Below are 68,264 nucleotides of genomic sequence, written 5' to 3' on the forward strand. Positions count from 1 at the left end.
GATGCTAGCATAAGAAGTAATGCAATAGGCTCTAATGTCCATCCAGTCGCTCTAATGGACCCTACACATTCACCGTTCATAGGAACCCGGGGGGAAGTCCTAAAGTGTCCCCGTTTTGTAAGTCCCGACGGTTAGGGCAGTGTTCAGGGGAAAAATTGGATGCGATGGCCCGGTAGTGTTATGAACACCGTCTAAGTAGATGGAGGTTATCGACTGGAGTAGAGTTATCCTTTGCATTATCGTTCGTCTAGGTACAGCAGTTGGGATAGGAGATAGATCGATAGAGAGTCTTGCTGAGTTTGTTTGTCTACTATTATTGTTAAAACCAGGTACAGCAGTTGGGCAAGGTATGTTTAAGGTATGCTGCAGGGAAACACTATGTGAGGTGGGATTTCTGCCAATAAGGTACGTCTTAGATCCGATCTTGATCTTGAGAGAAGCTGGGTAGGAGTATCTGATACGGTATAGCATCTTTGAACTACTTTCTAGGCTAATGGTTCTATAGATCTGTAGAGCTTTCGTCTAGGATAGGTATGGAATACCCTAAGGATAGGGAACTGATATGCAAAAATATAGAAAGTCTTGATAAATGTTCGAAAGACTGGAAGGTTTATTGTTTTTGAAATATGGGTTTATTCAAAATGACTCCTCCATATGCATGCGTAGGTTCCAACCATAAAATCGATAACAATTCTGTCTATAAAAGAGGATCTTTTCAAGATAGAATTAACCAAAAATTATCTGAATTAAATTCCCAGATAGCACTGTCTGTGTCGGTTGTCCCTAGGGTAGACACAGTAGTCGAGGAATTTAAGATAGATTACGATAAGCTAAGGAGTGACTTCCTAGCACCCCATAATGACCACAAAAGGAGATGGCTCCATGAGTCTTTCTCTGAAGAATATACCAAGTCTCATATTAGGGCAGATTGGACAGCATTCGTGCTAAAAAACTCCAATAATATCCTATTTTGGGAATGGTTTGAAAATCATTTCGCACCTAAAAGAATGGTATGTGTAACTCAGAAAACCATAAAATGGGATCTTGCGAACGCAGACCCGGTTGAGTCAACACACCCACCTTTAGGTACCATCCAAATAATCCATCAAAAAACAGAGGTCAAGGCCTCTCCCTTCAAAGTAAAAGTGGACGATTCACTGGCCCCCAAAGATATTAAAAACATCTTTGAACAAAATAATTTCACAAATCAGTGTCTCCACACCATAGGTTCCCAGTTGGATAGGATAGAACAAGAAGTCACCAAGCCTGTAGCCAACCAGGTAGGGACCTCTAGTCGTCCAAGCCAATCAAGACCTTCACCCATAGAGCCTCTCAGAAAACCTCCCTTTAAACCCCATGAGATCCCAATCTCTAGGAGACAGGAGTTTAATCAGGAGCTAGAGAGAAGAATAAAAAACATAAATCTCCATGAAAATTCCACATTCACAAGTTTGCCCAGAATGGTAATCCAGGACACTCCCCTTTCAGAGATAGAGCCAGGAACCCCATTAAGAGCAACAAAAATCAAGGCACAAGAGTCTCAGGGCTCGAATGTCAACGCCATCGATAAAAATGGAGATTTAAATGCATTAGTGTGGAAGGAACCCCAAAAACCCTACTACACTACCATAAGTGCACCAGACCTAGTCTTGGAAGAAAAACCCAACATTGTCCAGAATAGGTACAGTGCCAATGCCATATATGAATGGAACATAGATGGGCAGTCTGAGTACAACATACTCAGCGTCTTGCAGCAAATGACAATGGTGTCAAATGCTTACAAAACCCAGACGTGACTGTCAGACCCAGCCATAGCACACATGCTTATAGCAGGGTTCACCGGCCAATTGAAGGGATGGTGGGATAACTACCTTTCTCCCTTCCAACAAAATGAAATCCTGACCAGCGTCATGACAGATGAATCTGGTGAGATCATCTGGGATGCTAACAACGAAGACATCCCTGACGCCGTAGCAACTCTAGTCTTTGCCATCTCCCAACACTTCGTAGGAGACCCCTCTCACCTCAAAGACAAAAACCTAGAGCTGCTGTCAAACCTAAAATGCAAAAGACTGTCTGATTTCAGACAGTACAAAGATACCTTCCTCACTAGGGTCATGTCTAGGGAGGATTGTAACCAGCCGTTTTGGAAAGAAAAATTCTTAGCAGGTCTGCCAACCTTGTTAGGAGAACAAGTCCGAAACGAAATCAAATCCATAAATCATGGCCAGATACCTTACAAAGAACTGAGTTATGGAGAGCTCATCAGCTTCATCCATAAAGAAGGTATCCGAATGTGTACTCAGCACAAACTCCAAAAGCAATTGAAAATTGAAAAGGCCCAGACCAGGAAAGAGCTTGGCAGCTTTTGCCAGCAATTCGATCCCTCTTTTCAGGTCGACAAAAAGGTCGAAAAAACCATAACCTGCAGTGGGGACTGCAGCAGAAAACATAAGCCCAAACATTTCCATAAAAAGTCCAGAATTCCCTCAAAACCACAGACCACTGATAAGGATAAGGGAAAATCCAACTCCCCCTTTAAGTGTTTCAAGTGCGGTAAAACTGGCCATACCCAGAGGTATTGTTACCTCAACAAAAAGATTCATCAGCTCGAAATTGATGATGACATAAAAGGCCAAATCTGCAATCTGTTGATAGAGTCTTCTGACTCTGAAACGGACTTCTCAACTGCTAGCGAAGAAAGTCTGCAGTTTGATGAATTAGATTGGTCGTCCGATGAAAAATCCATAAATGTCTTAACTAAGGATCAGGAATTCCTGCTTGGAATAGCGGATGAAATCCAGAACCCTCTGTTGAGAAAACAATATCTTGAGAAGTTGCATCAGGGCAATCTCGAAGGCGAGACCAAAACCCCTAACTACAACCTCTCTGAAATCCTTAAAAGGCATGATCAAAAGCGAGCTCATAAAACCTCGTTTGATGCCCAAAAGGAAATCGATAATCTCAGGAGTGAGATTGTTTGTCTCAAGTTTGAGCAGCAGCAGCACTCCACCATAATTGGACGCTTGGAAGAGCTCTTTGCTGAAGCAGGAAGCTCTGGACAAGTCCTCATGGAACAGGATAAAAACCCAGAGGAGACTCTGGCCCGGGATCAGACAAAAAATGACCAGCAAAAAACCAAAATGATATACAGGACGGGGAAACAGACTGTATGGATCGTATTTATACGTCATATATCCATAATATCTGTGCCCTCATCGATCATCCTGTATCCTCTGTGTTGTATGCATATTTCGACAGGCATTGCAAGAGAGTTCCTCCTTGCGATAAAAAAAACCCTGTTTTATGCATATAAACTCCACTTTAAAAACCCGAGGAGATTATGGGCTAGTCATTGGCCATTATCTCTACCAAGAACCAGTGATGGTCGATTTAAACATAAATTTGCCATAACCATTGTTTCATGTCTACATACAGGAACATGGATTTCCCCTGGTTCGACCAGGTTGACAGTGGCTCCTCCTCCAGGAGCAAAAAACATAATCATCAGAATCTGCCTCCAAAAAAGCGATTCTGCATAAAGTCCAGCCTCACGGCTTGGCGGCCTGATCACAGGCAACAACTCATCTTGGACGATTTATGGGCTTCCATAAAGAATCCTCAAAAGGGTGAGGAATCCATGAATGCATTGGTCCTTCACATGGAGGAACAAGGCAACAGCAAAGCATCCTTGCAGCAGGAACTTTGCCTGAAAATCGATTCGCTGCAACAAGAGCTATCCCTCCAAAAAGCTCAGACTCAAGTTTTCCTCCAAGACAGGTTAGCTGAGTTCGATAATTTCACAGAGCACTTTGCAGAAATGCAGAGAGAAAATCATGCTCTATTGAAAAAATTGAAAAAGAGTGAAAAAAGGAGAGGTATTCTTGAAAAAGAAAATGAAGGCTTTAAAAAAGAAATCAAAAGCCTCTGTGCGGAAAGAATAGAAGTCTTAGAATTTTCTGAGTCCTGCCTCAGAGAAAAGGACGCTCTTGATAATGAAAATAAAAGATTAAAGCAGGATTTGGAGTCCCTATCAACTCCATCGATAAATCAGTCGTCTATACTTCCCCTCATCGGAAGTATGACTGAAAAAATGTTTTCGAAAAAACCCATTGAGGTAACTCTCAGTGGCATTTTCCCTCGAGCAGGAGAGATCCTGTTCCTTTCAAAACTTCCTGATGATATTGTCTTAAAAATTTCTGAGACGAGTCTTCAGGATTTTACTACAACCATAATTTCCTTCTTTCAGAGACTCCTTCAGTTCTGTGCTTGCTCACAAAAAGGAATTGACGGATGGTTTTGGAATTGGGAAAGAAAAAACCATTTTCAAAATGATTTTCCACAACCCTGCAATCAACACAGTGAAGATGATGCTTTTGAAAGAGCTGACATCTTACTCATGGATGGTTGCAGACATGTCCTGGAATTCTCGATCCCCAGGATAAGTTTTTATGTTTTCCCTTTCAAAAATAAGTTTTTTAAACACCATTTCGATTTCTGTGATCTCCTGAAATACAGAGTTCTCAAATCCATAATTATGAGACCAGAGGATGAACATCGGCCAGAGTATCAGTCCCTTTTTGGGAACAAAGCTTGGGACCTCATCAAGCAAGTCCCTGCACCGATCTTCTAGCCTCTTCATCAGCATTGAATCTTCTCCACCAGAGTGGATTTCCCCCATAAAAGTCCAGCCTGCTATACATTACATCTTTATCTCTCCGGTAAGTTCCAGAAGTGTTCTCACCCCAGAGGCGAAGTTTTGGCCAGCAGATGGACAAATTGTTACTCAAATAAGCAAGTAGCGAGCTTGAGTTCAGGTAAACGAATGGCACTGGCGTAAATACCCAGAGCATATTCTCCAGTTCTCAGGTACGTCCCAAAGGGTTTTCCTGCATATCTCCCTCATTGACATGCCGATCCAACCAAGGTTCAGCACTCGTCATGATTCGATTCTTGACAAGTTCAACGAGGAGTTTTTGTCGGATTCCCAAAGATACTATTGCTAGCCCCAGCAACCGAGAGCGTCCGCCCACTGTTTCAGACACGTGGATCATTACCGGACAAAAAACCTTTCGGCAGAAAAGGCTAAGCCCCGACATAATCAGCGCAATCTCCGGAAGCGTCCCACCACTACTCACAGTGGTACCATAACGGACAAAAAACCTTTCGGCGAGCGTGCCCGACATAAAGCAGCCTCCTGTCACTATTTGAGACAAAAAAGGTCACTGTAGCTACAGTATATTCCCACTGGAGTCAACAGTAACCCCGCATGTGAGTGCACAGTGTAAAGCTGCACAGCGACAAGGCATCCACCACTGCCTATAAGAGGCCTCTTCCTCCAGCATCGAGGGGGGACTCACATCCGCAACACATAATTCTCTCTTCTTCTCTTCTTTCTTCTGATATGTAATCATCCGGCTCCCATAACCCGGATCCTCCAACCCCCTTTCTGTGTGTAAGTTTCAGTGTAAGCATGGATTGAGTCCTTTCAGACTCATTCCTTCTTTTCTTTTTCTTTTCATGTTTTCTTTTGTTTTCTTAAACCGCATGTACTCCCTTCAGCCCATCATGGGCTAAGTGTTTGAATAAATCTTCCATGTTGATCTTACTTTTATCTTGACAGTCTATGCATATCAGATCCTTGTTCTTCCTGTATTCCATGGTTATCCCCTACGTTGAGGTCTTGGGTGTAAATGGTACGCAAATGAGGTTTTGGAGGAGGTTTTGAGGAGACTACTATTTTGTTGAAGGGTAGTTTCCAAGTTATGGTATTTTCAGTGAATTTGAGAGCCTTTTCTTCCATGAAAAATTGGTAGAACCAATCCCAGAAAATGATGTTTTTCTCATTTTCATTCATCCAATGGATCCAACTGTTTTGCATTATGGTCTCTACATATTTTTGGGTAAAGACTTCGTGCAGCCAGTTTTTCCTTTTTTCATTTTCTTTGGAGCAGAATTCATTCCTAAGGATGGCTGAGGCTATTGAAAATGATTTCTCAATCACATAGATCTCAGGGTTATGATTGATTCTGGTTGCATCAGTTATGGATGAGAATGTGGGTGAAGGTCAGAAGTAATGCAATAGGCTCTAATGTCCATCCAGTCGCTCTAATGGACCCTACACATTCACCGTTCATAGGAACCCGGGGGGAAGTCCTAAGGTGTCCCCGTTTTGTAAGTCCCGACGGTTAGGGCAGTGTTCAGGGGAAAAATTGGATGCGATGGCCCGGTAGTGTTATGAACACCGTCTAAGTAGATGGAGGTTATCGGCTGGAGTAGAGTTATCCTTTGCATTATCGTTCGTCTAGGTACAGCAGTTGGGATAGGAGATAGATCGATAGAGAGTCTTGCTGAGTTGGTCCATTAGAGCGACTGGATGGACATTAGAGCCTATTGCATTACTTCTTATGCTAGCATCAGTTCATTGTGATATTGGATCTAGACTTCTACAGAGTCCTACGCTATGGCTGCCTAATTACTATGTTTACCAGCTTCAGTTCATTGTATAGGATATGCAAGAATACACTATTGAAAGAACACTACATGAGTTTCTACCAGCCATGAAGGCGGTCCTAGATGATATGACCTACGAGTTCTACTGGATCTGAGGATCTAAACGGAATAGACATCCTATCCCCACCTATTCTTGGCTTTGATACCATTTACACCCAAGACCTCAACGTAGGGGATAACCATGGAATACAGGAAGAACAAGGATCTGATATGCACAGACTGTCAAGATAAAAGTAAGATCAACATGGAAGATTTATTCAAACATTTAGCTCATGATGGGCTGAAGGGAGTACATGCGGTTTAAGAAAACAAAAGAAAACATGAAAAGAAAAAGAAAAGAAGGAATGAGTCTGAAAGGACTCAATCCATGCTTACACTGAAACTTACACACAGAAAGGGGGTTGGAGGATCCGGGTTATGGGAGCCGGATGATTACATATCAGAAGAAAGAAGAGAAGAAGAGAGAATTATGTGTTGCGGATGTGAGTCCCCCCTCGATGCTGGAGGAAGAGGCCTCTTATAGGCAGTGGTGGATGCCTTGTCGCTATGCAGCTTTACACTGTGCACTCACATGCGGGGTTACTGTTGACTCCAGTGGGAATATACTGTAGCTACAGTGACCTTTTTTGTCGCAAATAGTGACAGGAAGCTGCTTTATGTCGGGCACGCTCACCGAAAGGTTTTTGGTCCGTTATGGTACCACTGTGAGTAGTAGTGGGACGCTTCCGGAGATTGCGCTGATTATGTCGGGGCATAGCCTTTTGAGCCGAAAGGTTTTTTGTCCGGTAATGATCCACGTGTCTGAAACAGTGGGCGGATGCTCTCGGTTGCTGGGGCTAGCAATCATTCTGATGAGAAATCACTGTCGCCTTGTTCCCTGTGGGACTCTGATGCAGACGAAGCAGTGTTCAATTCTTTGAGCTCCAGGAGGACCTGACTGAGTCGCCCTATGTAATCCTCATCAGTTTTTGCTGCTGAAAGGAAGGACGAAGCGCGGGCTTTGACCTGGAGAAAGCTTTGGTGGTCCACTTGTGCCTTGTCTGAGACAAGAGCATTACGGAACCAACTGAGAACAAATTGGGAGTCAAGATGATCTACCTTCAGCTTAACCCACCATTTGCATTTGAAGATTCTGGCCAGTGTCTGCAGGCCTGTCTGTTGATCAGGCTTGTATCCGAAAGACCAATTATGAACCCATGATAATCCAAAGATCTGGTAGAATTGGAGAAGCACGAGGAAAATGGTTTGATTCCCTTGAGGTTTGAATCGGGAAGCGAACATGGTGTAGGCTTCATGGATTATGGGAGGCAGTATGTCTGGAATGGGACCCCAGATAGACCACCAGTGGGCGAACCAAAAGGGAAATATGGCCACATCTTTTGAATGGAAAAAGATCAGCCAAGTGTGTCTGAACTCATGGTTTTGGTACAAAAATGCATTGTACCATGCTTGCTGGTAATCCCAGTAGGAATACATAACATTATGGAGGAGATCTGACGAGAACCGGGCTTGGAATTTATGGATTTGGTATGGTTTTCCCTCATTCCATTCTCTCGGGTGGATCACTCTCAGTATTTTGGCTGTAGAGTGGGATATGGTGTTTGAGGAGCCAGGGACAAGGTGGTGTTTAAACTCAACTGAACCTGTATCACTCAAAATTTTCTCATAATATTCCCGGGTTTTTGAAATGTCAAATGGCCGGAAATACCAGTTTTCGGGAAACAATTTTGATGCAGCGAAGAAGGGGTTTTCATGGTAAAAACCTTCTTCCATAATCAAAACAGTTTGAAATAATGATTTTGGAAACCATGGTGCTGTTTTTGAAGAGCTGGTTTCCTTATCGGAAAATGTTGTGAGACTTTTTTCTGCTCCTTTGGCGATTTGCCTAGAGCTCTCTCCCTTGCTAGTCTCCAGCTCTCTCCCTTGCTAGTCTCCAGCAGAGCAGAAGATATTCCAGATAGCACTTGTGCTAATTCTGGTTTATCTTTTAACACTGTAATCCATTGCTGGACTACGGTATCATTATCAAGAGGAGAGGAACTCTGTTTTGCAAGAGTTTGTTTCTCCTTTTTGGGTTTAGGAATTTTACCTGGCAGAGTCTGCAAGCAGTTCTGCTTATCGATCTCCTGTTGGAGAGTCTGTCGATAGGTTTTTATCTGGCTATCAACAGTGATCTGCCCAATGGAGGGTTGGCCAGAGGCCTTATGGTGCGAGGATTGCTCCTCATTTTTTATCGACTGGCTGGGAGCCAGCTGTTTTGAGGCCGCAGCCTCTTTTTTCGAGGAACGAGTCCTCATGCTCATGGTGATACCTGCAGGAATTCTCTTGTCAGGAAATCAGGGAGACTGTTAGTCTCACCCCTTATGAATTCGATGTCAAAATCAAATACACTCAAGATAGCTTGCCACCGGGCAAAAATCTGTTTTGATGCAATGTTTTGAACATCCTTTTGAAGAACCTCTTTTGCAGATTTGCAATCAATCCGAAGTAAAAACCTTTGGTTTAAAAGATCAGATTGAAATTTAGAAATGCAAAGGACCACAGAAAGAATTTCCTTTTTATGGTTGAGTAATTCTTCTGGGTAGGGTTCTAGTGTTTTGATGTGAACTGAACAACCTGTTCATGTCCATTTTTGGATTGTTTCAATATTCCTCCGTATCCTTCATCAGAGGCGTCTGTTTCAACAATCTTTTTTGCAGATGGGTCTGCCAAGTGTAAATAAGGCAGAGTTTTGATTTGAAGCTTGATTTGCTTCACAATGTTGGTTTGTTCATCCGTCCATGGTGGAGGAGAATTCTTTAACCTATTATGGAGGGGTTTGCAGAGCTTACTTAGGCCAGGGAAGAAATCTACAACGTAGTTTAAACTTCCTAAGAACCTTTGTGGGGGCTCTCCCTCCCCCCTCCCCCCTCCCCCCTCATTCTTTCTTCTTTTTTTTTAGGTTAGCTCCAATCGGAGGTCACCCCCTCTTTCCCCCCACTTTTTCGCTGAACACTCCGGCGACCTCTCCTGGGGGTAGGTCGCTGGCAGGGGAACCCATAACGAACCTCCCCTACTATTTTGTTTTTCTTTTAAACAGAAAAAAGGGGCTCTCGACCTTGACAAGCTCGAATCTAGGTTCTTGAACCTAGGTAAGGGGTTTGTAAGCCCCGAGCTCGTCGAGCCAAGGGGTACCAGGGTTCGAAGCTTTCTCTCTATATGATCTAGGGGCTCCAAACCCCTAGTTTGACTAGCCCTAGGCTCACGAGTCCCTTACCTGGGTCGAGAGCCCTAGATGTGGTAGGAGAGGAGCCTTTGGCTCGTCGGAAGGGCTCTTGATCGTAGAGAGAGAAAGCTCAGGGCATCGGGGGTCGGAGCTTTCTCTCTCTACGATCTAGGGGCTCCCGATTCTTGGTTCGACAAGCCGAGGCTCATGAGCCTCCTGCTTAGGTCGCGAGCCCCAAGTGTGGTAGGAGAAGAGCCTTTGGTTCGTTGGAGCTCCAGCGAAACAGAGGAGGAAGACAAATAATAGTTTGTCTTTTAAAAAAAAATTGTTTAATTTTTTTTAAAATTAGATAATGGACCTATTTGATGTAATGTGTAACCAAATTGATGTAACATCGTCTATGTTTTAACAGTGCTAGCAGCAATATTAGATGGAAATAATTTGTGGGACCAAATTGATGATACAGAGGACGATGTATCAAAGGACCAAATCGATTTATCATATGGACTAAAATGATGCAAAATTTCAATTTGAGGGACCTTTACGATGCACAAAGGATCATATTGATGTAACCATGCAAACTGAAGGACCTAATTGATGTGTCAATGACCAAATTGATGCAACTTCCAAAACTAAGGGATCCAATTGATGTGGAAAAAAAAGTTAAGGACCCGATTGACGTAGCACCCCAATCTCATGGATCAAATTGCCTATTTACTCTTTTTATTTTTATGTTCCATTGATGTGTTGTTGATGTTCCGGGCCAAAAACAAACATTAAAAAAAAAAGATGTACATAGTTTTTAACTAAAATGTTTTGTTTAGAGATCCATAGACCCAATAAAATCACTCATTAACTCAATTTGTCATATCAATATTCGACTATGCACTCCTTCCAAACATTTGCATCTATAAGTACCGTAATCCGATTTCCTCCTTCTTTTTTTGGTCAGAAGAATGTCAGGGAATTTAATTGCTCTGACCTAAAGTTAATTGCAACAAAACAGCTTAATTATGATCACCACTATCCCCAAATATAATTAGTTAGCGGGTTTAGTCAGCTAATGAAATTTGCCACGCTTTGTATCGAAAGGGGAAAGAAAACTGGAAAAGATCAGGAGAGCATAATTTTGTTCCTTCATAAGGGATGAAAATCACGTGTAATCATCTCGACATTGAGGGGAAGTTTGGATCATTATCCGTCGAATCGCACATCAATCTACTCGGGAAGTCCTCTTTTTTCTTCAACTCCTTCTCTTTTCTAGGTCAAATTACAACTATTTGATGTGTGTTTGTTATATAAATAATGTTCAACTCAACTCAACTCAACTCCACTTATTTTCAATTCAACATCACAATCATTACTTTTTTATTTTTTAAATATTTTAACCATTCAATTCAATTTTTAATATTAAATTCTCTCAACTATTCATTACTTTTTCACAATTCAACAATACAATCATTACTTAATCATTATTTCTCTCAATTATTTATTACTTTTTCACACTTTTTCTCATAATTCAACAATACAATCATTACAAACCAATTAAAACCAAAACTCAACTCAACTCAACTCTCAATCCAAACGTACTCTAATTATTGCTGTTGAGCAACATTCCCGATATATTTTTCTTCAAACTCGTGGTCATGATTATACCATTGTTTGTTTCAGCTTTATCTGATTATAGTATAGAAATTGCTTGTATAGTACAATTATGAAGTCATATATTCCCGAATTTATAGTTCTTCCAATCATTTTCTTTCTAATCTTCTATTTTTTGGTTTATAAAAAGGAAGACATATAAGTATAATACAATGGTGCACTCCGTGGCAATATAATGGTCGAATAATGAAACGCTTAATTAACGCATAATTATTCAAATATGATACCATGTGGCATATGCAATAATTATTATTGTTATATTTCATAAGATAGGAGAAGAAAATATAAATATGAATAAAGAATTTCATTAATGAGAATTAAGTCCATGTTCTTTTTTTTTCTCCTTGTTTTTAAGTCATAATGGTGGTCCAAGTAAACTCCTTTTCTCATAATTCAGATATACTCCAACTCGAAATCATTGTTGGTATATCAAAACCTCTTTCGTGTTTGCTCGTTTTTGTTAATCAACTAAAGCCCATGTCACAAACTAAAAGGTTTCAATGAAATAGTGGAGGGAGTCTAGGGTTTACTTAACCACCTACAGCTCACGGAATCCATTTTAACACACTTACTTCAGCCGACATTACTTTATGGCACAAAATGCATGATCGGGTACGATTTTTCCCGGTGACCTATTAATTATTAACCATCATCATAGATAGAAAAGATCCCTCAGAAAAGCCATCTCTCTTCACGCCATTACTCATAAATGACCTAGCTACCTTAATTTTGGGATGAAAAGGGCATCTTTTATTTTCGAGGTGGGTCATGTAAGAAATTAAAATAGACATGTGCAAATTTATCCAAATTTGAATTATCTTGAAAACAATGTAGGAGAATATCCTTTATTGGACCACTTACACGGCCTATGGTCAGACTGACTTGTTCCGTGGATTGCAGGGTGTTCACGTGGACCGTTGGATTAGTTGGGCGAAGTCTGAACACTCTTGTTATAAAATAATAATAATAATAATAATAAAGAAAAAAGGAAGGAACTAATGCGGATGGTATAGCTCAAGTGCATATTTTTTTTTTCTAGGTTAGTCCATATATATGAGATCGGAGATCCCATCGACCACAAATGTAGATTGAAGTTACCATATGTGTATATGCAGGTAGAACATGCTCTCTGCATTGCCATGCATGTATTTACGGCACACGATATAATTACGAGCATCATTGAATTGTTGTTTATATTTGTTTTTTTGGTAGATAATTGTTGTTTATATTTTAGATGCGTCGAGATAAGTTAGGGACGTGGAAACATATAAACAACGTGTACATGCAAATTATAATTAGATGATATGGTCAAAGGGGAAGCAGATCGGACGAAAGACGAGGAGTTGGTGGATGTATATGTCTCAGTCACCACTCCTTGTCTTGAGGTATCTTAGTCAACAAAAGAATTAATGAGGCGCATATTGTCGGTAGTTCTTTTCAGGAGACTAACTTCAATTTGAATCGTCTTATTCTTTTATCGTACTCCGTATCCTAATTCCTGGCTATTTATGGAAGACCGTGCAAGAAATTCTCAATCGTCCTCAATAGTTAATGCGCTTTGCTCATCATCACACCTTATGTGCACGATAATATAGACGATCCGTGTTATATTCATGAGAGCGCCCGGTAGAGGAAAAAAATAATCTACAATGATGATTGAGATATATATTTGTTTGACACCACATTGCAAAGACATTAATAGTCCCCCACTTTTTTTTTTGTTCAATTTTAGTTCATGCCATCCATTTATGTGTGTGTAAATATATATATATATGTGTTAACAATTTTAAAATTACATACATATATATATATATATATATAATTATCCGTTGGAGGAAAACAAGGAAGAGTACGACCCCCGCGCTTCAACACTTCCATAATTGTAACAAGAAAAATCTTGCACGTTGAAATATAAATTTAATTTATGTTACTCGCTTTCCAATTGTATGCACGTGATCGCTCTGGCCCCCAAATCCACATAAATTTCAAACTAGAAAACGGTCTTTCATTTCAATTGAAAAGGAAAAAAAAGTTATATAGTACAGTGAGACATACTCTTGCTTCGTAAGAGATATCAAATTGCACAGTACAGCAACGCATACTTTCTTGTCGTAAGAGATTTTAAATTCGATATTCAAGTGGGACTACTTATACTTAACAAAAAAAAATCATTATGATATAAAGTGCAAAAGAACCTAATACTGCTGCTGCGTGTTACAGCGGAACTCTCTTTCAACAGAAATTACTTAAATTAGTACTTACCTTCCATTGTTTAATGGAAAGATATTTATCTTTTCACGTGATCAAAAAGCTCCAGCTATTTATTAATCTAAATCTACATCATTATCTCTCTCTCTCATCGTCTAGCTTGCCATAAGCTGTCCGTTTTTTGTCATAACGCAATCATTCATCCCCCGAACCCGACAACAACCCACCCTCTTCCTCCCATTCTAATATCTCCGTATCATTTTACACTACCTCCCCCATATTTATATATATAGGCAGCCCCTCACTCTGCTCTGCATCCATCCATCGCTCTCATTGAAGTTCGAGCTCCTCCGTTAAACGGAGAACCCAGCGAGGAGTAGTCCAATCATGGCGAAGACGGGGGCCTATCTGGTGCCCGTTCTCTTGGGCTTCCTCCTTGTGGGGCCCCTCAGCGTGTCCTCCGCCGCCGCTACGGAGACGGGGGACAATGGCAAGACCACCCGGCAGACCTACATTGTGCACGTGGCGGAGTCCCAGATGCCCCGGGCCTTCCAGCACCACGAGCACTGGTACGACGCCAACCTCAGATCTGTCTCCCACACGGCCGAGATGATCTACACCTACTCCACCGCCATCCACGGGTTCGCCACCCGGCTCACCGCGGCGGAGGCCGAGTCCCTCGCGACCCGCCCCGGGATCCTGTCTGTCCTCCCCGAGCAGCGGTACGAGCTCCACACGACCAGGACCCCTGAGTTCCTGGGACTGGGTGATAACTCGGCGCTGCTTCCGGAGGCGGACGTCGTCGTGGGGGTTCTGGACACGGGAATTTGGCCCGAGAGGAAGAGCTACAGCCATGCTGACATGGGGGACGTACCGTCCTGGTGGAAGGGTGAATGCGAGGCCGGGGCAAACTTCTCTACTGCAAATTGCAACCCGAAACTGATCGGAGCAAGGTTTCTTGCGAAAGGATACGAGGCCGCGGTGGGCCCGATCGACTGGTCCAACGAGTCCAAGTCCCCGAGGGACGATGACGGCCACGGGACGCACACCTCCTCCACGGCGGCTGGCTCCGAGGTGGAAGGTGCAAACCTATTCGAAACTCTATTGACCCCTGATTTAGCTAACTCCGCAAAGGGAGTTCAACATGAGAGACATAAAGACAATGTTCGTAGTCTACCAAAAAAAAAAGACAATATTCATCGATAATATATATATATATATATATCAAATACACAACAAATTCCATGACATAAGGATTCAATGCGTTGGAAATGAAAAATGGAATAAGCATTCATATATAACTCACACATCCGTCGCGCTCCAAACAGGCTCTAATAGAAAATAAACCCAGTCAGGTGTTTATATTTAGTTCTTGATTGCATGGCCAACTCTGGGACTATGAGCAGGCATATCCTCGTGCTGCGCCACCTTGCCCACACCTTCTTGTTGCATAGCATGGGACCCCGATCGATGAATATTGCTCCCTGTGACAAGTGATTTCATATCGCCGATTGTCTTCTCATCCTTGGACTTCAAATTTCTTGCTCTGACACGGCCCGTAATTAACTCATGGGAAAGGAACAGAATTAGAAGCAAAGAAAGAGCAACCATGAACCTGTCCCTAGCCATATATTGTAATGCTGACAAATGAAGGAGAAACTGTGAAAGCTTAGGAGTAGAAGATTTGGGATTTTTACTATGAAACTCATGGAAGTCATGTCCTCATTTATAAGCATCTGAGGAGTTGCTGGACGGTGCCAAACTCATTTACGCAAAGGAATATTCAAAATATGTTCTTTGGCCGTCATTCGAAAAAGTTTGTTCCAAAGTGATCTTGTCTGTATCAGTAATGTTAAGTTCGTCTGTTATTTTGTCCTGTAATGTTTGGATAGTGTTTGGATATATATTGTCTGATGATTCTTCATATTGTAATCAATTTTGTCCTGTGTTATACAATCTGTGTTTGTTATCAGTTCTGGCCAAAGTGTATTATGCAGATTGTTATAAGCAATATAATTTTCTCTTATCATCTGTGGCCAAAGTTAATGTTGGGCATATCAGTTATATAATGTTGTTATACAGTGCCGGCCAATATGAGCATATCAGTGTACAATCTTCTCTTGTCATCCCAAATTGTAGGAATTGAACAAAGTACATAAGCATAACCACTATTATGCATTGGCAAAGAACAAATTGCAGGAATTCAACAAAATATATAATCATAACCACTGTTCTGCATTGCCAAAGATATTGTTATGGAACATCCCGAATTGCAGGAATTTAACAAAATACATAACCATAACTTATGTGAGTTAATAACCATACTAATATTACAGGTCTTGTTGACATCTTAACACCTGAAAATATAACAAAAACTATATAGACCTTCTTCCATTAGACAGTAATGTTTCAGCACAACCAAAACCATAATCATGACATAGATTCTATGAGACACTTTTTCCAATTGAACTCCCTTGAGATGATTGCAGTCCTATTTTTTGTGCTTGCCTCTTTGCAATTTTTTTGAAAATATAGGTTCCTTTGGTTCTTCACGAAAGTCAAACAAATTGTATCCTTAAACTATTTTTCATCTTCAAATAGTTGACCTACAGTAAAAGTATGCCACTCACAAGTCGGTTTATATTAAAGGAATGTATATAACTTTCTGAAGTAACTTATGGGTTGCTTTTCTCTTAATGTATCTTCATCATCCCCAAACTCTAAGCTTGATTCACCAGAGTTAATGCTACATGCCTCATTAGAAGATGGATAATCGGTTATGTATCATTCATCTGCTGCATCACTTGTACCAATAGCGCCCTCTTTCTCTTTACCCTTATTTTTCTGCTTATCTTGTCGTGCTTCATTTATAATAGTCTCTTGATCCTTCTGTAGCCTTAAACTCTTCAACTTTTTAGCTCTCTTATTCTTCATAATTTGAACTTGGGATTTGATGTCTTGGAGCTCAGGATCATCTTCTTCACTTAGATCTGCAGGCATATCCCCATAAGCAAAATCACTCTCACTCCCACTGCTGTTCTGTTCACTTTCTTCTGCAGCTGGATCTACAACAACAGTCTCCTCAACACCTCCCTCAGTAGCCGTCTTAGGTTGTTGAAACGTTTTAGGGTCGGTTATGTGCTTGACATACAGTTGACAATATTTATGCTCCAACAGTTGCCCTATGAGTTGAATGACAGAATTGTCCTTATACACCTCAAATAATCCTTTTTTTAACCCCTTCTCATGGACCATACACAAGATCACCTTTATATTGCTTTTATACCCCATCTTTTCCAACTCTTTTACCATATGAGTAACAAACACTTTGTCTGGGTCAATATCCCAGCGCAATATCTCATCCCTACTGTACAACAGTTCTCCTCCTTCTTCCTTAAAAGGACCTGCTATGGTGTATTTAAAGAGTGTATCCATGATAGTTCAAGTTGTGAAAGTCATCCATTCTACAAGACTAATGTAACATAACAATCATCACAATATTGACAATCTTTCATTAAAACAAGGTTCGCCCAAAAAATTCAACAGTAAATGAACAATCCCTACTACACCCTTCAACATGAAACCCAGTAAATGATCAGTACTAAGGAAAGAGTTTTCCTTTTCTTCTTTTTCGAGTCTTCTTCTTCTTCGAGTTGGGTATGCTGATCCTGCTACCTAAGCTTCCCTCTTCTTCTTCTTCTTCTTCGGGTTGGGTCTGTTGATCCACACCCACAACCTCCTCCCCTATCCTCCTCTCTCGTACTCACCCGTAACCTCTTCTCTTCTCCTCCTCTCCTCTACTCACCCGCAACCTCCCTTCCTCTCCTCCTATGCTTGTTCTCTCGGTACCTGAGCTTTCTCCTCTGCTTGCTTTCTCTTGCTTTCCCTATCTTCTTCCTCTTCGTGTACAGAGTTCTAGGCTCATAGCCTCTCAGGAAAACTGGGCGGACCATGACGGTTGGATTCTTGATCTCAAGCAACTCGGCCTTTGCATTGTGCTTCTACTCTGGAGTCAATGTCACGACCTTCATGCTAGCCTTGATGCATATCAGCAGCTCCATAATCATTTGGCTTGCTAACTGAGGAAAACTGATTTCGGATTCCGACAAGTTCATTTTTAGCAATAATGGTGATGTCTACTTGCAGACTGAGAGCGGCCTTGCTTGGTCCACAGAGACAGGCGGGAAGAGAGCGAGTGCGATGGTGTTACAAGATTCGGGGAACTTAATTCTGATTGGAGAAGGGAATGAGGAAATCTTGTGGCAGAGTTTTGGCCATCCGAGTCACACCCTTTTACCGAGGCAGCAGTTCATTGAAGGTATGAGGCTCAAGAGCTTCCCCAATCACAATAACCTGTCCCTGTATCTTGAGATAAAATCTGGTGATCTCTTTCTCTATGCTGGATATCAGACACCACTGCCCTATTGGTCGATCATGACAGAACCCGGAGGACAAATGCTAATATTACCAGGAAGGTCCACTCTGTGTCCCTAGTATCTAATTCCTGGAACTTTTACGATAAAAGCAAGGACTTACTTTGGCAGCAGGTCATTTCCAATAGCTCTAGCCCCGATGACTTCTGGATTGCCACGTTGGGCAGCAATGGTGTGATTGGATTCTACGATCTTCGTAATGGTACATCAGAGATGCAGGTTGCAATGATTCCACAAAACTTATGTCAAGTTCCAGAGTAATTTGACCCGTATATTATGTGTGCTTATGACAGTATATGCCGTTGTCTTCCCACTTTGGATTCTCAGCCCAATTGCCATCCTCAAACTTTCACAATCAGAAGAATGTAATATATCAAATCCTCAATTTGACCTTTTATATGTCGGTGACAGGCTCGATATTGCTTTAATCCCTTGCTCCCTCGTTGAATGATGACGATTTAGACGGTTGCCTGGAAGCTTGCCGCAGCAACTGCTCTTGCAATGTCCTATTTTATGGAAATGGTATGAACTGCTTTATGCAGGAAATGTGTGAAACTTTCGGTTGCCTGATCCTGGGTCACTTGGTTATGTTTCATATGTGAAAGTCAAGAATGAATCTACAAGCAAAACGAACATGTCGCGTGAATCTACAAGCAAAGGCAGCACCAAGAAATGGAGAGGCCCCTTATTCATTGTTTTGATCACCTTTGCAGCTATGGGACCTGTCATGGGGCTGGTTTGTCTCAGGGTCAGGTGCAGCCACAAATGGAGGGTACCGAGGAAGGACCATTCCCAAGAGAACAAGGAGGATGAGAATTTCTTGGATGATCTTCCCGGCATGCCAACCTGGTTTAGCTACACCGGTCTCTCCCAGGCAACTGAAAACTACTCGAGGAAGGTTGGGCAGGGAGGATTTGGATCAGTCTACCTAGGAGTGCTACCTGATGGGACCCAGTTGGCTGTTAAGAAGCTGGAAGGAATCGGGCAGGGGAAGAAGGAATTTAGAGCAGAAATCTGCACCATAGGGAGCATCCATCACGTGCATTTGGTGAGACTGAAGGGTTTCTGTGCCGAGGAGCCACACCGCCTGCTCATGGACAAGCACATGCCCATTGGGTCCTTGGATCGGTGGATCTTCAAGAACAGCGACTGAGGGACTTCATTATTGGATTGGAATACGAGATTCGATAGCGCACTTGGAATAACAAAGGGAATGGCATATCTCCACGAAGAGTGTGAAGGGAAGATTGTCCATTACGATATAAAGGCACATAATGTTCTTCTAGACGGTCATTTGGTGCCTAAACTTTCAGACTTTGGTCTTGCAAAACTAATGACCTAGGAAGAGAGTCTCGTGTACACAACCTTAAGAGGGGCAAGAGGATAATTGGCCCCTGAGTGGATCACAGACAAACCTATATCAGAGAAAAGCGACGCGTACAGCTATGGGATGGTGCTGCTCGGGATCATTGGGGGTAGGAAGAATTACGAATATGAGGAGTGTTCTGACTCTGAGAAGGCCTATTTTGCTTCCTATGCCGTCAAGATGCTGGAAGAAGGGAAAGTAAATGAGATAATTGATCGGAAGATGGAATTTGACGAGACTGATGAGAGGATCAGGACCGCAATAAGAGTCGCACGGTGGTGTATACAAGAGGAGATGAATTGAAATGGGTTTATGTGGTTATTTATAGGAAAAAATCATAAAAATTTAAAAAAATTGAAAAAAATTAATTAATTTGGCCGTTGGCAACAACAGCCACATTTCTTGCCGTTGTTGCCAATAGCTTTATTTAAAATGTAGAAAATAAATAGCAAAATACAGGTTCTGTGTGGAGACTAACAGCTGTCACGTGGCAACCACATATTGATTTATGTGGAGAGGCGCGAGCGCATCTGCATAGAAACACATGCGTGCGCAGAGACATGTGCGGCTGCTTCTCTAGCCACGCTCGTCTCTGGCCATGGGAGATCGGGTCTAGAGATCCGGTGGAGTTGGTCTAATCTTCCTCCGTCAGAGACTTTGCCTTCTCCACCGCCCGTGTCAGGGAGCAAATTGGCAAATTAGGAGATTTTATTTGATTTCCTCCTTGTTTATTTATTTTTCTCTATAGTAGGGTCGGAGCCCACACCAACACTCTTCACCCCTTTGACCACACAAAGAGGAGTTGGAGTTCATCTTGCCACTTCTTAATCACTGGATCGCAATCAATTATCTCTCATCTGGGTTAAGAGGGCCTACATTTTCACTTGCCATAAGTTGAAATTGTCGCTCTCGTTGAATTTCTCGATCTCCAATTTCGGCATGGCCCCGATATCACTTGTTGGGCCCAAATGCTTCGATAGCACTTGTTGGGATCCGAAGTTACCACCCACAGGTTTTTAATAAAGCACCTCGATGACGAAAATTAATAATGAGGAAAAACACCAAGATATAACGAGGGAAATGTTCAAAGTGTAGAGGGAAATATCACAGGGTTCAATGGCAATGATCCCACTATGTAAACATCGATATTACATAGATATGGTCTCCCAATAGACCCATGAGTAATTGGAATACCAAACTAATCTCTTTCAGAACTCAACACTCCGTCTTACTACACGACACCTTACATACTCAAAAGCAACTATTACGGTTGTTTTATTCTTAACCGTTAGATTTCTTGACATAAGATCATAATCGTACAAGTGTCATATATATTTTATCTTAAAAATCTATCCCTAGTATTTTGACTATTTATAATTTCGGCAATGTATTTTGTCATCGACGCTCGACTTTCCCTGCTTCATGATCTCGAATATTCATAATCAATACTTTTGTTTGGCCACGCCATGGCCCAGCCTCGCCAGTTAATGCCCTTATTGGTCCTCCACCAGTCTCGTCTCTTTCCGTCGTTTTGCCCGAATTAGATCACATTCCGGATAGAAGCCTCCCCGGACTCCCCAACTTCAGCTTCGACGGATCCATGGAGCTCATGGCCGCCCCGAAAAGGAAGGGTACCATCGAGCGCATTTTACCGTTATGACCGTTTTATGGTTCTGCCGGGGTTTAATTTGGTTAATGCTGATTAGTATTCTCTTCATTAGATGTTTGTCAGAATTTTCGAGTTAAGGTTCTGAATTGAGGAGAAAGCTTCCTCAATTTCGGTTGGATTGACCCTTAGATCAATGACTCATTCTGTCCTTTCATTTGATTATCCATTCATCTACTCTGACTAATTTTCGACATATCTGGGGAGGCTGAATTGAATTTTACGGATCAAATATCTCAATCGGAATGCAAATGATAAAAAAACAACTGTGATAAATTGGGGGGCATCCAATAGTTGGGATATGTTTTAGTCCAAATAGCGATGCCCTCAATATTGAAGCAACCACATTTTGGTGTTCAGACGCAAAGTCTCGAGCCTGAACATTTTCCCGAAACAATCCGAAACGTTGTCGTTGGGAGCACAACCTTCAACTCAATAGACACGTTGTCACAATTTTGACCCTTTTGTTCAATTCTTTTTGTCTTTTAAGTAATTATGATTCGGATTCGGTTTGTTCACGGACGAGACCAGACATCCGCGATAAGATAGTGGTCAAAATCATAGATAATCAAAATATCATGAGTGAATTTTCGAGATAAAAATATAGAATAATCGTATAGTTATGATCTTATGTCAGAAAATTTGAAGGTAAAAAATAAAGCAATCGTAATAATTATTTTTAGATACCAATCGCAGTAAAATCTTCAATATATTAATACATCCCGATTAATATACCAACACCCGAAAAAATTATGCACCCAGTTACTCAACACCCTTCACCCTTGAGCTCTTTATAGCTTAAGCGCACACAAATTTCTCTTTCGCTCCCTCGCACGCACTCTCTCAATCTCACTCCTCTCTGATATTGCTCTTCTTGGTGGGCTCTGGCCGTGAGGTTGGGGCTTCAATTGATAGATAAAAACATTAAAATAAGAGCAACTTGGAAGCCAATCCCCATAATTATCCTTTTTTTTTTTTTTGATGTGGATCGTTGTATTTTAAAATTTAATTGAATTATGATTAATCAAATCGAATTAAATCGAGCGATTAAGAGATAAAGCTAATCCGTAGCTGTCCTTTGTCAGACTTTGCCAGCTCCACCGCAAGCCTAGGAGAGAAATTGGCAACTTGGGAGATTTTATTTGATTTCCTCGTTGTTTATTTGTTTTTCTCTAAAGTGGGGTCGGAGCCCACACCAACAAGAAGAAGGGAAAGTAGAAGTGATAATTGATCCGAAGATGGAATTTGATGAGACTGATGAGAGGGTCAGGACTGCGATAAGAGTCGCACTGTGGTGCATCCAAGAGGAGATGAATTGCAATTGGGGCTTATGCCGCTATTTATAGGAAAAATTCATTAAAAAAAATTACAAAAAACTAAAAGAAAATTTTAATTTTGCCAAATTTGGCTGTTGGCAACAGTAGCCCCATTTCTGGCCGATCTGCCAACGGCTTTATTTAAAAATAATAATTAAAAAGGAAAACGCGGGTATCGTGTGGGAACGAACGGCTGCCACATGACAACCGCATATTGATTTATGTGCAGAGATTCGAGCACATCTGCACAGAAACGAGCGCGTGTGCAGGGACGTCGGCAGCTGCTTCTCCAGCCGCGCGCGTCTCTGGCCAGTCGAGAGATCCGGTGGAGTTGGTCTAATATTCCTTTGTCAGAGACTTTGCCTGCTCCACCTCCGTGTGAGAGAGCAAATTGGCGATTTAGGAGATTTTATTTGATTTCCTCTTTGTTTATTTATGTTTCTCTAAAGTAGGGTCGGAGCCCACACCAACAATCTCCACCCCTTTGAACCCACAAAGAGAGTTGGAGTTCATCTTGCCACTTCTTATTAATCACTGGATCGCAATCAATCATGTCTCAGTTGTGTACTTGATGTCTCTATTCACCAAGCCCTCCCCCAGCTTCAAGCCAATCCTGAAAGACAATTTTCTTCAATCAAAGAACATTGACATTACATAGATATGGTCTCTCGATGGACCCACCAGTAATTGAAAAATCAAACTAATACCTTCGAGAACTCAACACTCGTCTCACTATCCGAGACCTTGTATATTAAGAATGATGCTACAGTGATTGTCACTTAAAAATAATCACCACGGTTATTTTATTTTTAACTGTCAGATTTCCTGACATAAGATTATGACCGTTCAAGTGTCATATATTTTTTATCTTAAAAATTCGTCCCTAATATTTTGATTGTTTATAATTTCGGCCATGTATTTTGTCATCGATGTTTGATCCGATCGATGATCTTCTCCTGCTTCATGTTCTCGAAAATTCATCATCAATACTTGTGTTTGGTCTCCCACGCCATGGCCCAGCCTCCCTAGTTAATGCCCTTATTGCTCCTCTACCAGTCTCGTCTCTCTTTCCGTCGTTTTGCCCGAATTCAATCGCATTCCAGAGAGAAGCCTCCCCGGATTCCCCAACTTCAGCTTCGGCAGATCCATGTAGCTCATGGCCGCCCCGAAAAGGAAGGGTAGCATCTAGCGCATTTTACCGTTATGACCGTTTTATGGTTCTGCTGAGGTTTAATTTGATTAATGCTGATTGGTGTTCTCGTTATTGGACGTTTGTCGAAATTTTCGAGTTAAGGTTCTGAATTGAGGAGAAAGCTTCCCCAATTTCGGTTGGATTGACCCTTAGATCAATGATTCATTCTGTCCTTTCATTTGATTATCCATTAATCTAATCCGACTGATTTCTACATATCTGGAGAGGATGAATTGAATTCGACGGATAATGGCATATCTCAATCGGAATGCAAATGATAAAAAAAACAACTGTCATAAATTAGGAGGCATCCAACTGTTGGGATATGTATTAGTCCGAAATGCGATGTCCTAAATATTGAAGCAACCCCATTTTGGTGTTCAGATGCAAAGTCTCGAACCTGGATATTTGCACGAGACAATCCGAAATGTTGTCGATGGGAGCGCAACCTTCGACTCAGTAGACACATTGCCACAAGTTTGACCCCTTTGTTTGGTTCTTTTTTCTTTTAAGTAATTATGATTCGGATTTGGTTTGTTCACGGATGAGACCGAACATCCACGACAAGATACGTGGTCGAAATCATAGATAATCAAAACATCAGGGATGAATCTTCGAGATAAAAATATGGGACAATTGTATAATTATGATCTTATATCAGAAAATCTGACGGTCAAAAAATAAAGTAATCGTAGTAGTTTTTTTTTTTTTTGTTCCAAATGCCGTAAAATCTTCAGTATATTGATACATCATGATTAATATACCAACACCCGAAGAAATTATGCACCCAGTTTCTCAACGCCCTTTACCCTTGCTCTCTCTATAGCATAAACACACACAAATTTCTCTTTCACTCCCTCACACGCACTCTCTCAATCTCACTCCTGTCTGATATTGCTCCTCTTGGTGTGCTTTGGCCGTGAGGTTGGGGCTTCAACTGATAGATGACGAAAAACATTAAAATAACAGCAACTTGGAAGCTAATCCCCATAATCGTCTTTTTCTTTTTTCTTTTTTCTTTTGGTGTGACTACTCAAAAATTCAATTGAATCCCAATTAATGGGATCGAATTGAATCGGTTCATTAAAATAAAACTAGCACATAGTCATCCTTTGTCAGACTTTGCCAGCTCCACCGCAAGCGTCAGATAGAAATTGGCAACTTGGAAGATTTTATTTGATTTCCTCTTTGTTTATTTGTTTTTCTCTAAAGTGGGGTCGGAGCCCACACCAACAAGAAGAAGGGAAAGTAAAAGAGATAATTGATCCGAAGATGGAATTTGATGAGACTGATGCAATAAGAATTGCACTGTGGTGTATACAGGAGGAGATGAATTTATGACCGTCCATGACTAAAGTGGTTCAGATGCTCGGAGGGCTCTGCAATGAATGTGCCCGAGCCCCCAATCTCCAATCATTCATAAAAAAGTGGAGGAAGTTTCAAACATTTCGACATTTACCTACTTAAATAAAATTTCGAATTCGAGTAATTGTGAATATGTAAAATTTATGTCGGGAGAACTTTAACCATAATAACATCAATTCAAAGACAATTGCACTGCTGATGAGATTTGTTCTCATACTCTTTAGCAAGAAAAAATTGTTATTTAATAAAACTCTTACTATATTTAAAAAAGTTTTTTTTTTCAAAAGTTCCATACTATCTAGCATGTATCTTATTATATTAAAAAGTTCTTATTGAATAATAAATTTTTTGCTATGTATCAAGTTTTTTATTATTTTATTATCAATAATCATCTAATAAACTACAATTGGCTGTGACCCGATCTACCTCCTTTTAAGTAGCCTCCATAGGAAAGTTTATATCTTAATGGATTATTGTATAGATTAAAAAATATTTTTAGCTAAGATATCTTCTTAAATATCCTTACCTTTAATTGTTATCATTATATTATATTATACATTTATTCCTTAAATATATTTTATAGAATAAAATTTATTCCCCTCCCCTGAGATTTTGCGCAATAATACTCCATTCCATTCTTAACCAAAATAAACAATTTACCCCATTGACTTTATTAACTTAATAAGATAAATTTCTTTTGACTATTGACCTTTATTTTCTTTTCACTTTCATCTTATTTTTATCCTTTTGAATTATTTTGATCTTCCACACCACATAGTTTATTCAATTTAGTCATACTGTTTGAATTTTCGATAAACTTAGTAATATGTAATATTTTTTTAAAAATAAATTATTTTTGAAAAAACAAGAAGAAGAAGAAAACAGCTTGTGAATAAACATTAGACCTCTTGACGGTCTAAAGTAAGGATGTCCATTCATCATGAATATAAAGTAGGGGTATCCGACGACAAAACATCCAATCCTTGAGATCGCTATTCAGAATCACTATATTTGACACTGAGAGATCATGCCCATACCGAATACTCGTGTCTTGCAGTAAATGCCACTAATACTCACATGAAGTTACGGACGACTATTTTCATGGTTTATAACATTGTTCCAATACTGAGATTTTAGAGGTCCTAATTTAAGATGTCAATATTACAAGTAGAGCCTCACCAATGGCAAATACTCTACCGTAGATAATCGAAGACCTTAATGATCATCGGTGATCTCGAATAGAGTAGTTACAAGTATTATTTTTGTTTGTTTTTATGTATTTTCTTATTTTCAAACTTTTTTCATCTACAAAAAATTTGCATGTCAACAGATTTACTATTGATTTAAATAATATGACCCGAATTTGGACTAACTGTATCATCTTAAAACAATATTGAAAAATAATATGAATTGGGACAAAATTGAAAAATAAGCTAAAAATTAAGAACCAAAAGATTTTCTTCAATTAGGTCAACATGGACAATGGTGTGGGTAGAATGTCTATTTTGATCAAGACTGGGTTGGAGTATCATTAGGCATAAATTCAAAAAAGTGGAGCGTATTTACCTTATTTTATATAGAGATTATCACCCCGTATATCTTATAGTTTCACCGGATTTTCAAATCCATCATATGCTTTAAAAATTACCCAAAATATCCTATGGTTTATATTGGGTTCCAAATATCTCACGCCATCAATTTATCCGTTAATAAAACATAAGTATGCTCCAAACTTATCCCACAATTTTAATTTTTTTCTTTAATATAACTCGTGATTTTAACTTTTTTCTCAAATCTATCCAATAATTTTATGTTTTTCTCAAATTTATCCCGGATAAAGAGTAATAATGGCAAGAATGAGTCCATTTACGTTCCACGTCAACAACACCGTTAAATGTTAACGGAAGATATAATGGCGGGATATATTTGGAACCAAATGTAAACTATGAGATACTTTTGGTAATTTTTAAACTATATATATTTGAGAATTCAGTGAAATCATATAATATATTGGGTAATAACTCCTTTTATATATAATATTTCTGCGTGTACATGCACATGTACATGGTGCCTATTTACCTATTGATATATGTTGTATTATGTCTATATAATATATGTATTATGCATTTACTTTTTTTATCCTTAAATATATTTCATATATACAACTACGTGTACATGTGCATGGTGTCCGTTCACCTATTATTTTTATTATATATATCCCCGGTCTACATAGTAAACGATATTTGCTTTTAAAAAAATAGAGTACATCGTATATCTTATCGATACATATAAATCATATTTGATTTTTAAAAACAAATCATATTATATATTTTTTCTAGATACTATATAATACATTATAAATAGGAAGCAACACCCATATAATTCAGTGGCATATTCAGCTCTCAAATAATCTAAGCTTACCACTAGATGAGAGTTTTCAAAAAGTACATCTACCACTAAATGCAATATGAGTTATTTAATTATTATTATTATTATTATTATTATTATTATTGGTACACAAAAAATGTCCTATTTAGACGTGAAGGTGAGTTGCATATATATATATATATATATTTATATAGTTATTTTCATTTACTTTTGATTCTCAATCTCAATATGAAAACTGAGACTTACCAATCTCAACTTTTTTTTTTTCCATTTCTTTTGCATTGATTCGTGAGTTTTTGTGGAAATTATTAGTCTTTATCATATCTTTGTTTTCGCTTGCTATTGTTTGTCATTTTGATAACTAATAAATCTTCAAGAAGGGGTTGCCCATATTATTTTTTTGACCGCTGGTTAATAGTTCCTTAGTCTTATGTTACTTTTTCACTTTCGTCTTGCCATGCTCGAAACTTTTAAATTTTTGTTCACAATAATTTCTTTTCATATTGGTGGATCTCTTATGTGCAACGTACGAGCTCCATAACTTGCATATATACATATATGAAAGCACGGACATGGTGGGCTCGGCCAAATGGCCGCAGAACACTTTGATGCTTAATGAAATTTTCTTATTTTTAGTTAAAAATATTAGATATAATTGTGCGACCGTTATTATTTTTCGATATTTTAAGGTTTTGTTTAAAAATAATTTTAAAATTTAAATATAAAAATAAATATATAGATTTGTGCAATCAGTATAATTTTCTAGATTTTTTAAGGTTTTTTAATGAAATAATTTTAAAATTTAAATTTTTAAAAATAATAAATATAATTTGTACAGTTTTAATTAATTTTTTATGAAAACGAATTTAATTTTTTAAGAAATAAATATGAAGTAATATAATTATTTTTAATATTTCATATTTGTATTTCCATAGAAATTATCTATATATATATATCAATAACATGAGATCATATTTACTTTTTTTTAAAAATAAATATTATAGTACCAAAATGGGTTGATTCAAATGGTATGATGCTTCTTCCCCTTAAGTAAGGTCTCGGGTTCAAGTCTTGTGAATGGAGAAAATCCATACTGTGAGAGTTTTACTCTTTGAAGTAATAGAATTCATATTTGTATTTGAATAGATCTATTATCTATATAAATTAATCACATGAGATCATATTTACTTAACAAAAATATTATGGTACCAATTGAGGTTGATTCAAGTGTTTCGGTGCTTTTTCCCCTTAAATAAGGTCTCAGGTTCGAGTCTTGTGAATGGAAAAAATCCGTACTGAAAGAGCTTTACTCTTTAATGGGCCGACTCGACTCAACTGGATTAGTCGAGGTCTTTTGGATTTCCAAAACACAAATTAGAGTATAGATATCAATCATATTTGATTTAGGAAAATAAATATGAACATATTTTTTATTTATATTCCATATGATACGTTATAAAATGGATCTATCACACTTAAATTTGATTGATTCGGCTATAAAAAATACTGTTATCACTAGATGCAAGCTCTTAAAAAGTACCTTACCATTAGACTTAAATGTATGTTGTTTTTGCTTCTTCTTCTTTTTTGGTTTAATTTCTGATTTTTGATCTCAAATATGAAAATATAGCTGCACCTATCTCCATTTTTCATTTTTTTAGCACTGATTCACAAGTTCTCTGTATAATTTATTAGTCATATTCATCTCTTTGTATCATGCTTGCTATTGGATGCATGTAAGTTATTGGTCACCGATGGTTAAGATGAGTTATTAAATTCTTTTCTAACTGTTAAATAATAGTTCCTCAATCTTATATTACTTTTTCACTTTCATCTTATATTGCTTAGAATTTTTCTTCTTCGCGTTTTATTCCATGCGAAGTATGGACTCATAAGCTAGGTATCTATAAGACAAAAGTAAAAGAGAAAACATGCCAAATCCCATTTAACCACCAGTCTCATTACATGACAAATGCTTTGGCAAAGCTAGTCTTCCCTGCATCTAATCTAATCTTAATCTTCCAGAAAGCGACTTTAAGCATCAGTGAGAAGTCATTTATTCAGAGTCATCATTAACAGGCGAACGAAATCAAAACATCTCACAGATAATTACTGAGAGCGACAGCCGGTTTGAAAATTGTGGAAGCCCACAAGAAATAATTTGAAAATATCTCCGGAGAAGGGTGATATCATTCGTCCAGGATGAACCGACCTCCGGGAGTAATTATCATGCAACAATCCATCCATGTCATCCTGATATAATGGTCACTGGCATCGAAATGCTGCACTCCAGTGTAGATCTAGAAAATACTCCGTCCGTATATAATCGAGGGGTCAATTACACGCATGAATAGGTCGCTTTCAGATGCGAGATGGTTAAATAGAATCATTTTTGTTTTGTTTTGGTTGTGCTCATATCACTAGTTTGAACAATATTTGCCAAGTTGAAGCTGTACAGGATGAAAGTATGGCTTCCCTTCCATTATTCCGAGGTAGATAGATATAGATATACATTAGGGCAAAGTTCCTGTCAGAAGCCAAAACTACAAAGACAGGGAAGTTCCTATCCTCTGTTTTTTACCCCTACGGTGTTACTATTAGCTCGGCTAGCATATAAAACTTAGTTCCACGTATTCGGTACGGGCCGTAACGGGTATTATATTTAAGAAGCAGCTGTGATCGGGTGGTGGGGAGATCCTTGGACAAAATTTGGCGGAGCATGAGGGCTCCGGTGGTCATGCCGATAATCCCTTGAATTCTGCTCTTCCTCTTCCTCTTCATCTTCATCGACATCCCAGAGGAATTTGGCATATGATCCAAGCACGTAGCTGCACACCAACAACACTTAATAGTGTTAAACATGGCTTTAAACATATGTTCCCCTTACAGGAACATAACCGATCAATCAGCTCGCTTTCAACTGAGAACTTCACTCGACTCCGAATCTAAATTATGTAGTATTCTCAACCAATGAAGCAGAGCTTACCGGTTGTTCAAGCAAAGAAGATGATAAAAAACAAACTAACGTATATAGTTTAACCCGTTTATGGACGAACATAAATTCAGAGGGAACATTCATTGCTAAAGAAATAATCAATTCCGCACTCTGGTTATGGTAGGAACAGCCAAGACGATAGGCAGGTGGGTTTGAGGCCAATCTTTACCAATCATCAGGAGCAGTTTTAACCGCTCGATCATAGTAACTTTCGGCTCTGTGAGGGTCCTTCTGCGTCTGCCATATAAGATCAGCATAGAGAGAGAGCACATTAGCATCGTTCGGGTTGGCAAGAATCGCCCTGCCACAGTACTCCTCGGCTTTGTCAAGATCTCCCCTAACCTATTCGAACAAAACCAAATTCCAATCCTCGAGTCAGCCTATTATTTTCAGTGGCAAAAACAATAGTTCTTCGTTAGTCGAACGATGATGACATGCACAACGGTTTACCTCTTTCAAGAACTTGGCATAGTTCCCGAGCAAAAGCGCGTTGTTGGGGTCAGCTTCGATCATCTTCCGGTAATACGCGTCGGTGCTATCACTCCCTGGGCCCCTGTCACTCCCCGAAAACCCAAACCCTCCATCGCCACCACCGCCATCACCTCCACTGCCCGACCCTCGCCCGCCGCCGCCACAAATCCCACCAACCCCACCATTCCCATGGGAACCTCCAACCACCAGAGTCTGCGGCCTGCCATCCTCCCTTGCCCGGTCGCAGCCCTCTTCATCATCCACCCCACCAAGTCCGGAACTCGAGAGCAGTCTCTTTATCGGATCATCAAGCTTCAGCTCAGCCGGTTCCTCGGCATCCTTACCCAATGATCCGGCGGGTTTTCCGGGACTCTGAGGAAGTTGGTGGGGGTTCTTCTTTATCGACTTGTTCGAGCTTTTACTGGAAGATGGCGACTCCTCAGAGGGAGTAGGAGAGTGGAAGGGCGATGGCGACAGTGATGGCGACGAGGTCAGGGAGACCGATCGGGTCCGCGTGAGGTTCGGGAGGTGAAGGTCGTGCTCGGGCGAGGAGTCCTTGGCGTATGGGGGAGGCCATGACTTCATTATGGGGGTGGAAGAGCTCCTGAGAAGCATGATTTCTTCTCTCTCTTTTTTTTTTTTTTTTGTTTCGATCAGAGAAAGTGAATGTTTAAGGCGGCTCTTGGTTCACTTCATGTTCCAGTGAGTGAGGAAGTGGCTTCCAACACTGAGACAGAGCGGAACCCTCTGGAGTGAGCTATTTATAGGACGCCTTTGCGTGATCGGGCCGGAAACATCTTTCGCCAGAATCCGGTCCAAATCTAATCAATTGCGTTCTATTAAAGAGTAAGTAGCACGTCACTTGATAATTAAGATATTTTTATTTTATTGTATTAAATTTATACATATCTTTTTTTATAATAATAAGAAGCATAAATTGTGCTATATATTTTATGATTTTACTTTTTATTTAAATATGTCATATACTTTTAAAAAGATCAAAAATATCTCATGATTTATATTTTTTTAAAATTTATCCGACCGTTATATTTTTCATTAATGAAACGTAAGTAAGCTCCAAGTCTATCTCATGATTTTATTTTTTTCTCAAATATATCATATACTTTTTAATATTTTTCTCAAATCTATCCCATAATTTTAATTTTTTCTCAAATCAATCCCGGATAAAAGAACCATAGTGGCAAGACCGTTAAATGTTGATTGAAGATAAAATGGCGGGATAGATTTGGAAAAAAATGTAAATCACATGATATTTTTGACACTTTTAAAAGTATAGGATAGATTTAAACAAAATGTAAAATCATGAGATATATGAAGTAAAAATTCCTAATAATAATAATAATAATAATAATAAAACTAGTGAGTCCAAATTTTCCATGATATAATGAGCAATAGCGTCCAAAACCCGACTCAATCCTAATGTCTAAATTCGGAGTGCAAGTGCTTTTATGGTAAGATCACTATTAACTAAGATGATATCTAATCTTAGTGAACTTGATCTAATAAGTCAGTTGCAGGTTCATCCTCGAGCGGATGCTGCGGATCCATTTAAACTTATGGCTCACCATAGATTTTCTGGCAATTGCAATTGCAGTTAGGCAATAATTTCATCCTGCATGATATTGCAGGTGCTCCCATGATTCTCTCACTATCACGAACTTATTATATTCACTGTCAAGGCTTGCTCGGCCTTAAGTTAATAAAATATACATGTAACTTATTACAACCCTCAATTCAAACAAATATGTATACTCGTTCGTGATTTGAGGAATCTGAAGAGTGTCATTACTTCCAAGGAATTCGGAGAGCATACTCGTTCACGAAAGTTCCAATAAAACTCACATCGAGACCTAAACTGCCAAAAAAAAAAACTTATAACATGTCATAAATCCATAGACGTTTTATTAAAAGGATTATCGTGTTATAGTCGAGCCATTGTACGGACGGACGATCCGACGATTGTGAAGCAAGAAGAGGGATGACCCAAGAAGGCCTCGAAGTGTTTAGTAGCACTACTAGGCCCGAGGATATAAGTCCACCGAAGCCGGGGCCCGTACAAAACGAGTGATAATAACATAGGAGTTTGGGTTTGAGCCTCTAAGCAGAGAAAACGTAGACAGCAGATGTCCCCTGAAATGTGGGGCCCAAATACCCCCTATCAATCGAGAAAATATTCATTTAATAGGAGTAAATAAGTAACAATCAGTATGCTTATAAACGAAAATTTGTCCATTCATTGGGACCAATCCCATTCCCATTTTGGAGAATTGGGACGGACGGTCCTGAGTTGAGCTTCTCCAGTGTTCTTCTGCCTCAACGAACCAGAATTTGACACCCTATTGATTTGATTCACTACTGACAGGGAAGATAACGACTCCTCTTCGACCATTATCGTTCTCCTGACTTGACAAAACTGTCACTACCACAGCCACCATGCCGAATGCAATACAATGTGACAGTAGAAGACGAGGATGCCCTTGTTTTCTCTGCACCAGTTACAATCCTCCCTTGCATTCGATTGAGAAGTCCCGAAAAAGTTCGCCCGAGATTCCGGTACATTTGATATCCTCATGTGGGTTCAACATTCATAGGTAATCTGGTTCCAATTTGGACCAGATAAAGAAAACCAATTCATGTTCATTCCAGGTGTGTTAAGAAAGCTGTACCACCAGGAAAACAGTTGGTCTAAGCTTGGGGTCGATCAGCGGACCGTGCCGAACCCTTCTCTGAATAAACAATACCAAGACTGTGTAAAACCAATAGGCAGCTTATTCACGATTCGTGTTATAACACCAGTAGTTACTCTGCGTTAACCGGCTCACGATAATATATATCCGGAGCATGTGGTGCCGTTTGTTTTTGCAAAGAGCATCTCACTCCATTTTCATCGAAAAGCCAAGACACCCGAGCTGATTCAACATCAGAAAGATGCAAGAACCCAACTAATGTCAATGTTTACATGAGAGAGACACGATGAGCAAAAGAATCGACTTAACCTTCCTATCGCTCTCTATTGTATTGTCATCTTGTCTGAGTTCATGACATTGTGCTTTCAGGGTCTTGGTCGACCCAAAGGGCATGGAGTCGCTTCGTCATGAAGACGGCAAATCCGCATCAAAGTATGTATCCTCTCTCTTTCCTTTTTGTTTTTTTTTTTTCAATTGGCATTAACTATTTTAATCTTACCACCAGCACGGTGTTCTAGTGGTTAAACTCCAAGCGTTTCACTTGAACACTACGAGTTCGAATCTCACTGAGGACGTAGAGCTCGTCACTATGTGGTTGTATTATGCAATGACGGTAGCCAGTTCATAATGCTTGATCCAATAGGCCTTGTGTTGGTGAGGCTGAGGTAACTAAGTTGGGCTAAAGTTTCAGCGAGTTATGGCGAAAAGAACATTCTGTGACGGTTAAATTCCCTTTATTGGAACAGTCACAACGGGTCAATATCCCAACGTAACCTTTTATTAAAAAAAAAAACTATTTTAAACTTTACCAGTCATCCTTGGTCCATTTGACAGACAGCCTAATACTTCCATCTTATCTTGTTAACTTCATTGTCTAGTGCATCGACTCTAACCCGTGAAATAGAAATAGTATTCCGCCCTACCCAATCACTAAGCACTCCGCCGCAACTCTCCCGGCCGCCCCGGGTACTCTGAGAAAGAGACAAATCTCAATGATTGAATAATATATCAGTCGAAACTGGTGTTCAGACAATAATTGCATATTGAAAGGGCTGCTTCACGTGGAGAATTTCCCGTTCGGCTCCCAGGGGAATAATAAAGATGATGCAAAATCATAGCTTTCCATCTATGCTTGTTGTACTTTAGGCATATATCAATACACATTTTATGTACTTTCCTTGATAGTCATGTATGGTGCCTATATAATTGAATATATACATCTCACTTTATTAGTTAGGATTCAACTTTTTTGTGCCGAATTCTTCAAGAAGCTAACGACAGCACATCGAGAGGACCCCTTCCTTGAATTGAGGAAACTCATCTTCACCTATTCGAGTCATCTGCCATGAAATTTTAGCAAAATATGTCGCTCGACTTTTTCCCACAATTCTCAATCAAAAGGAATACATGGAGTGAGATATCAAACAGGCAATGGAAAAGGCAAAATATAACCCAGAGGGCAATTCACCTGAGAATATCATTCAAATAGTGGAACTCATTAAAAAAAAAGAACAATAATCCAAATAGTGGATCCCGAAGAAAATCTCATGTCTGATAGACAAATGCCAAACCGTCATTGATCGAACATCATGGTTTTAAGTTTCCGAACATCAATGAACTACGACGGAATGAAAGTTTTGTCATCTAACTCTACTCCATCTTATCTCCTATTACGTACAGAAGCAACACGAGCAAATATCATCGTCTTCCAAATCCCCCCGAGCCCTTGTTCGGTCTATTCCTCCCATCCCACGCAGAAGCCCAGAAAAACGAAGACATCCAATAAAGAACAGCAAAGAAAATCTGCACTGTTGGCTGTAGTTTAGAGAGACATGGCCCAAGACCCGTATTCCAAGAATTTGAGGAAGAAATCCAGTAAAAATATTAAGACATATCACAAGTTAAACTAGTGCATATCATCATATCACGAGCGCAGCAAATTGTATTTAAAAAAAAAAAAAATTTGACGCCCGCGTGATTATGTGTGAAAACAATGCACAGAACTAACTTGAAACGCATGCCTCGTTGATTTGATGATCTGAGATAGGCCGGGAGAGAAGAACTGTAAATTAAAGTATTTCTCGAAAATTTTAAGATAGGCTGTCAAGATGACCTTCCTCTAATGAAAGACTACTGCCTTAGGAAATAGACATTACTGTTAATCACCAGCTCAGTGGTCTGCTCCACTCTTCTATTTCTAATCTTTTTTTCTAAAAGATGCCCCGAATTATTTTTCTTTGAAAAACACCCCAAATTCTAAAATATGGGGAAATTTTGAAAATAATGAAAAGATAGGGGCATTTTTAAAATTTTGAAAAAGTGAAGAGGGAGTGGACCGGAGGTATGACCGGAGATTTTTTCCGCTGCCAAATCGTCCTTCTCCTTATCTTCTTTGGCTCTGTCCCTTCGGCCTTCCCCAACCCACCCGAGGCCGACGAGACCGACCCCTCAGCCCGTCGCCTCCGCTTCTGTGCTTTATCCCATCGTCTCCCTCTTCTCGCCGCCGCCCTCTCGATCGAGACCAGCACAAGCTGCTCCACCGCGAGCTGCAAATACTAACACTTCCCCGTCGCTTTCTCCCCGATCACTTGCGAGCTTAGCCAGCAGATAAAGCACGACCAGAGGCAGAGACCCAGACAAGAAGTGGGGAAGAAGAGGAGGTGGAAGCCCCATTCCCCCACCCCCAAAGTTGAAGGTCTGTCTCTCTAATGGTGCTCTCTTCTTCAACTCTGCAATTGGGTCCGTGCAGTGCTTGCGGTTCTTCCCGGCTACTCACTGGGCTTGACCACAATGGTCTGAAGGAGAAAGTCTTGGTTTCTTCATCCAAACCCAGAAATGGCTACAAGAAATTTCGGGTCTTCTGTTCTTCTGCGTCGTCCTCTACAGGTATCGCTAATCATTCTCTTGTAATCCTCTTGACTGGGTGGTTTCTGCTCTGCTCCTCGTCGTCGTCTTGGTGCTGGTTGGTCGTTCCAATTTGAGCTGAATTTTTCAGCCTATAACTTAGAAGGTTTTTGCATTTCTTGCTGAAAGGTGTGAACTTCAATAGAAACTCTACTTTTAATTCTTGATGTTCTTTCCAGCATCCCATTTTTCGGGCTGCCTGAAATTGATGAATGATCAATGTACTTTGACGGGGCGATGGAAACTCGGGTCGGCTTAGTGAACTGATTCTTGTGTCGGAAGATAAGATGATTTTTTCGGAAATGGAATACTATCAAAATATTTTCAGAGGTGTCTCTGCCATAGCAAATCTTATGCTCAACAGTTATATGCCAACAAACGCATAGTGGCCATGATTCGATAGGAAAATGCTGTGAAGCCTGTTGGGGGAACTTTGGTAATTTTCTGCATTGTATCTTTGAATGTGTCGAGGATTAATGTGGTGCTCCTAGTGAAGAAATGGAGACAGAAAACTGGAACTTTACTGAAACATACTCAATCTTAGATAACTCCTACAGTGGTTTATGAGTGTGACGCATATCGTGCATGTTTCTTAAAACGACAAGATTATACATGATGTATGGTAAAGAGGATGGGAAGCGACCCATTTCTAGCTTTTTCATGTTAATTCCCTTCATCCAATAAGCAGACCCGCTCCTGGTGAAAGCCGCAAGAGGAGACCCCGTGATTCGCCCTCCTGCTTGGATGATGAGACAGGCGGGAAGGTACATGGCAGCCTACCAAAAGCTTGCCAAGAAGCACCCGTCCTTTAGGGAGAGGTCAGAGACCACTGATCTCATTGTGGAAATCTCATTGCAGCCCTGGGAGGCTTTTCGACCCGATGGAGTTATCCTTTTCTCGGATATACTCACCCCTCTACCTGCTTTTGGTGTCCCTTTCGACATTGAAGATGACAGGGGTCCAGTGATTCAGTCGCCAATTCGCTCCGAGGAAGGCCTGAACGCTTTGCATCCTCTTGACCTGGGGAAGCTTCAATTTGTTGGGGAGTCCCTCAGGATTCTACGCAAAGAGGTATTCTTCATATTTGTAATGCAGGGACTGACAATTACAAGATGACTGCATTTTTTAGTGTTTCATCATCACTGCCTGAAAAAAGGGGAAAGTGCCCTTTTACTTGCAGTTTACCCTTCTGAACTTGAATATGTTTCTTCACAAAAGATCGAAGGGCAGGCTACTCTCTTAGGTTTTGTCGGGGCACCATGGACAATTGCGACATACATAGTAGAAGGGGGAACCACTCGGACGTATAAGACCATCAAGAGCATGTGCCACACCGCTCCGCATATCTTAAGGGCTATTCTGTCCCATTTGGCTCAGGCCATCTCTGAGTATGTTATCTTCCAAGTCGAGTCTGGGGCCCACTGCATTCAGATATTTGACTCGTGGGGTGGGCAACTCCCACCCCATGTGTGGGAACAGTGGTCAAAACCTTACATTGAAGAGGTAAATCCAAGTCCTAATCTGTTGCATTTTAGCACCATTTTGCATCTTATGTGATGAAAATGTCGAACTTGAAAATTTTTTGTGGAATTGAATCTTTATTGTGCTTATGTATGATTTATTGGAGCTGATATTCCTCGTCTCATCCTACCTGAATTGCTTCTATAAAAAGCTAGAATGAGCTCTGAACTTGTGGTTTCATGATTTCATCTAGCTCGGGAATCATCTTTAGGGTGCTGAAATTAAAGGAATGGGCTGGACTACGTATGGATCTTGATCATATAGTGGTAGGATATTATCGTTTTATTTTACTGAGAAATCACATTGCATCGATACCCATGGTGGTTGCGCGGTTGAAGGAGCCACAATTGGTTTTGCTTTCTAGTCCACTTGGGCTTTATGAAGAGGCCAAACATAACTTGATGCACGGAAAAATTTGGTTTGTACCAATTCTTTGTTATTCTGTTCTTGTTTTTGTATCTTCACACCTAGCCTGGGAACATGCAGATCGTAGGTGTGGTAAGGCAAAAATGCCCTGGAACGCCGCTTGTGCTCTACATCAACGGTAATGGGGGCCTTCTAGAGCGGATGAAAGGAACTGGAGTGGATGTCATCGGGCTCGACTGGACGATTGATATGGCTGATGCGAGAAGAAGACTAGGTCCTGGAGTCAGCGTGCAGGGAAATGTGGACCCTGCATGCTTGTTCTCACCTCTTCCTGCTCTGACCGACGAAATTCACAGGTCTCTTAAGAACCATTTAGTTGCATCATTTTGCCATGTTTTCCATTTTGTAGGAGAAGGAAAATGAAGATTTGGCTCTATGTAGACAAAATTCCAAGATTGAAATCAACGATGAATTTTCACATCTGAATCTTCGACTAACACAAATGTCTTTCTCAGGGTTGTGAAATGTGCGGGACAGACGGGGCACATTCTTAACCTGGGGCACGGCGTCCTTGTTGGGACCCCAGAAGAAGCAGTGAAGCACTTCTTCGATGTTACACGAAGCATTAGATTCGATATTCCTTCACAGGATCGTGAAGCAGAGGAAACCCGAGTTGCAGCTTGAGAATTGGATCTTTTCTCCCCCTTTAAGCAATATATATATTTTAGATTTGTTTTGGATGTATTGGTTGAGCATCTTCCTCGGCAATGGTTTCGGCTTAATTCGTTTCTTCTCTGAGTTCCGGCTTTAGTATAAGTTTGGAGATCGAAGCATAGAGTAGTTTGTAACTTTCACCTGACCTTGTATGTGCAAAATTTTTTGGAATGTACAAGAAGTAATAAAATCTCTGTTCTTCTGTTCAGTTCTCTCCCCCCCCCCCCCCCCCCAGCTACTTTAGGCTCTTGCAGTACCCCAAGCGCTGAATGTGCCATCTGAAAACATGTACCCAAGAAATCGAAAAATTAATGGTTGGACATAATAATCACCCGAAAAAAGTTCACAATTGATGAGAGCTTCTCTGATTTCTTTAACAGACAAATGTTGATCACCTGCAACATCTTGGATCAATTTTTTGCAGGGGATTTGCCAATAATAATAATAATAATAATACGGGCGCATGTCAGAATGGAAAAATGATTGGATAAGCTGATCAACACCCACCTGGGATCTTATGAACGTCATATTATTATTGGTAATAATATCAGCAAAAGAACGTCCTCGATTTGTATTGGGTATCCACAAATTCAATGAGTCCTAGATAACCCAGGTTCAAGTTGAGTTGACTCAATAAGGAGTAGAATTTCTCCAATCGGACTTTTTTTTTTCATTCACAAGATTCGAACATAACATTATTACAAAAATAGATGTCAAACTATATGAATTAATCCACATTGAAAAAAATACGCATCGAAGTATCTAAATTGATCCGCGTTGGTACTGATAGAACTATACTGTGTAAAGACCTTGTAAGAATCAAATTGGCAATGGGAAGGAATAGGCAGGAACCTAAAACGGGCTTAAATGAAAAATATCAGAAATGACCCGGAAGAATCCAATTAGATCTGATTCGCATTACCAAAGATTTGTGGGACAGCCTCGTATAATAACTTCGGATCCTTTTTCAATTTCGTTATGAATTAATTAATTTAGACACGTCCATCCATTGCTTGATGTCTTTAACTGAAATTTTCATCATACAAATTAGTTAGAGGGAAGTGCACAATCAATAAATTTCAATGTATCTATTAAGGGACGTTGATATCCCACATGCCCCGTGTTCTTTCAGTTGATGAGCTAAATAATCCCGACTGGGAAAATATGACATCCATTTGACAAAGGCACTCAAATCATTAAGCAAATAACACTACTAACTGGATGCATTTTATAGCTAAATGATTCACTGGATTGATCTTATGCAGACATAAAAAGTTTTTTTTTTTTTTTCAATATGAATCCTGATATGTCCGAAAGCCCAATCAAGTCCCGACTAATACAGTCGAGCCAGATTGATTCACTAAAGAGTAAAGCTCTCTCGGCGTGAATTTTCTGTATTCATAAAGACTCGAATCCGAGACCTTGCTCAAGCAAAACAAGCGTCGAACCGCTTGTACTAACCCCTTTCGCACATAAAAGCTAATTTGATTAGTGAGAAATGGTTTGACCAAATTAACCCCAAATAAATTATCCTTAATAATTGAAATACGTGGCATAGAAAAAATGGGACGAGATTTTTTCCTCTCCTTATGATAGGATAGAAATTAATAAATAAAAACAAATAAAATTGATAATATAAAAGGACGAATGGCACCTAACCGAGAGATGCAAAGACATACAGCAGATAATTATTTAGTCAGAATTACCACTATGACCATCAATTCAGAGGTTACTTTTTTTCCCAACAATTCAAATGTTAATAAATTTCAACAAATGCAAAGGCTGCTTCCTATATCAAGAGGTCCCCTTTCCCAAAATGGGAAAACTCATCTTCATCTATTCAAGTTAACTGCCATGAGATTTTTAGCAAAAATGTCCGACTCCACATTCTCCCACAATTTTCGAAGAAAAGAATCAATGGAGATTTCAAACGAGCAATGGAAAAGGGAAATATAACACAGAAAGCGATCGATCTAAAAATATCTTTCAAATAGTGGATGTCGATTAAAATCTTATGTGTATTAACTGATAGACAAAGACCAAACCATCATTGGTCGAACATCATGGTGTAAGTTTCCGAACACCAATGACCTACAATGGCAATGAAGCGTATGATTGCCATATGCAGGGAGAAAGGTACAAGTCTTCTCGTCATCTAACTCTACTCCACTGTATCTTCTATTATGTACAGAAGCAATGGAAGCAAGTAGCATCATCTCCTAAATCCTCCCGAGCCATTGTTCGGTCTATTCCTCCCATCCCACGCGGAAGCCCAGAAAAACAAAGACATCCAGAAAAGAACAGCAAAGAAAATTTGTACTGTGCTCGTAAGTTTAGAAAGAGATGACCCAATACCTGTTCCAAGAATTTCAGGAGGAACATGAATAAATAAAGATATCAAAGGCATAATTACAAGTAGGGCATATATATCACGAGCTCAGCAAATTGCATAGGAAAAATGACGCCCCACATGATTATGTGTAAAATCAATGCAGAACCACCTTGAAATGCATGTCTTGTTAATTTGAGCTGAGATAGGCCAGGAGGGATGCACTGTAAAGTACTTCCAAGAAATTTCACAATAGATCACATGAGGACCGTCAAAATGACTTTCCTAAAATGAAAGATTACTGCCTTAGGACATAGACATTACAGTTAATCACTACACTAGCTCGGTGGTCTCAATATAAAAAACAAGGAAATTAAAATGGTAGAGGGAACTGCATCTCTCCATCTAATGGGAGCAAATCGCTTGGCCGCAAGTAAGAGCTTTAGGAATAAGTCCGCCGAAAGAATGGTGTAAAGAATTCATACGATAAATATCTACAGAACTCAAAATTGATGAATGCGAACACCAAGCCGGAGAGAACAATCGAGGAGAGACAAAACTGCTAGCTCATTTGTACAACAAAACTATCACTTGAACTCAATCCTTGTATAGTTACTTACTCCTGCAGCAGTTCCATCCCTATGATGCATTGTTAGTCTAATGTACTGTCCTCGACACCTACCCAAAATCAACAGCTCATTTCTCACTCTTTAGCTAAGAAACCTGGATAAATACGCTGAATTTTGACGGTAACAATCGAATAAGCAGATCTATGTTGCAACCCTAAATTTTAGGAACTCAACCACATGGAGGCGAAAAACAAGAAGATGAATTCAAGCAATTGTGCAGGAATTTAACAACGTCAGTCTTCCAGGCTGAATTACGCACCTTTCAGCCGCAACGGGCGGTCATCAGAGGGCGGGCCTGGTTCCCCGGGCCCGGGAGAGGCCGCACGGCAGAGGCCAGGCCGAGAGAGAGGATAGGGAAGAAATGGACGGTGAAGAATTATCGGTGAAGCGGGGAAATAACTTGTCCGGAAGCAGGAATTCTGGAAGCGGCTCCAGGAAGGGATCGAGTCGACGGAGGACGAGGCCGGAGGCAAGGCTGGGTTCGGTAGCGAGCGGGTCGGAGAGAGAACCGCCGCCATTTTCACAGGAAAGAGTTCCCACAATCGGCAGACGAGGTTCTACTCCGGCCAGCGGAGGAAAGAAATGAAAAATATCGGCTGCCGAGTGTCGACCGTAATATGGGCTGGGCTAAAATGGGCCACAGAGGTTATCCTGCTATAATGGGCCGAGAAACCTTGGCCCAGTTTCAGGGTCTTTTTTTTTTTTTTTTTCGGTAGAAGGTTTCAGGATTTTTGGTTATGCCTTTGTAGCCAACTCATGCCCGCTTAGTGTGTTTTTTTTTTTTGGGTGAAACCATGATATATCAAATGAGTCTAATCGCCTTTAGGGGTTGGCTTGGCTTTGGCCACGAGATGATTTCAATGGATTTCAAAACTCTAAAACTGCAGGTAAAATCCATCCACTGAGAGTTCAATTTGCCATTAAGTCACATTCTCGTGGTTACTTTTTCTTAATGATTTATGTTTGTGAAAGCTTATCGTGATATATAATATATCACTGCTAGTCTTGTGTGCTTTTCAAATTTGATATGCATGTCAAATTCATAAAAGATTCGTATAAGAGAATGAAGTAGTCCCGAGGTTTCTAAAATAGCTCCTCGCAACCTTAAACCAGAGGCGTTTGCCTGGAAATATTTCAAGCCCAAAGAAAGAATGGTATATCTTCCATTCTTGTGCCATGCACGTCACTTTTGTGCTGCGATATTCAAGCAGTGTTCTTGCTGTTACGAGTGCTGTAAATTACGATAGCCATGGAAACGTAACGATGGAAAGGAAACGTCATCGCAGAATTCGCCGATAAAAGACCTTTACAGAAAGTTAATGACAGACAAGACTACAGGTATGTCACCAGATGATCTTCGCACTAACCTACACCGAAACCGTTAGCAGCCATACTATGCTGATGATGAATACTCTCTCATGGCTGGAAGATCTTATCTCCACATCTGCACTTCCAAGAAAGAAGGTAGTAGCCGCCGTGGTCGTCTCCATCACTACTCTGAGTCCTCGCGCTTGCCCTGAACCCTCTTTCCTGGGCAAATTTCTTGCGTCCCGTGATCACCAGAGTCGCAATGCACGGTCTGCAACTCAAGCACTTGTTTACACACCCTGGCGGCCTCGAACCCACCACCATCCTCCTCTGCCCCAAGCTTCCGGCGGTCCCACCTTTAACGTTCAGAAGCAGCGACCCATCTGCCAAAGAAGAGTAAAGATCGGATCAAGAACATCAAAATTCAATCTTCACACATGGCTAACCGCTGCGCTGAATCTGGATTGTATACAGTGATTATACCTGATGTAGATAGAACAAGAATGACAGAGAGGATGAAGAAGACTCTGATTCTAAGCTCTCCACCCATTCTTGGCCCTGCGCGTTGACGGGGGCAGCTTCAGGCTCGTATTTATATCGAGGCCGAGTAGCAGGGCTGCTTCCTGTGGAAGGGACAGAGACAACGTCCCCTGATACCAATGCAGAGGCTACCCTCCCAACCAATCCAAGAGGGCTTCAAGCAGACAAAGGGGGAACACAAATTTATGTTTCCTTTCTATGGGAAGTGTTGTTGTATTGACTTGGGAGAGGGCTGTTTCTTGGGGGGACTGGCTGACTCGGGTGGGGAAGCTTTTCTTCTCTTTTTTGTGATCTTGGGTTCCAATGGAGGAAGAGGCCAACTTAAATGCTTGCAGATGTAAAAAGCTGAATAATAATCAGACTATTATTTGGAGAGAAGAGAAGAGAACTGATAAAAGCGAATGGCTTGGAGTTTTCTTTAGTCCACCGAAAGCGTCCAACCTGAGCCCTTCAATTATTCAACCAATGTAACTGTCAGTTCTCTTCTACAGTATCCTCAGGCAAAAAACCAAAAATAAAGAAGATTATTTATCAAGTTAATACCAAGATTTGACCATTTCAAGCATGCAATGCAAATTAAGTAAAACTTGAGCTTATTTGAGAGGGAGGGAAGATATAACATAATGACGTATATTCTTGGCATGTCAATCAAAAGATTACAATTTTGATATTCTTAATGAAATTATTCATACCTCTTTATCAATTATTAAGATTTCTATTTCATTGTATTATACTCGCGAGTCTTCTTCATAATTGGAAAAAGGAAAAAGAGGTTATCTTATTTATATAGCTCATGGAGTTTGTTCTGGAGACAGTAAGCCAACTTCCACCTTTGGGAACATGACAAATTCAATATCTCAAATTCCAATGATAATGAGAATGAGACCTTGAAATTTTGCTCCTCCTTGGCTGAGTTGTTGACTTGGGAAGCCGACCTTTAGTTTTCCATGAGGAAGCTCAATGCTAATCGTATGCGGAATTGCATGCAAATGCTTAAAGGGCTGATAACTATTGACAAATACTTCATTTTTCCCGTACTCGATTAGAGATTCGGATGCTTCGAAGGTCATTCAGAAAATGTCGATGCACCAAGCCAGCCGAAAAGCCAATCCTACATGAATACGCGTGGATTCGATACGACCATACAACTACGATATTATTCCTCCGAATTTTCAAATTACATACATGCATAAAAGCACTCCAAAGCAACAGTCCACGTAAGTGTAGCAAAGACACTATTAAATTGCCCTTCAATGGACTTTGACCTCCTTCACTTCCCTCTTAGGCTTCTCGGTCCTAGGAACAGTAATACTGAGGACCCCGTCCTTCAACTCGGCCTTGATCTCGTCCACCTTGGCGTCCTCGGGCAGGACGAGGCTCGTGTTGTAGTACCCATAGCTCGCGGCAGACCAGCGCTCGTCGTCTGCTTCTTCCTCCTCTTCCTTCTTCTGCTCTCCTCGGATCGAGAGGACCCCGTCGTGGACGGTGATCTTGACGTCGTCCTTGGTGAGCCCCGGGACCTCGTAGCGGATCTTGTAGTGGTCGTCCTTCTCCTTCACGCTGCCCGCGAGCTGCCAGGGGGATATGTTCATGCTGTTGAACAGCCTGTTGATGTTGTCGGTCGCCTGCATCAGCGCGTTCCCGAGCCCCGAAGGAAAGAATTCTTCCCAATAGAGCATATAAAATTCCATCAGTTCTCTAGTAAACATTCATATATATTAACATGTTCACAATTATATTATCTAAGCAGATACGGAAAAGTAACGTAAATCAGGTTGATCACGATGACGACACCATAGAGCTCGGGAACAAAGTCACGATCATCGTCGCGCCACAGACTCCTCCGGCGGTTCCTGCGGGGGAAGAGGCTGAACCTTCTCCTCCGGCCTCCGCCATCACTCACCGCCACCTCCTTGTCATCCGATGCCTTTTCAGTGCCGGAGTTAGTTGCCATCATCCGTTGAAAGCCTTCGAGCTCAGGGCGGGACCTTTCCCTGAGGTTCCGACCGACCAGGGATGCAGGGGAGGGCGAGGAGCCCAACCTCTGCTGCAGGCTCCTCAGAGCAAAACGAGCCAAGGCCATGGCAGGATGCTTGGATTAGTCTTCCCTTCGAAGTGAATGAGTATGAGGGTGTCAGAGATGGAGATGGGATAGTTATGCTTTGATGTGATGAGAGAAAGAAACAGGGAAACCAGAGAATTTAGAGAAAAGGCTTCGGCTTCAGCCTCCAGCTGAGTTTGGAGCTTTGGAGAAGTATCGGATAGCTTCTGGGTTGGGATAGAAACTGTCTAAAAGAGGACAAAAAGCGTAATCAACCAATCAACTTGGATTTAATTTTGTTAATAAGAATAATTTATGATTGAGAGAGTTTTGCTCCTTAACCGGCTGATCGACTCGGATTAAATTAATTGGGACTGTTAAACTTTTAAATACTAAAATGCATTGAAAAAACGAAACCCAAGAGTAGGTGATTACGTATTTGTAATGTATAATCCTAGCTATCATTCATAACTCAAATCTACTGTAGTCACATATATTCGATTTCCCTATCATCAGGCCGAGATTTTCCTAAGCCAAGACTTGTACGCGTGACTCCCACAATGGACATAGCGACGCGATTAACCCATGAGAGATCTGGATAATCGGTCACATTAGCGCCTTGATGGTGGGACACTCCCATGCCGGTAGGTCTTATTGCCCGCTAATAACCCTTGTTTTAATCAGCACAAAATAATAAAAAAAGGGCAAAAAATATGAAAAGGTGGTGATGAGGACACAAAGACGAGATTGTTCTTGGCCTGTCTTCATACATTTGACGCCTTTTTTTGGGTTTATTTCAACTTGCTCCTCGAGGTTGTTTTAAGTTTTCTCAATTTGCACCCAGCTGTTTTCAAGTTTTCTTAATCTGCACCCGGGGTTTAAAAGATCATCTCCATTCGCGCTGTTATACTACCCGCCATGAGATCTTGATAGAATTTCACTGTATGCATATATGCCATCCCGCATATGAGGGTCGATCAGGGAACTCCTGCGCATGCTTGGTTATCGAGGACTTGGTCGACCAAAATTGAAAAACGTAGACAAACAGATGCTTGTGAATTTTGTGGTCTATTCACTTTTCCGAAGCCGATAGCAGGACAACATCTGGCCCGTGATTCCATCCCGATTTGCTCCATTTTTAAACTATAGGATGTAATTTGATAACACCTTTAAAATAGAGGGGCACATTGAAATTAACCCACCTTTCTTCCTCGAGATTAGCTATAGATGTATGGATAGCAGAGCAGACGCTTCTGAAAATGGGAATATCATTCCACATGGCAATCCGTCTTATATGCCACGTGTCTCCCTTCCCCCCTCTTCATTGAAAATACCTCTATTTACAACTTTGCCACTGCTGTAACAAAGGCACATCTATGACACTGAAATTGCCAAGTGCTCTACTACAGTCTGCTGCAAGGGCCCAACCGATGATCTCGCAGCCGCAAGCGGTACAAGTTTTATGCAGCATTGCCCGATGTTAGAGCTACAACTATCTGAATCTTGTTAACATGTGGCTACCATGTCATTGGAACATCAAATAATTATAAGTTCCAACCATGGTAGTGATAATTGCATCGCTCGACTGACTGTCTCATTAGAGAAGTGGAGAGTAGAGAACAATGTTTGACACAAAAGGCAGTTTGATTCTGTAAATTAATCTCAACAGTGGAGACCACAAAGGAATGTTTACACAAGTCAGTATGACACTGAAGAAACAAAACTGGCTCCCCCCCTCTAAATTCCACCATTGCCGGGAATTCGATATGCTTCAACAATCTACAAACAATTCAAGAGATTGTCCAACAACTCAGCTGCGTTCCCGACTCCCTCGTGTCAGTCATACATACCCTCTTGTTCCCACACATTGACGAGGAAATCGACCATTTCCTGCCATTGTTTACGACATCATCACCAGGGTTAAGCTTATAAGTAGCACAACATTATTAACCCCCCATAAAAGAAAGAAAAGAAGAACAGATACAATCTCTCTCACAGTAGTGTCTTACAGAGAGAGGGACGGGCTGGGGAAATGGCTTGTTGCTTCCTAGTAAGCTTTCGTATGTAACATTCCAACTGCACATGCAAGAAATTTTTTGTATCACACGAGGAGAGAGATGGTAAGCGCAAGTATAGGCATTTGTAGTCGGTATCGTACTTAACGATTCCGGGGCCATTCTAAACGGAACAGTGACGGATAATCTAGAAAATTATAGGCACTCGACAAATCTGCCCTTGATAGAATGCATTGGGAGCTGTTCAAGGTGCTGTGTTTTATTCCTTTTGGAAGCAAGATTTAATCAAAGATCTGCTCTCACAGTGTATGCCTTATATAGCTCACCTTAATTTAGGTTCTCGGACCTGCCGTGGTCGGGTCTTATTTTTTTTATTACTTAACCAATGCTGCCTAGTCTGGTTCCAGAGAAGAAGACCTAGAAAAGGAAAGAACAGACAAACCCATTAATATAAATTTATGCTACAACGTGCATAACAGAATCAGATAAAAAAAAAAGAAGTTGATGAAGTTACAAAACAACATGAGAAACATTTAACCGTGATTAACAGACTCAGGAGTTCCAGATGGCCCCAAACCACCATGTTGATAGAGGGTCTGGTTTGATGTGCTGATTGATGATATGCTGCCCTGTGACTGTGCCGCACTGTAGTCCATATCAGAAACACTCGTGCTCCAAAAAAAATCCTGTCCCCTAGATTCCTGTCCCTCTGGTAAGGGCCCAGCTGAAGAGATCAGTTTGGGCTTTGAACAGCATACAAGACAACCACTGCGCTGTTACAAATCACATCCCGTTCCGTTACAACTTACAAATCATGTAGGTGCATGTACATAAGAATCTACTAGTCACCACAAGAAGCCTGCTTGACACCGAAGTTATGAAGCTTACTCATGAGGTTTGTCAACAAGACTAATTTTCAAGTACTTAAAAAGATATATATAAAGCATCCACCACCAACAAGAGAAGACGGATTTGGCCAAAATAAAAGAACAAAAGAAGGACTTGGCCAAAAAAAGACCATGAGAAGAAGGATTTGGCTGGAAAAAGAGCATGAGAAGAAGGATTGAACAACTAAGAGAAGGGTATCATTCATCTGATCCTCTCATACTGATCACATCTGCCAACTGGATCACAAGTATGATTCTAGACAAATTACAGTCTGCATTCGACAAAGTAACAAAATTGTGATCAAAACCCATTTCAGTTGACTCGACTACCAGAAGAAAAGGAAGCAGCAGAGACTGATTATTTGTTACCATCGACCATACACAATGATTGTGGACAGAATTCAAATTTTTTTTTTTTCCGGTTATGAAGGAGGCCCAAGTCCTAGTACGGACAGAATTCAATTTAATGAAATGAAGTCTGAACACAAGGAGAAAGTTGCCTAAATTACTTATTCTTAATTAGAAACAACAAAGTTCTATCTCCCTTTTTTCTGTTTATAGGGAGTACATGTTCAACCAGAACCAGGGGACTTCACACCAAAGATTTGTCAGACGGGATTGACATCTTTACTCTGCTCAACGGAACGACTGAAATTGTAAACTTTCAATTCCTTCTTTGAATGATGTTATTAATAGTACCATCCATTACAGAGCAGAGTAAAACCAATTTCCATTTTCAGACAAATTTTAGCTTCAACAAAACTCACCTACAATGAAGAAGTTATAATACTAACGCCATTATACATCTCATCTATTCACAACGTATGCAGACATTTTCCCCAACGGTTGCACGAAATGAAAAACAGATAGGCTATCTAAAGCTCTTGAATCATCAATCAGTAGTAGACAGAGCAAAACGAGATTAGGTGGGACTCATCAAACCCTTTCGCAACAATCTTCCCAGAGAACAAAGAATAACTCAATCTCACAATAGCAACACCTACAGGAAAAAGATTGTATGCCCACGATTGCCTAACTTGTTTCCAATGGGCATGTCCGGTTTTCCGGGAAGCCTCGGCACTCGGATATTGAATAAGAAATAACCCGATGAGCTATCATCTCATGTTCAATGAACCTAACCGACATTGAACTCCTAATAGAAGAGATCGTCCCAGAAGAGATCGAACCCCAAAAACAGGAAAATGAGAACCAGAAGAGAAGACTTACCCCATGCATGCAGTATGGGGAAGACCCAGAAGCTGCAAATCGATCCGCCGAGGAGAAAACTCAATCGAATCGAAAAACCTTTTTGCTTTCCTTTTTCTTTTGTTTCTTCAGGAAACAGAGATCAAAGGACCCTGAAACAAACCAACCCAGCGATTGATTCATCGAAGAATCAATCCAATGAACAGGACGGAAACAGATGAAAGAAAGGAAGCATGATTCATCGGTTACCTATGAATTGATTTCATGGGGTTCGACTCAATTTCCTGAAGATTGAACGGGGGATTGGGGCTCTGGCCCTCCTCCTCCTCCTCCTCCTTGTTCTTCTTCTCCGGAATAATTGGGGGAACTGAAAAACCGAGACAAACACAATAAGAAAAAGGGCAATGGATTTTATTGGAGAGTATTCTTTTATTGGAGAGTATTCTTTTCTTTTTCATGAAAGTATTCTTTTAGCCCACTAAATTTGAGAGTATTCTTTTCTTTTTCATGAAAGTATTCTTTTCTTTTTCATGAAAGTATTCTTTTAGCCCACTAAATTTGAGAGTATTCTTTTCTTTTTCATGAAAGTATTCTTTTAGCCCACTAAATTTGACTGTCTTTCTATTTCAGTCCACCTTCTATTTTTTTCCTATTTTGGCCCACTATTTTTTATTGCTTTACGATTTAGCTCATTATTTTTGTTTATGGAGATCAACGGGCCTAGTACAATAAAATAGAAATCCTAACAGTAATTAAATGGGCATGAATGATCTGAACTTTGAATATTTTAGTTACTAGGCGAAGATGTGCACCATTACACAATACCATATTTGATTATCTTTGTATTGGATTGTTTTCATCCAGTAGCTCCACATGTTTTTTTTCTATTTTAATACTATTAGTTTCTTTTTCTCTTCTTTCATTTCTGTCTCGTATCTATTTTTTTGTTTCCGTCATTCTTGTTTTCAATTTTCAATTAAGAAAAACTCGCTTGGATAGCAACGTTCGATATTGAGTTATCATTAACCTTTCTCCTTTCCTAGTCTTCATCCTCTTATTTCCTATTTATTTTTTGTAATTTTCTTTTTTGTATTTTAATGAATCACATAGGCTTTTCTTTCGGAGTTAAGCAAAAACATTAGAGGAAAGAAAATTTACAACTCCATGGGGTTTAACCTAATGGTTAAGGAGAAGCTCATGTATCAACTCGATCTCGAGTTCGAAACCCCTTAGAGTCACTAGAGTGTTTTTAGCGTAATTACCCGCTTCGCGCGTTGCTGGGAGTTCATGAAGTCCTGGGGATTATTGACCTTTGAAGTACTCGATTAATTTAATTCATGAAGAGAAGATTAGTGTATTTATTCATAACTCCACATAAAATTGACCTTTCAATTTCAGTTGAATGAATTTTTACTATATATTATTAGTATTATATTCAATGAATTTTCAATATTAGTTTATATTATTTTTATGGAGTGATATAAAATTAAAGAAATTTTTGAAAAATAAAATATTTTTTCGATAATTGAAAAGAATATCTTGATATACTAGATAACTGTATTCTAAATATTCTTTAAGTATTGCATATCTCTCCAGTTTGGTGCCGTTTATGATTAATAGAGGATTACGGAGTAAGGTTTGCATCTACAAAGAATGAGGGATGAGGAAGACATATCGAGAATCAAAGCGCATGAAGAACATGAGGGTCCTCAAGCTGTAAACTTGTAAAGTATTGGACGAGGTTAGAAGGGGGAGAAAGAGTTTCAAGTGACTTTCTTCTATCTAAAAATTAGGATAAAATATACTCACATCCCTTGAGGTTTTTCTTTATGACAATCCATCACATTCTTAAGCAAAATAAACACTTCACTTAATTGACCTTGTTGACTTGATAAGATCAACTTTTTTGGTCCTCATGCTTTATTTGTTTTTCACTTTCACCCTAATTCTTTTTTCTTTTGAATTATTCTAATATTTAACATACGCAATTTATCAACTTTGTTCTTACTGTTTCAATTTTAGATAGACTTATTTGATGTGTAATATTTTGAAAAAAAACGAGATTGGAGAAAAAGAAGAGTACTTGTGAGCACCCGTTGAGACTCTCAATGGTTTGGAGCAATGGTTTCTGTTGACAAGGCATCGACTCCTCAAGATCGATATCCAAACTGCTAGATTGGACAATGAGAAATCATGCCTACTAGCAAACAATATTTAGTGAATAAAAATATTTAAATAAAATTATAAAGCATGACAATATCGTATGGGGCATCCATTATAACTGTCTTTTAAAGTCCTCAGTGATCTAGGGTGGGTTACGGTTGCCCCTCCAATCTCCCCTAGCCCCCATCACCCTGCACAAGCACCCACCGTAGAACACTGTCCAATAGTGGCCCAATGACGCACCAAGGTGGTGGTAGTACCATCCATCTCCTACTCCTTATTGACTTTTCTTTTTTTATTTATTAATTTTTAAATATTAATTTTATTATTCATGAAAAATTGCATTGCAACAAATTTATACACGAAACTTATGTGCCACAGTAAATGCCACCAAAATTCCGAATAACTCACAGATGATCATTTTCACAGTTTATAACTTTGGGTGGTGGTGTGATTGCCAACAAGGCCTTCATCCTAATACTGAGATTTTAAAGGTGATAGACGATCTCGTATAGCGTCGCAAGTGTTCTTTTCATATCTTATCTATATTTTCTTAATTTTTTAAAAAAATCTAATTCGCAAAAAAATTGCATGTCAATAGATTTAATGGTGATTGAAACTATGATACCAAAACATGGTCTAACTGTGTCATCTTAAGGACAGTATTGAACAAAAAGATAAATTAGGACAAAATCGAAAAATAAACTAAAGATTAATGAACCAAGATATTTTTTCTCTATTAGGTCAATATGATCAATGGGGCAAAATATCAATTTTTCCATTAACAAATCGGTGGAGGGTCTATTTGGTTGAGAATGGGGTGAAGTGCAATTAAGCAAAATCTCAATGGACGGAAAAGTATGTTCTACCTAGTTAATATATATATATATATATATATATATATATAGAATATCCAAATATAAATATAGATTTGGAAAAGTGTTTTACTTAGTTGCTCAATAATTTTTCTTTTTTTGGTCCAACATTTTGATTTGATATTATATAATTTATTTGTTATTTCAGAAAATAAAAAAGTATTTGAGGAAAAAAGGGGAATTTTCATCAGCTAAATTATTTAATGCTATCCACATGGTATGTAACTCGTGTAAAATTTTCTGTCACGTACAGATTCCATCTGTTTCACTATTTGTCTAAAAATTGTATCATACATACACCTAAAATGCATGCATGTATATAGTACATACAAGAATTTACTTGAAAATTTTCAAGTAAATTACTTATAAGGCAAGTAAATTATATAAATGGCAAGAATAATTTTCGGCTAAATACAAGTATTTTATTTGCAGGAAGTGTTTTGAAGTCCTAGTTTTGGAGAGAAGGTATAAACATGGCTCAAGGACCTCATTTGAATCTTTTTGATTGAGGCACTTTGGAAGTTTCATAAATGTGTTTCAATTAGGCGAATACAAAGTTGTATAGTTAAGTTTGAGATTGCACTTGTGTTTGTTTAACAGTGTGGATATATATATTTGATATTATCATTATGGGTAAAGTATAGTTTGCTCTGAATGATCATGTATAAATACTCTTTCGGTTTCTCCATTTCCCTCTCACTTCCCATTAGATGCTCGATTTTAAGTCCATCAGGTTTTATATGCTTTACGACCCATAGAATGACCTCCCACCACCTCAGGTTGCTGCCGTCCCTGACTCTCCCCCTCCAAACACTCCCTCAGGTGCACCTGACACCGAACCCAACGGTTCTCCGCACACCCCCTACCTTTCCCCCAAACCTCCAACTCACAGAGGCGACACCGCTCCCAAGAAACTGAAATTCAAAATCATCTTCAACATACCTGACAATCTTGCAGCTTTAGCCCCTGATTTTGACCTCCAATCTGACATTGAGGATGGAGCCGTTGCTCAAACATCTCCTCAATCCCCCCTAGCTTCTGTGTACGATAGGGAACTGAAGAATCCCAGTGATTTGGACCTTTGCTCCGGTCCACTCCTAGAAGGAAAAGCCCAGAAAGACGGGCCTGAAGAGGAGGCCGAAGGAAGCCCATCTCAGCTGGGCCGAGCCTGGGATTTTACTGGCCAGCAAAGCAGCCCAATGGACTCCCTCTACTTGGGAATCACCAGCAGCCAGGCCCACGATTACTCCCCAACGGGCCCAATTTATCCGGCCCATTACTTGCCTAACTTCCCTTTCCCTTTAGCCAACGCTGTTTTCTACAACCCACTCACCAGGAAAAGAAAAATTGAATTTCCTACAAAAGAGCTAGTTAAACGAGCTGCTCCTTACACCGCCCCCCCCCCCCCCCCCCCACAACAGAATGGCAATATCCCCATGGCAGCAGCCCGATCTGCTCTATTACGTTGAGGAGATGGAAGATGGAGACACCCCCGATGACATCCAAATGGCCGAAGAGGTGGGCCCAAGCATGCCCCCAACTTACCCATGAGTCTCCTCGCTTGGAACTGTCGGGGAATGGCAGGAGATCTGATAGTTCGCGCATTGAGACTCCTCCAAAATAAACACCAGCCCGGCATGATATTCCTATCCGAGACTAAAATTAATTCTGATCGATGCAAGAAGCTAGCTCGGCGATGCAAGATGGACGGTATTTTCTCGGTGGATGCTACAAAATCAGCAGGAGGACTATGCTTGCTTTGGAACACGGAGCTCAAGGTACAAATCCTCCAACACTCTTCTCATTATATCCACGCTATCATTGATCATGCTATTTTACCTGCCTCTTGGTGTGTAACTTGTGTATATGGCCCCCCATATGCTCACTTAAAGCATAATTTCTGGGCTGGCCTAGCCAACATTGCTACTGATATTAAACGCCCTTTGCTGCTTGTTGGCGATTTTAATGAAATTTGCTCTAGCAATGATAAGAGGGGCGAAAAACCTTTTGTTTCCTCAAGCCGCCCCTACCTTGATGATTTTATGAGCCTCTCGGGCTGCATTGACCTAGGTTTCAGTGGAAATCCTTTTACCTGGAGAAATAAACAATCTGGGCTTGCTCATATCAAACAAAGACTTGATCGTGCTATTGCAAATGATGAATGGCGTCTCTTGTTTCCTAAAGCTGGTGTTTTGCATCTGCCTAGCCTTAAATCTGATCATAACCTATATTAGTCAAGCTTTGGATGGAATCTACTAAACGCCCTAAACCTTTCCGTTTTGAAGAAGCTTGGACTCGCGATCCAAGCAGTAATGAAGTGATTCAAAATGCCTGGAATTTCGAAATAAATGGCTCAAAGGCTTACCAATTTTCCTCCAAACTTAAAATCATGAAAAAGGATTTGAAAAACTGGAACAAAAATTGTTTTGGCCTTTGTGATACTAAAATTGCAGGTATCATTGAAGAACTTGATGAGCTTCAGCGTGATATTCCAAATCCTGTTACTAAACAAAGGGAGGACTCTCTGCTTGCTGAGCTTGATGAGATTTTACTAAGGAAGGACTTAATCTGGCACCAAAATCTCGGGAACTATGGCTAAAAAATGGCGACAGAAACTCCAAATTCTTTCACCTCTCCACCATCATCAGACGGAGGACAAATCATATCGCCGCTGTAAAGGGAGAAGGGAATCAATGGATAGAAGACCCTGAGAGCATCGGAGAATATTTCCTTAAAAACTTCAAGGACCTATTCACCTCAACTTCCCCTACCTTCCCGGAAGACCTTGAAGGATTAGTGGAACCTATCATCACGAATGAAGAGAACATCCTCCTTACCTCCACCCCATCCCTTGAAGAGATCACCCATGCCCTAAACTCCATACCAAATCTCAAGGCGCCTGGACCAGACGGCATCCCTTCATTAGTTTACAAACACTACGGCAACATCATCAAGCCACTCCTCACATCGGCAGTCCAAAGCTTCTTCATCTCTGGAAAAATCCTCAAGGAATGGAACAACACCTTCATCACCCTTGTTCCCAAATCCAAAAAGGCTTCCACCTTTAAGAATTTCCGGCCTATAAGTCTCTGCAACGTCTGTTACAAAGTTATATCCAAAGTCATCGCAGAAAAGCTCAAACCCCTACTCCATAAACTAATCTTGCCAAATCAGATTGCCTTCATTGAAGGAAGATGGATTAATGAAAATGGCCTTCTCGCACAAGAAATCATCCACACAATGAAGACATCAAGGGCTCGAAAAGGCTGGGTCACCATGAAGATTGACTTAATGAAAGCCTTCGACAAGTTAGAGTGGAGCTTCATAATTACAGTACTCAAGCAATTTGGCTTTCATGATAAATTCATCAGCTGGATACACCAGTGCATCTCCACCTCCGCAATGTCCATTCTCATAAATGGGTCACCACACGGATATTTTTCCCCAAAAAGAGGTCTAAGACAAGGTGATCCAATCTCCCCCTATCTTTTCGTCATTTCCATGGAGATATTGTCTCGTCTCATGTATAGGGCTGAAGAGCAAGGAGCCATTAGAGGAATCCAAATCTGCAGAGGCGCGCCCAAAATCTCTCATCTAATGTTCACCGATGACCTACTAATTCTTGCAAGAGCAACCACCACTGATACAAATAACGTCAAGAATATTCTTGATAAATTCTGCTCATGGTCGGGACAAGAGGTCAACCTCGCAAAATCAGGAGTTTACTTCTCAAAGAACACTCCAGCCGCTTCTCGCAGAGATATCAAAGATGCAATGAATGAAAAAGCTCAAAGAAGACTCCCGCTACCTTGGTAACCCATTCCTTGTCAAGAAGAAGCGAAAAGATTCCTTCCAATTCATTATTGATAAAATCAAAAACAAGTTATCCTCTTGGAAAGCTAAATCTCTATCTTGGGCGGGAAGGGCTACATTAGTGAACTCAGTTATCTCCTCAATCCCCATATACACAATGTCCTTATTTCGGCTCCCTAGATCAACTCTCAATGAAATTGACTGAGCTACAAGTCGATTCTGGTGGGGGAACTCAAAAGAAATAGGACATACCTTCACACCAAAAAGCTGGGCCGCTCTATGTTAGCCTAAAGCATCCGGAGGCTTAGGCTTTCGAAGGGTTGAAGACTCCAATCGCGCCATGCTTTCCAAAACGGCTTGGGCCCTCACCTTTAACTCAAATAGCCTAGCCTCGCGAGTGATGAAGGCCAAGTATGGGAGTCCCCTAGCACCCTCCCAACGCACTCCAGCTTCCACTTCAAGCATTTGGAAAGGACTTCTATGGTGCAGAAATACACTTCTGGTAGGTACGTGTTTCTCCATTGGGAATGGCAGTTCCACCTCCGCATGGCACGACCCTTGGATCCTAGGTAATCCGTCCTTTAAACCTATCCCGAGTATAGGTATACAAGCCGAACCAGACACCAAAGTATGTGACCTAATGCTCTTCCATCCCAAAAGATGGAACACCCCTCTGCTCCTGAATCTCTTCGATCAAGGCACGGTAAGAAATATCTTGAAAATCCATATCCCTCTAGAAGATTATGGTGATTCAATTGTATGGACTCCGTCCTCTTCAGGCTCGCACAGTGTCAAATCTTTCTATCTTCTAGACCAGCACCACAGATTCAACACCACCCTGACCACAAACCGGAAAAAGCTTTGGAGCTTAAAGATTCATGACCGCCTGAAAATCCATTTATGGAGAGTTGCTAGTGAATGCCTCCTCTGGTTCTCTCAAAGCGATGCTCCTTGTCCGCTTTGTCGTACCAGCTCCGATAACTTTACACATCTCTTCCGAGAATGCATCTTTTATCGTGTTGCTTGGAGGGAATCACCATGGGATATATGCGCTGAAGCAACCCCATGCATAACATCTACTGATATTGTCAACTTCATTGCGAATCCTCCTGTTTCCATTTCTCGCCATTTGACTAACAGCTTACCTTTCTCTCTTTATGGTTCCATCATTTTATATCATCTCTGGTCTCTAAGAAATGATGTCTTATTTGCAGGACGCATTGCTGACCTATCCGACTGCCTTTGCAGCATCAGACGCGCTTTCACAGAATACAACACCTGTCAGTCACCACTGCCTCATTTTGAGCCCAATTCGGGATCTGGCCAACGTGAAGAGGAAGCAGGCAGTCTCTCTGAAGAGTGGAACTTCATACACACTGATGCTGCATGGACCACAGAAAACGCTACCCTTGCAGGAACTTGAAGCCAACCAAACATGCCCATATCACACTCATGGATTTCTAAAGCAGAAACGGCTTCTCCTCTGCAAGCTGAAGCCCGAGCAGTCTTGCTCGCAATCTCCATGGCGCTTGACCAAGGATGGCGAAAGATTTGGATTAGGTCGGATGCCCTACTGCTAATCGACGCTATCATCTCTCCGCATCGCTCCCCTTGGGAAATCAAACCTTTAGTCTCCGATATCGTTAGATTATTAGTTCTTTTTTGGGACTGGAAATGTACTTGGACTCCACGCTCGGATAACTCTCAAGCTCATGACTTAAGCGTACTTGGCAATAAGTCAAATTTTCCTTCCTTTTGTATGTTTGAGGGTTATCCAAAGCTCGATGTACCTTTTATGCATTAATACAACCCCCTATCTTATTTATCAAAAAAAAAAAGGTTTTATATGCTTCAACAAATTTAAAAAGTGATCAGCTATGCGTGGTTATGATCGGGATTAAGCTACTATTTGGTCCGGGTCATGACACAAATCCTTGAGCCAATGTGATTAGAAGCACATGGAAATTCCTAATTAAGTATCGGGTTAATGGTTCCATTGATCACTACAAAGCTCAGTTACTTGCTTAGGGTTTTCGGCAGAAACCAGGTATTGATTTCCATGAGACATTTAGTCCTGTGGTCAAGCCCTCTACTATTTGATTAATTCTTGCCCTTGCTCATTCTTCATCCTGGGATATTAATCAATTAGATGTTAAAAATGCATTCCTTCGTGGCTATCTCAATGAGGAGGTCTACATGCGTCAACCCCCCGGTTGCATTCATCCTTTATTTCCTAACCATATATGTCATCTTCACAAATCCTTATATGGTCTGAAGCAGGCGCCTAGGGCAAGGTTCACCTGTTTTAGCACATTTCTTCACTCCCTTCGGTTTGTTTCCAGCCCTATAGATTCCTCTCTTTTCATATATCAAAATGGCTAGCGCACCATCATCCTTCTACTATATGCAGACGACATTACTCTCACTGGTAGCTCTCCTTCCCTGCTAAATTGCTATGTCAAAATTTTATCCGATGAATTTGCCATGAAGGACCTTGGCCCCTTACACTTCTTTCTAGGTGTTCAGGCTAACCGCAACACTGGTACTCTCTTTGTCTCCTAGCAAAAATACATTTATGTTGTGCTTGCTTGGTTTGGCTTAGACAAGTCTACTGTAGTTAAAACTCCCTTATTGTCTCGTAGCAATCTATCATTGAGTGATGGAGAATTATTAGCCGATCCCTCTGAGTATAGGAGCATGGTTGGTGCCTTATAGTACATAACAATCAATCCGCTTGACATTTGTTTTGCTGTGAATTTGGTTAGGCAGTTTATGCATGCTCGTCGAACAAATCACTTGCAAGTTGCCAATAAATTTTGCTCTACCTCAAGGGCACCATCTCGCATGGTCTAGCGCTTTGCAAGTCTTCGTTAGGTCCAATCTTATCTCCTGATGCTCCAAGAAGTAGCCCACGGTATCCAAAAGCTCCACTGAGGCCGAATACTGAGCTCTATATTGCAGTGACATTGTGGCTTCCTCAATTACTCTCCGATATTGGCCGTCACACTCCAAGTTTGGTCATTGTCTGCTGCGACAACATCAATGCTACCTATCTCGCCTCTAATTCGGCACAACATTAAAGGTTTAAGCACATTGCCGTGGATTACCACTTTGTTCGGGAGAGATTACAACATGGGGACCTTCATGTTCGCTATGTTCCGACATCAAGACAACTGGCGGACATCCTTATGAAGAATTTTTCGGTGTCTCTTTTTCATTCCAACCATTGTAATCTGTTAGTGTCTACGCCCCAACAAATTGAGGGGTGTATTAAAATATATTTTGATATATCATTTTCTAATATAAATCATTGTGTATCGAGACACCTCCATGTACCAAATTGTATATATATATATATATATATATATATATATATATATACACGTCAAGATGACCTTATTGGGTCACGGCCTTAATCACTCACACCTCTAATGTCCAACTTGAAGAACGAAGACCCGTGCACGGATGTTGGAACGCTAATAAATGATAAAACTCATTAAAAAAATTAACTAATGCGCAACTAGGTGTAAACTTATTCAATTTAGTCAATAATGCTTGTCAAAACATTAAAACTTTAGCAATTCTAAGAATCGTTTTACGAAAAGAGAAAAACTTCGTTGAAGGTAGCAATTAATATCATCTCATCAAACTATGCATGCAATATATCTATGAATACCATTTGCTCTTCTCATTTTTGCACTCTTCATCCGCCTACTCTCGGAGAACTATTTCGGTTACATTTATTGTGCAAGAGAAACATGGGTGGTAAGGGTGATTGAGGCAATGGCAGTGGTGAGGGTGTCAGGAAAGGCAATGGTAGTGGTGGCCGCAGCAGCGACGACGGTGACAACAACAGAGGCTCGGGAATGATGGTCGCTATGGACAGTGGTGGATCGTCTTACATATTAAAGGATGCGTTTCGGAATCCACAATGATGCTTTCCATGACTCCACGGAAAAAAACAATGGTAGAGCGAAAGAAATATTGAGTCCTTGCTTAGAAATATACGTACTACGACCCGTATATGTTATGGAAGTCTAACTAAATAAAAGTTTAGTGACATATATATGTGTGTGTGTATATATATATATATAATATGAAGTTTTGATTAGTCTAACTATGCATATTGGGCAATAGATCGTAGATATATATGACATTACAAGCAACTATTCTTAAAAGTACTCAAACGCGAAAGGATGATAATTGTGGCTATTTACTACTTAATAATAATTTGAATATTTTAATAGAATCTTTAATTTCAAAAGTAATTAAGAGATTTTCTTGAAAGGTCAAGAGGTTTTTAGGAAATTTAAGAATTTTTTCATTTTTTATGTTATCAATAAATACATTTAGAAATTCTTAAAGTTTTTCTTTGATGGTGGATAGAAACCAATATCACTAAACGAAATGGTACTTTCACCCTAAAAAAAAAGAAGAAATGATGATTTTCAAAATAAGTTTATACTTATATATATACATATATATATTATCCTTGTCTGTAGATACATATAATTAAGTTTGACTAAAATCCTAACAGAAAAAAAACTTTGACTAAATTAGCATTTTAGAATAAACTAACAAATATTGGTAACATTAAAAAGAACTATCTCTAAGTAAGGCAAACCACACAATGTATTCGATCATAACGTAAATTACTTAATAAAAATACAAACTCAATTTATATTATTTTAAACTGAAGCATTTAAGTTCTTAAAAAAATTTATTATTGTGCAAAAGATGTAAAATTTTAGCAACTAAAGTATCTTATGCAATTTCAATATTAAAAATAAAAAGTTCTTTTGAAGAAAAAAAATTAATTAATCACCTTAATTTTGATTAAAATAATTTTATTTAATTAATCTTACTAAATCTATTATCTATTGCATATATAAAAGTGTGAAGCCACATTTGTGTTTCTCGATTTTTTATAGTACATATTCCGCTCATTCAATGCATGTGGACAATCCTGTAATCTCTATTGCAGCCTTTAAATGCATGTGAAAAATATTTTAATTAATACCTCTTAATTATTCAAAAATATGACACTTCAATTTAATGGTGGCTTTTCATCAAAGATGATCATCCAATTGAATAGTGCCTTTCTGGAGATTAAATGATAGAATTTTCTTTTCCATTTTTTAGATTCTTTTTAAAGAAAAACTTATTTCTTTAGTAAATTGCATTTTTTTTCCATTTTTACCTCATAAAATCTTCAATCAAATAATCAAATATTTCATTTTCGTATGTAAAATTTTTATGTTTAATTTTAGGTTACATGCTATACATCACAAATATTATGTGATATTACTACATATCTTTCAAATAATCTTAAACTAACAAATTAATCGAACTTATAATATATATACAGGTTTAATATAACCAATTGCAAGTTTTGAAATTGAATAATATATTAGATTGGCCAAAACTATAAATTAACATGCCCTTGAGTTCAACCAATCTTACTAGATCTATTGACCATTATGAAACTAACAGATATTAATTCTTATAAAAAATAAATATCAGCTCGATTTGATTCTCTGAAAATAGATAGGAAGTGGTTAAGTCTATCTATCTATCCATCTATCTATACCCTATCTATCTATCTATCTATCTATCTATATATATATATATCTCCCTTCGCCCTGCCTCTGCCTCGTCACCGCTTTGTAATTTTCACATCCTCTTTTCTCTACAAGCGAACTCCAGATATGCACACCATTCATGTTTCTTTTTTATTTTTTATTTCTCCAGTTTATTCTTAGACATGCACTGCTGCCATTTCTTCCTTCCCTGAACATTTTGCTTTCGTCTTCCTCCCAATTACAATTTGCATTACTGCAATATCGACATTGACGCGTGGCCATAGCACTATGGAGCACCTAGGCTTGATTGTTCGTAGCGCTTGTGGTCAGCCAATCTCGGTTCAGGTATGCGCCCCACTTTCCTTGACGCCAAGTTGGTTTGTGTGTTTTTAGAATATTCAATGCAAATGCCCGCAAGGTGACTCGAATATTCGAGTTGTTCTCGCATTGGCAGCTAGTCTGAATTTGGAGATCAAGCAGCTCGATGTAAAAACAGCTTTCCTGTATGGTGACTTGGAGGAAGAAATATATATATGGAGCAGCCTGAAAGATTCCGAGTTAAAGGTAAGGAGCATTTGGTGTGCAGGCTGAGGAAGAGCTTGTATGGGCTTAAGCAAGCACCTCGACAATGGTACAAAAAGTTTGACTCTTTCATGTTGAGCCATGGCTACACACAGACAACTTCAGATAATTGTGTGTTCGTGAAACAATTCTCGGATGGTGATTTTATCATTTTACTGTTATATGTGGATGATATGTTGCTTGTTGATCATGATATGAGCAAGATTGCAGACTTGAAGAAAGAGCTCAACAAGTAATTTGCCATGAAGGATTTGGGACCGGCGAAGCAGATTCTTGGGATGCATATTTCTCGTGACAGATCAAGTGGAAAACTTTGACTTTCTCAAGAGAAGTACATCGAGAAGATTTTGGATCGGTTCAACATGGGTAATGCTAAACCAGTTTCATCACCACTTGCTTCTCATTTCAAAATTAGCTCGAAGCAATGTCCTACATGTGAGAAGGAGAAAGAAGAGATGAAGAAAGTTCCTTACTCATCAGCTGTAGAAAGTTTAATGTATGTCATGGTCTGTACAAGGCCAGATATCGCTCATTCTGTTGGTGTGGTTAGTCGTTTTCTCTCCAATTCGGGGAAAGAGTATTGGAATGCGGTTAAGTGGATCCTGAGGTATCTCAGAGGAACATCCAAGGTGTGTTTACACTTTGGCACTGGTAAGCCGGAGTTAGTGGGCCACACGGATGCGGATATGGCAGGAGATATCGATTCCCGGAAATCCACTTCGGGATACTTGATGACTTTTGCAGGGGGAGCTATCTCATAACAGGGGGAGCTATCTCATGACAATCAAAGTTTCAAAAGTGCATCGCTTTGTCTACAACGGAAGCCGAATATATTGCGGTGACCGAAGGTTGCAAGGAGATGTTGTGGTTGCAAAAGTTTTTGCAGGAGTTGAGCTTGAAGCAAGAAATGTATGTTCTACACTGTGATAGTCAAAGCGCCATTCATCTTTACAAGAATCCCACTTTCCATTCGAGGTCGAAGCATATCGATATCAAGTTTCATTGGATTAGAGATGTGTTAGAGTCCAAGCTGGTGAAAATAGACAAAGTGTACATTGATGAGAATGGAGCTGATATGATGACAAAACCTCTCGTCAGGGACAAACTTCATGTTTGCCGAAGTATAGTCGGTATGCTCGAAGCCTCCAAATAGTCGGGAGGGGGAGTTTGTTGGGTATCCCTCCAATTTGGAGGAAGTTGGGCTCAAATTGTGTTGGGCTTTTATAGGGTTTTAATAGGCCCAAGGACCCACTTTTGTTAGGGTTTATTTTGCAGCACAGTGGCTGATCTGCAGATAAGAATAGAATAGAAAAGTAGCAGAATACATAGAGCATCAGAGCAGAATTTCAGTTCGACCAGCTGGAGATTAAACCTCGATCGGAAGGGTAAAAAAAATTCCGATTGGGACGAAATTTTGACAAAGGCTTCACGACGTGTGGAGCTAAGTTCAAAAACGGTCAGAATTTCTATTCGAGCTCTGTAGGTGCTGTTTCAGCTGACTTTGTGAACCACTCGATGTAGGTGACGAATTTAGTATTTGGGTGATCCAAGATAATGTTTCTCTTGAGTTTGGTGATCCAAGGGTTTTACCCTTGATGAAAGACAGTGTATAACCTTCATTCATAGTGGATCGTTGATTCGGAGTTGGTCCCGTGATTTTTCCCCACATCGGGGTTTTTCACGTAAAATTCTTGGTGTTCTTTTTTTTATTGCTTGTTGGTTGATTTGATTAGTTCCTATCTCGATTACACTAGTAGGGGAGAAAGATTAATTGCTGCGTTGTTATTTGGTTAAATACATCCCTTCTCAACAGTATATTCCAATGGAATGAATAGTTCAATTAAAAATATTCTCTTGCAGGAATGAAGAGAAGAAGAAATATGATTGAGAAGTGCAGATTTTGTTTTCTGCTTGCAGAGTTGCCGGTAGCCTCATTTCATAATTTTCAGTTAATAAAGAATCATTCTCTAATGTACAGATGACAGTTATATCGAACTTTAACAACAACTCTCATGGACTATAATATCGTAGCCGCTTGTTTATTATTATTATTATTATTATTGATATGTGGTATCAGTTCCAAATGTAGATACAGTTGAATTTCATAGCGATTGGGCCAAAAGCTCTTAATGGCTGGTAGTTGTAATGTGAGTGAGATTCATCTCCCCATTTCTCTATGTTTTCACACCTAGTGACACTAACTGTCCACTTCTAGGGTCATTACCCTCTTCGATTGATTTTTCCTTTTTAAACTCTTTGAAAGTACCCTACACTCTGTTTGCGAAATTATGCTATCTATTTTTTCAACCAAAGGACGGCCCTCCCTACGTTGCTTTGCTCATTTCGTCTATTACCGACCTTCCATTGACTGTTAACACCCTTCCCTTTCCCAACAGTTCTCTTTCTGCACCTATGTTAATGGTCTTCCATCTTGGGTGTGATTAGTCGTGTTATTACACTCATTCTCTTGCTATTCATTTAGTGACTGTTATAAATTTGGTTTAATTGTTGCGCTTCCCGACTATGATGTGTCTTCCCATTTAACTACCCCTTTAGGCGCTTCGATGGCTTCCTCCTTGAACATCACTTGTTCATGCTCACAGTCTACCCTGCTCTTCCATCACTCCTTGCACTCTCTAATTGTCCTTTTCCTCGACTTCATCTGTATTGCTTCTCTTCTTCTTGATTATCGTATCAATAGTTAAATTTCTTCTAACATTCATCAGCGTTTATGTAAAATCCTAATACTGAAACCCCTTCCCTCCCACTCCACACCATGAAAAATTGTCCCCCATTACAATCCTATATCTTGAATGGCATATACAATTATTTTATAACATGTGTTATTAAAATAACACTTTGTAATCACCAACCACACTCAGTTATTATTATATTGATGTGATATCTTTTTTATCAAACACTTTTGGGTTGCTCGATGTAATGCCCTTGCATCATTTTCTGTTATATTTGCATTTCTTTTTTTAAAAAAAAATTCAACTGCTAATTAAAATGGTAGCATTTTCCCTTCAAATTGCATAGTTTGCTCATAATCAGTGGGGGTAATAGATTTTTCTTTTTCCATTTCCAGTTCATGTACCTTATACTACGACAGTCCAATCATGTGAAATTCAAGACAAATTTTTTCCTTGTTCCTTTAAATGGTGCATCCATATTATATACACTGGATATCTTGCGACCTTGAAGACAACACAAATAGCTTTTCCATCAGGATAATATCGTAGCTGATATTACTTCTTGGACGATTAGAGCTGATATCCTTGTCTTTTATGTTGTTCACAGAAAATCATGCATTAGGGAGATGCAAGCTTATGTCGACTCTACTTATTGGATCATAACTCCACACTGCGACTAAGGAAAGATCATACCTTTGAAGTAAACAATTCACGGGAGTGTTAATACTTGGGGCATATGCAAAGATTTGTTAGAACCTATGGTCATATAGATACTAACAAGTTTCAAAAGGATTACCCACGAGATGATGGGTATCAATAATCTTATTAATCAAAAGCATTTTTCTTTTGTTCTTCTATGTTTATAAGTTACAGTAGGCCCAAAAAGAGTGACTCAAAAAGGACAGATTTGTTGTTCACTGGTACAACCTCCATGTAACTAATGGGTCAAATCATTTTACATGTCTTGGAAGGTAATCATATATAACAAAATGATATCTTAACTACTAAAGTGCAATACTTGCACGTGCTTTACAAACTAATTTATTAATAAAATATATGAATTAGTATTCCTTTTAAGTGAAAAGAGTATTATTTTTTTATGTAAATAAAGTATCTAATTGATTATTGACAAGTAATACTTATAAAGACTCATGAAATAATTAAAAAAATATAAATTATTGTCACGAACAATGATCCTGCACAATGCGTTGGTGAACTGGCTAGTTTTGATTAATTTATCGATTGTCCGTAGGCCGGGCAAGCACTAGTTTTAATTATGTGTCCTTTTCCCTCTTACTTCCACTGGGCTGGCCGGCTGGGCATATCTTCGTCGGAATTCTCCTTTGTTTTCTAGTTATTTCTTTTGGATAAGGAATTAGATTTCATTTTCCTAGAAAACTGGGGAAAAAGTGAAAAAGGGAAAACCGTTCTCCCGCCTCTGCTGCATCTTCCATCTCATAATGGAAAAACAGAATCTGCAACGTCTTGCAAAAACTAACAGACAGAACAGACCCACCAATAACCTAAAGTTCTTCCTCTTCTTCTTCTTCTTCTTCTTCTTCTTCTTCCCTTCTGCTCCTCGAATCTCCATGAGTTGCTGCTCCGGCCTACGCCATGTTTTCCTCTTCCTCTCAGCCGCTAGGCTACCCACAGGCGCAGAGCCTGGCCTTAGCCGCCATCTTCCTCTCCACGGCCATGCTCTTCCTCGCTCTCCCCAGGCACAGAAAATGCAGAGCCTTGCCTTCCTGTCTACGCTCCGCAGGCACGAAGAAGAAGAACAAGAGGAAGAATGTCGTCAAGAGGGTCCGGTTCGCAGACAATGTGATTGTGACGGAACTTCAGAAAGTGATGATCGATGGCGACAAGGAGGAGAACATTAACAGCAAGAATTACAGGAGGAGGAGTAGTAGGAAGACAAAGCCCGACAATTCAAATTCGTCTCCTGAGGTCAGAGGAGGTTCCGGGAGCAGAACCGACCAGAACTGCCGGAGCATGCCCGCGAATCGGGTCGTTGTGTGGGACTCGGTTATGGTCAGGGATCATGTAGATAGGCTGGGGCAGTGCGTGTTTTGATCAATCCGAGATAAATCTTCCGGTGTAAATAGAAACTGTTTTCTTAGTTTGTTTTGTAAATCATCTTTTTGTTTTCCATATTTTCTTTTTCGGTGAGCAAACGGGCAAGAGCCCATTACAAAAGAAAAGCAAACTAAGAAGAAATAAGACAGGTATACCTCAACAATATCGTCAAATAACAGCGGTGCTAGGAAAGGAGGAGGAGAGTGAAACAGGTGAAGTCCAACTAGCAAACTGATAGCTGCCCTCGCTAATCAATCTGCACAAAAATTCTCCTTCTGGTAGACATCATGGTTGTCAAAATCGATATTCGAATTGTAAAATCGCGATTAGAGGGGATCATCGATTCCGATTTCATGGGATGAATCGGGACGGTAGAATCGGGCATTAATCGGGCGGCCAAGAATCGCAAAATCGCGAATCGGGCCGATTCTGCTATTCTGGATTCAGGCCAGAGTCGGGCCAAGCCCGGCCCAGAAGCAGGCCGAAGCCCAGGCCCCAGCAAACTGATAGCTGCCCTTGCTAATCAATCTGC

At 40.0% G+C, this 68,264-nt stretch overlaps 7 protein-coding genes and 1 pseudogene across 10 annotated transcripts; 3 read left to right on the forward strand and 5 right to left on the reverse strand.

The window, feature by feature from the left end:
* The first annotated feature begins 13,783 nt into the window (after positions 1 to 13,783).
* LOC116198992 (subtilisin-like protease SBT1.7) lies at positions 13,784 to 15,560 on the forward strand. The gene is made up of 2 exons (XM_031529276.1): positions 13,784 to 14,669; positions 14,995 to 15,560. Exons 1-2 carry the CDS (start codon positions 13,976 to 13,978, stop codon positions 15,060 to 15,062), a joined length of 762 nt encoding a protein of 253 aa, XP_031385136.1. The 5' UTR covers positions 13,784 to 13,975; the 3' UTR covers positions 15,063 to 15,560.
* Positions 15,561 to 17,503: 1,943 nt separating this feature from the next.
* LOC116200410 lies at positions 17,504 to 19,690 on the forward strand (annotated as a pseudogene).
* A 10,019-nt stretch (positions 19,691 to 29,709) lies between these two features.
* Positions 29,710 to 31,526, reverse strand: LOC116201220 (translation initiation factor IF-2-like). 2 transcript variants are annotated; one of them, XR_004155843.1, is made up of 3 exons: positions 30,760 to 31,526; positions 30,420 to 30,651; positions 29,710 to 30,142 (listed from the first exon to the last, which is right to left on the reverse strand). XR_004155843.1 is itself a non-coding variant. In XM_031532360.1 (3 exons), exons 1-3 carry the CDS (start codon positions 31,393 to 31,395, stop codon positions 29,977 to 29,979), a joined length of 975 nt encoding a protein of 324 aa, XP_031388220.1. In that variant the 5' UTR covers positions 31,396 to 31,525; the 3' UTR covers positions 29,710 to 29,976. The 2 variants fall into 2 exon arrangements, 1 of the variants encoding a protein (XP_031388220.1); XM_031532360.1 differs by having other exon boundaries at positions 30,479 to 30,651; positions 30,760 to 31,525.
* Positions 31,527 to 35,844: 4,318 nt separating this feature from the next.
* On the forward strand, positions 35,845 to 39,201 carry LOC116200174 (uroporphyrinogen decarboxylase 1, chloroplastic). Of its 2 annotated transcripts, XM_031530920.1 has the most exons (6): positions 35,845 to 36,374; positions 37,081 to 37,210; positions 37,349 to 37,463; positions 37,611 to 37,895; positions 38,400 to 38,635; positions 38,795 to 39,201. In XM_031530920.1, the coding sequence occupies exons 1-6, from the start codon at positions 36,197 to 36,199 to the stop codon at positions 38,961 to 38,963; spliced, it is 1,113 nt and encodes a 370-aa protein (XP_031386780.1). In that variant the 5' UTR covers positions 35,845 to 36,196; the 3' UTR covers positions 38,964 to 39,201. The 2 variants fall into 2 exon arrangements, with proteins under 2 accessions (XP_031386780.1, XP_031386779.1); XM_031530919.1 differs by having other exon boundaries at positions 37,081 to 37,463.
* Positions 39,202 to 40,953: 1,752 nt separating this feature from the next.
* Positions 40,954 to 42,530, reverse strand: LOC116200175. Its single transcript, XM_031530921.1, has 2 exons — positions 42,211 to 42,530; positions 40,954 to 41,348 (listed from the first exon to the last, which is right to left on the reverse strand). Exons 1-2 carry the CDS (start codon positions 42,467 to 42,469, stop codon positions 41,206 to 41,208), a joined length of 402 nt encoding a protein of 133 aa, XP_031386781.1. The 5' UTR covers positions 42,470 to 42,530; the 3' UTR covers positions 40,954 to 41,205.
* A 623-nt stretch (positions 42,531 to 43,153) lies between these two features.
* Positions 43,154 to 44,149, reverse strand: LOC116201459 (EPIDERMAL PATTERNING FACTOR-like protein 8). The gene is made up of 2 exons (XM_031532706.1): positions 43,743 to 44,149; positions 43,154 to 43,642 (listed from the first exon to the last, which is right to left on the reverse strand). The coding sequence occupies exons 1-2, from the start codon at positions 43,807 to 43,809 to the stop codon at positions 43,368 to 43,370; spliced, it is 342 nt and encodes a 113-aa protein (XP_031388566.1). The 5' UTR covers positions 43,810 to 44,149; the 3' UTR covers positions 43,154 to 43,367.
* A 762-nt stretch (positions 44,150 to 44,911) lies between these two features.
* On the reverse strand, positions 44,912 to 45,882 carry LOC116198750 (26.5 kDa heat shock protein, mitochondrial). Its single transcript, XM_031528978.1, has 2 exons — positions 45,594 to 45,882; positions 44,912 to 45,462 (listed from the first exon to the last, which is right to left on the reverse strand). Exons 1-2 carry the CDS (start codon positions 45,880 to 45,882, stop codon positions 45,050 to 45,052), a joined length of 702 nt encoding a protein of 233 aa, XP_031384838.1. The 3' UTR covers positions 44,912 to 45,049.
* A 1,583-nt stretch (positions 45,883 to 47,465) lies between these two features.
* On the reverse strand, positions 47,466 to 50,378 carry LOC116201858. 2 transcript variants are annotated; one of them, XM_031533294.1, is made up of 6 exons: positions 50,198 to 50,378; positions 49,970 to 50,100; positions 48,394 to 48,623; positions 48,182 to 48,272; positions 47,850 to 47,916; positions 47,466 to 47,730 (listed from the first exon to the last, which is right to left on the reverse strand). In XM_031533294.1, the coding sequence occupies exons 2-6, from the start codon at positions 49,972 to 49,974 to the stop codon at positions 47,677 to 47,679; spliced, it is 447 nt and encodes a 148-aa protein (XP_031389154.1). In that variant the 5' UTR covers positions 49,975 to 50,100; positions 50,198 to 50,378; the 3' UTR covers positions 47,466 to 47,676. The 2 variants fall into 2 exon arrangements, with proteins under 2 accessions (XP_031389154.1, XP_031389152.1); XM_031533292.1 differs by having other exon boundaries at positions 48,394 to 48,628; positions 50,198 to 50,376.
* Between the last annotated feature and the right edge of the window lie 17,886 nt (positions 50,379 to 68,264).

This window comes from Punica granatum, chromosome 3, assembly GCF_007655135.1.
Source record: "Punica granatum isolate Tunisia-2019 chromosome 3, ASM765513v2, whole genome shotgun sequence".
Taxonomy (NCBI): Eukaryota; Viridiplantae; Streptophyta; class Magnoliopsida; order Myrtales; family Lythraceae; genus Punica; species Punica granatum.

Bases quoted from the DNA above. Each gene is read 5' to 3' on its own strand.
- LOC116198992 (XM_031529276.1), top strand. From the start codon at position 13,976: ATGGCGAAGACGGGGGCCTATCTGGTGCCCGTTCTCTTGGGCTTCCTC. The intron at 14,670-14,994 runs GTGCAAACCTAT...GACTATGAGCAG, and splicing joins GGCTGGCTCCGAGGTGGAAG to GCATATCCTCGTGCTGCGCC.
- LOC116201220 (XM_031532360.1), bottom strand. From the start codon at position 31,395: ATGCTTCTCAGGAGCTCTTCCACCCCCATAATGAAGTCATGGCCTCCC. The intron at 30,652-30,759 runs GTAAACCGTTGT...TTGTTCGAATAG, and splicing joins ATGCCAAGTTCTTGAAAGAG to GTTAGGGGAGATCTTGACAA. The intron at 30,143-30,478 runs GTAAAGATTGGC...GTTGGTGTGCAG, and splicing joins AAAACTGCTCCTGATGATTG to CTACGTGCTTGGATCATATG.
- LOC116200174 (XM_031530919.1), top strand. From the start codon at position 36,197: ATGGTGCTCTCTTCTTCAACTCTGCAATTGGGTCCGTGCAGTGCTTGC. The intron at 36,375-37,080 runs GTATCGCTAATC...TCCAATAAGCAG, and splicing joins TTCTGCGTCGTCCTCTACAG to ACCCGCTCCTGGTGAAAGCC. The intron at 37,464-37,610 runs GTATTCTTCATA...TCTTCACAAAAG, and splicing joins TCAGGATTCTACGCAAAGAG to ATCGAAGGGCAGGCTACTCT.
- LOC116200175 (XM_031530921.1), bottom strand. From the start codon at position 42,469: ATGGCGGCGGTTCTCTCTCCGACCCGCTCGCTACCGAACCCAGCCTTG. The intron at 41,349-42,210 runs GTGCGTAATTCA...TTCTTGGAACAG, and splicing joins CCGCCCGTTGCGGCTGAAAG to GTATTGGGTCATCTCTTTCT.
- LOC116201459 (XM_031532706.1), bottom strand. From the start codon at position 43,809: ATGGGTGGAGAGCTTAGAATCAGAGTCTTCTTCATCCTCTCTGTCATT. The intron at 43,643-43,742 runs GTATAATCACTG...CTTCTTTGGCAG, and splicing joins TCTTGTTCTATCTACATCAG to ATGGGTCGCTGCTTCTGAAC.
- LOC116198750 (XM_031528978.1), bottom strand. From the start codon at position 45,882: ATGGCCTTGGCTCGTTTTGCTCTGAGGAGCCTGCAGCAGAGGTTGGGC. The intron at 45,463-45,593 runs GTGTCGTCATCG...TCTATTGGGAAG, and splicing joins CTTTGTTCCCGAGCTCTATG to AATTCTTTCCTTCGGGGCTC.
- LOC116201858 (XM_031533292.1), bottom strand. The intron at 48,273-48,393 runs GTTAAATGTTTC...TTCCTTTTCTAG, and splicing joins TCCTGAGTCTGTTAATCACG to GTCTTCTTCTCTGGAACCAG. The intron at 47,731-47,849 runs GTAAGACACTAC...AAACAATGGCAG, and splicing joins CCCAGCCCGTCCCTCTCTCT to GAAATGGTCGATTTCCTCGT.